Here is a 69,846-nt window from a genome sequence, read left to right as displayed (position 1 = left end):
GACGTGGTCATCAACGCCACGGTGGCTGCGGCCTGGTTCTCTGGATCGCAGACCAGCAACAGGTTGGCACTTTTTACATGTTTGTGTTTTTTAGAATTTTGGAATTTGAAAAGACGGACTCATGGTGGTTTATCCGCTCAGTTCATACTGTCCCATCACACTTTTATCCACGTATATCTTGTTAAACTGTCTATTTGAACTAATATTTTAACCACACTTCACATCATTGTTATCTCCTAGAATCTTCCTCATTCGACCTCAGTGCCATAACTCAAATTTGGAAGAAATGAGAGAAAAGCAAAGAATCCGTAATACGGCAAAATCTAGAACATACTTATACTGACATGCTTTCCTCGTTACATGTTCAATATGATCAATGATGACGCACAAGCATTTGATTTTCTCTATTTACATGAATCCAATCAATAACCAGTCTCCTGTCAAATGTCATTGATATGTGAGCTGTAAATGTTATTTCCCCTGTCTTCACCTCACAGGTCTAAGAACATCCTGGTGTACAACTGCACGACCGGTGGGATTAACCCGTTTCACTGGGGAGAAGTCGGTAAGTGGCCCCTCCCTCTCTCAGGAGAGCAGAGCTGAAATGTGGTGTTCAATAACAGGGACCCGGTTGTAATGTGATCCCGCGCTGCCACACCCAGATTTTTCATGAGCCTTTGTTCACCTGTTCCTGGTTTTGTTTTTGTTTTTTATTTTTTGTACAAGACTCCACTTTAAAATCTCCTCACTTTATGTCAACAAATAATTGGCCTTTACTCCCAAACTTGAAACATGAGCGTTCTTGATCTGCTAGTTTATTTCTTTTTGGGATTTTCTGATTTGGATTAAAAACGTGTCATTGTTTTTCCACACACACGGAAGATTAAATGTGTCGGCACCACCGCGGTCATAAAAACCAGCATGTTTCAACTTGCACAACAGGAATTAAACGTCTGAGTCATAGACAAGTTTTCACTGGAGGAATTGAAGTGTTTGTACAACTGTTTAAACAAAACATCAGTTTGTTTAAAAACCAGCTGATGCAGTTTTTGTTTATTAATAGAGTGTCGTTGTCTGTATTTACCTTTATTTTACCATCACAAAGACCGGAAACTGAAGTTTACATTTCCTTGTAAAACCTGCACCAAACTCCATAGAGAAAATCAGTGATTTTAACATTTTAACATCACAGCACACAAGATTTGTTGACCCGCTGCAGCCTCCATCAGTGAGTTCACATGTGTTATTTTTGTGACACAAACTGACCACACGAGGCAGCACAGTCCACCAGCAGCTCCTGTGTTTGAACTCTTTATAGAACCTTTATTTTCCAGTTAGAAACGGCTGTTTAATAGTGACAAACATATTCTTAAGATACTGTGGACTTGGCAAGCATATGTTTTATTTGGTTAGCCTTTTGTTGAGTGGTTAAAAACCAGTTTTACCTCGTGTCTTCCAAGAGCAAGCATGCACGCACAGGGAGTGTGTGAGTACTTTATAAAAACTTCAATAAATAAGTTCTTAAAAGTTCTCAAACCCTGTGTGTGGGTTTGACACATGACACCTGTGCAATCTGAGGAAGATTATGTAATATGATTGAAAGTTCCAGAACAGTTATTAATAGACTGTAATCCAGGGGCATTGTGACCTTTGGAGAATGTGGTCTTACATAGGCCAGGGAGGTGATGACCTTTGTGGGCCACAATCTGAAGGAGGAGGCTACACTAAGCTTCCTTTTCTTACAATTTGATTGTTTTGTGGATCTGGTGTTTTAGTGTTTTTGTGTTCTTATGTGATCTTAATTTACTGGCACGACCACGGTTTTAAGATCCGTCCCGTTTCTCATTTATTCATTTACCCCCTTTTGCTTCTTGGAATCGAGTTACAAGGAGGAGTGGTTAAAATCTAGCCCCGTGAAATGGGACGCCCCTTCAAGAACGCTAGTAAACGCAACACGTTTTTGCCAGAGATTCGACAAAGGCAAATATAAAATTTGGTACAATCCAGAAGTTCTATATATCATTAAAATCATTAAAATGTCAAAAATCAGCAACAGCATTTTAGCTGAGTCATGTCATGGGGGTTTTATTTCTTCTTTATGGGAGTGGAATATTTGTATAGAAATATCCGATCGTGTCTTTAACGCCAGAGAATTCTGGTGGACGAGTTCGTGTTATGTACAAGAAACATTTTTTCTTTGATGTGGTTAGCATAGCTACACAATGTGCTAACCAGTGCTAGCTTCACGACAGCACAACATTTGAATCCTTATGGAATTAGATTTGTGTCAATATTTTCAAACAACACTTTTTAAGAAGCAAAGAAAATATCAATTTTATCATTCAAAAATATTGTATTTCATTGTTCTTTGTGTTCCCTGATTTGTTTTATGCGCTCCCTCACTTGATTTGTTAATCAACAGGTTGCTTCCTAAGCCCCGCCCGCAAACAAAAAACCACGGCACAAAGAACAAGTATATTTTGAAACAAAAACGCAACATGCTAATATGTGCTAGCTTCACGACGGCACAACATATGCGTACGATATTCTAAATCACCGGGTCGGTTGTCCGACGGATTAAAAACGTGAAATCTGATACAGCCCTAAAGCAAAATAATGTAACTTAAACTCGGCAAGAGGATTTTATTTCTTCTTTTTTTGGGAACAGAATATTTGTTCCCAAATGGGAGAATTGTGGCTTTGAAATGGCTAGCGCAAATGTGTTCCTTGTTAATAGGACTAAAATGAGTGCATCAGACTGATATCCGTATCAGCAGATACTTGACTTTGCAATTAACGGACATAAAACAGCTACCGACCGCTTCTTGAATCTCTGGCAAAAACAGGGATGTCCTGTTGTTTTTTACAATTCTCAGGGGACAAGGTGATTTGAAAGGGAAATGGGACTGGACCTTACTGGAGGTCGTGAAAGAAAGCAACAAAACCTTGATGCTCGTTGATGAATTGTGCTGACCCACCCCTCTGTTTCTTAGAGTACCATGTAATATCCACATTCAAGAGGAACCCCCTCGAGCAGGCCGTCCGTCGGCCCAATGTTAATCTCACATCCAATCACCTAATCAATCAGTACTGGATCGCCGTGAGCCACAAGGCTCCGGCGTTCCTCTATGACCTGTACCTCAGGCTGATTGGACGAGAGCCCAGGTAACCTCGCCGCCGCCCCGCTCCCCACCTCTCTGCTGTTCTTAACACCAACCCTCCCCTCTTACGCGCACAAACATCTCTGCTGCTTTTACTCCTGTGACTTTCTGCTGGCGTGGTGGGCTAACGTCGTAGCTGCTTACGATGCTTGTATAGTTCTTTGTAGAAAAGTGAAGAATGTATAACCCAGCGACTCTCCTGTATGACGGGTTCTGCACGCTTTACCTCTTCTACCAATGTGTAGTGGGGTTTTTTCAGTTGGGTTTCCAAAATTGCCGGTTCTAGAAAAGGTGGATTTCACTCCGGAGACACCGCCTTTGGGAGCCCAACCCAGGTGTCCGTACCTTTCCAAAACAAAGGGTATCCTCTGCTATAGCGGCTGAATACAAAGCTGCAGTGTTGTTTTTGTGCCACATTCTTGACTGCGCCCAAGTATGTTTTGTACATGCGTTCTTTATCGTAAGCTGAGAGACGCGCTACACAATGAAATATTGCGACTTTATTCTCGTAATATTACGACTTTATTCTTCTAATATTGTGACTTTTTCAATATAGCGAATTTATTCTCGTAATATTACGACTTTATTCTCCTAACATTATGATTTTATTCTCGTAATATTACGACTTGTCATAAAATACTTAACTTTATTCTCAATATTGCGACTTTATTCTCCTAATATTACTTACTTTATTCTTCTAATATTGTGACTTTTTCAATATAGCGAATTTATTCTCGTAATATTACAACTTTATTCTTGTAATATTAAGACTTTTTCAATATTTAAACCTTTTCAATATAGTGACTTTTTCAATATAGCGACTTTATTCTCGAAATATTGCGACTTTATTCTCGAATATTATTTTTATTCTAAGTTTTAAATTACGACTTTTATTCTCGTAATATTACGACTTTTTCAATATTAAAACCTTTTCAATATAGTGACTTTTTCAATATAGCGACTTTATTCTCGGAATATTGCAACTTTATTCTTGTAAAATTACGACTTTATTCTCGTAACATAACGATTTTATTCTCGTAACATTATGACTTTATTCTCGTAATATTCCGACTTTATTGTCATAAAATTACGACTTTATTCTCCTAATATTACGACTTTATTCTCGTAATATTACGACTTTATTCTTCTAATATTGTGACTTTTTCAATATAGCGAATTTATTCTCGTAATATTACAACTTTATTTGTATCTTTATCTTTCTTTATCTTGTAATATTAAGACTTTTTCAATATTTAAACCTTTTCAATATAGTGACTTTTTCAATATAGCAACTTTATTCTCGGAATATTGCGACTTTATTCTCGTAACATTACGACTTTATTCTCGTAATATTTACTTACTTTTTCAATATTAAACCTTTTCAATATAGTGACTTTTTCAATATAGCGACTTTATTCTCGAATATTGCAACTTTATTCTTGTAAAATTACGACTTTATTCTCGAACATACTGATTTTATTCCTCGTAACATTATGACTTTATTCTCGTAATATTCACTTTTATTGTCATAAAATTACTTACTTTATTCTCCTAATATTACGATTCTTTATTCCTCGTAATATTACTACTTAATATTACTTTTAATATTGCGACTTTATTCTCGTAACATTACGACTTTATTCTCGTAATATTACGACTTTATTCTCGTAATATTACGACTTTATTCTCGTAATATTACGACTTTTTCAATATTAAAACCTTTTCAATATAGTGACTTTTTCAATATAGCGACATTATTCTCGGAATATTGGGACTTTTTCAATAGGAGGACTTTATTCTATGCACAGATTAAATGGTGTTTTCTGGTACAAATCAGGTCGTGATAAAGTGCGTACTTGTGTGAACTCAACACTGTGGCACAATAATGACAGACGAGCAGTGGCGGCACCGTCACAGAAGACCCTGCGTCCTGTTGACTCTCAGTAAGACCATGTCGTACTGTCTGTGTCGTCTCTGTCTCTGTCGTGTGTGTGTGTGTGTGTGTGTGTGTGTCTCTCTCCTACAGAATACTGTATAAACATGACCTTCAAGACCAATCCCTTAGAGCAGGCCTTCAGAAGGCCCAATGTCAATCTGCGCTCCAACCCTTTTACTAATCAGTACTGGACCGCCGTCAGCCACACACTGCCGGCGCTGCTCTATGACGGCTATCTCAGGTTGACAGGCCGCAAGCCCCGGTAAGGTCGCAACTGCCCCCCCGACCCCCACCATCCTTGACCCCTCCCTCTCCTCCTCCCCCTGCATCAGTTGGCCCCGAAAACGTTCCCCATGTGTTTCCACACACACATGAACCTGGTTTATACTCGCTGTAGTGTGTGCAGAACACCGTAACTGTTAAACTTAATAAAATAAACGTTTTTTTTTAAAATTACTACTATGATCCGTCACGAACGTATGTCAAGGAATAAAGTCGTAATTATTATCACTTTTTTAATAAAATACTGTAGTCTCATAAAATTACGAGATACGTGATCGTGAGTAGAACTTGACCGACACTTGATTCTTTTCATTGAACAACAATGACAATGAGCTCGAACTACATGTTAATCAACATTACACTTAAAATAATTAGTGGGTGCAGCTTTGTTTTTCTTTTATCCAGCACGTAACCTTTATTTTAAATACTTTTATATCTGATGTTAAGTTGATTTGAGTTGACAGTGTGTCCCCGTGAGTCGACAGCAGTCACCTGTGTTTGGAAGGACTTGGACAGAGGCTCTGGGGCGAGGCTGTGAAAACATTTGAACATTAATTTCAGGAAAACACAGACGAGTGAAGCTCTCAAACACACACACACGAGTATAAACGAGGATTCACCCTCCTCCATGTTGGTGTGTGTCGTGTTTTAAAGACTGTGTGGGAGCGAGGGAGTGTGTGAGAGGAAGGTAAAAACCCCAACAGGTTAATGGAAACAAAGGTTGGCATGATGAGGTGTTTGGAGTGTCTCTTCTTTTTGTGATTTGGTTTTAAAAACAACTCAAATCATGGGAAATCTTAAGGAATTATGGGACATTTTTCCCATTTGATGACGATAAATAACTAAATGAATAAATGTGTCTTGTCTTTGCTGCTTTTCTGCCAAACTACACAGCAATCTCAGACGACTGTTGGATGAAATAGTTGAACATAATTGAACCACAGTGTTTGTCTGAAATAAATTTTGGCTTTAAAGCTTCACAGTGTGTGTCGGTGTGCGTGTGTGTTGGTGTGATTTCATCCTCACATTCTACATGTTTTCTCTGCATCTGTGTGCGACTCACTGCATGTTTGTCGCCGGCTTCTTAATCCTCTGTTTCCCGGGAGGAATCTGAGTCGTCATGTTCTGCTTTGAGCACTAAAATAATTTCAAAATAGAACTCCGTTGGCTGGCGTCACGCGATCCTGTCAATTGGAAGAGAAACTACGCCATTTTGGCAGGAAGTGACGGGTTTACCAAGCAACTTATGGAGCTTTCACCATTATGCAGTTCTAGCACGACTCCACTCTTATTTTGCTTTGATAGTATCTGGTGTTTTTTTAGTTCCTGCTCTGACGAGGTTCTAATTGAGCAACTTATTGTTCCAAAATCTACTTACAGTTCCAAAATGTTGCCTGCCAACATGGCGGAGTAAAAACAAACCAAGGTCACGTGACACCTGGAGCTCGATATAATAACCAGAACGCAGCTGATTTTAATGACAAATTGGCACAGATATTCAGGGAGTGACTCAGATTCCCTCACAGTTCATCCTCTCATTAATACAGCCTTTCTCACACTAACCCCTTCAATTTGTTCACAAGTGGTTATGAATCATTTAAATTGAGCAGAAATAACACAAAACAAACAAAAGTATAAGAACTGGATTGGCTGGTGTTAACAGGACGACGGTTTGTTTACCAGCTATAGTTTTTACATCTTCTTTTGGTGAATTATTGAAACTAAATTAGTTTCACTGATTTATTCTCTGTCCTCCTGTTGTTGCACACAGATTAAATCCAGTTATAGTTTTTTTTTTAATTTTTATTATAATACAAGTCTATAAACGTGCACTGGAAAAAAAAACCACCCAAAATCCCAACGCCCTATTTTAAAAAACATTAATGTGTGTTTTGGTAACTGTTGATGTCATTAAAGACGTTGACAAACACATAGCACTGTATCGCCCAAATGACATGTTACAATTACAGTACAAAGAAATTGGTATATAAATCATAACCATGACATGATCTGGATGATTTAGAATGAATTGTATAGTATGATATTGTCTCTCTGTCCATCAGAAGACGTCAGATTGTTCTTCTTGTTCCTCACTGCTCTTTGATTATAACCATCTTTTTATCCATTCCCTCCTCCTCCTCCTCTCTGAACTCGTTCATGGTCAGGATGATGAAGACGATCACACGCCTCCACAAAGCCATGATGGTCCTGGAGTATTTCACCAGCCACTCGTGGGTGTGGAACAACGACAATGTGACCATGCTGCTCGGTCAGATGAGCACCGAGGACAAGAAGGTCAGTCCATCAGAGGATCCACGAATTTAACAAACCCAGGTCCAGCACCACTCGTTTTTGGTTTGGTTTTTTCCATCAGTGATAGAACCTGGTACCTGGTGTGTTTTTTATTAGTACCTGCTCTGATGAGGTTGAAATGATAAAATGTGACGTCAACAGACTGCCGGCCTCTGATTGGAGCAAACAATGTCCGACTGCAGATCAGTTAAAAAGACTTAAAAATCCTACTTAAAGATCCAAAATCTACTTATAGATCCAAAATCTACTTATAGATCCAAAATCTACTTAATTCTAAAATCTAGTTAATTTCATGGTCCCGGTGATCAGGAGCCGAATCACAACCCTTTCAGTCGTATTTCAGTTCAGTGACCGTGTAAGACATTCCATACTGAACTGAAATTAAACAAGTAAAAAACAAAAGCTGAAAACTCAAATAAATTGTCTTAATTAATGGGAAAATACGCCCATAAACCCATTAATTGATAAAAACATTTGGCGAATAATTTATTAATGAAAGTCAGGCGTTCCAAATGAAACCCTTTGGTGGACCAACTTTGGCCCACCAGCCCCAGTTTGGGCAGCCCTGATATGAATATCGTCTCAAGATCATGGAAATATTCCAGTGTGTTAAGCCTGGTAAGTAACGTTTAGTTTAAGATGCAAATCAAATCAAAAGGACTTTATTTAGATAAAGAGATTTATCTTCAGCTGCTGAGGCGACAAAAAATCAGGATATAAATAAAATCTAAATGACACAGAACACAGAACGTTCAGAATCAAACGCAGCTGCAGATTTTGCAAACTAACAAAAAAGGAGGCTGTAAAAGACGTCATAGGCCTCTGTGTGATGAGTTTGTCATTTTTAAAACAAACACTTTCTGTGTGTGTGTGCGTGTTTGTGTGTGTGTGTTTGTGTAGGTGTTTAACTTCGACGTGCGTCAGCTGCACTGGGCGGAGTACATGGAAAGTTACTGCATGGGAACCAAAAAGTACGTCCTGAACGAGGAGCTGTCGGGGCTGCCGGCCGCACGGAAACACCTCAACAAGTGGGCACCAACACACACACACACACACACACACACACACACACACACACACACACACACACACACACACACACACACACAAACACAAACCTGAATAGATTCACATTGAGAAGCTGAAAACGCAAATAAACGGTCTTAATTAATGGACGAAGACCCAAAAACCCATTCATCGGTCAAGGTAGTTGGCGATTGATTCATTAATTTTGCAGCCCCAATATTTATATCATATTTTATCATGAGACTTTATCATCAGTCTTTCTCTTTCAGTGTTTCTTTTTAATAATTAACACTTTACCGGGCAAAGAACTACATTTGGTAACTTCTGGAGACGCCCAACACTGCGTCGCCATGAAATTTGACCAATCATTGGAGGCCTGCGACGCTCAAAACTTCAGGTCTGCTCCTGCATCTTCAGTAATAGGTGGTTAGGGGATTTTCATAGGGGGTGGAGTGGCTGAGTGGTTAAGACCAGTACTCTGTGTGCGAGAGACGTCATGGTCGCAAGTTCGATTCCACCCCTGGCTGATTGTGCTCATACCCATTGTAAGTCGCTTTGGATAAAAGCGTCTGCTAAATGACATGTAATGTAATGTAATATCTCAAAAACCAGGTGTTGGAGCAGCCCCTGAGTCCCTGAGGACCAGGGTTGGGAAACCCTGTCCTAAAAGGTCCTAAAATAACATCCCCTTCGCTTTATTTGTGTGCTTTTGTTTTGTATATTCTTACACGTATATATGGGCAAGCGACCATACACAGTTTCATCTCTCCATTTAAGTTCACATAAGTAATTGAACATACACCGATTTAATGGAAACAAATGTGTGATTCTCCTGTGTCTCAGGCTCAGGAACATCCGCTACACCTTCAACACCGTCCTGGTGGTGCTGATCTGGCGCGTGTTCATCGCTCGCTCCCAGATGGCTCGAAACATCTGGTACTTTGTGGTGAGCCTCTGCTTCAAGTTCCTCTCCTACTTCAGAGCGTCCTCCACCATGAGATAGTGTGGCGTAGGAGGGCGGCGGCGAGAGGAGAGGGAACACCAGCGTTGGGTCGACGCTCTCTCTTGTGGCGCCACACAGCCCCCGCGCTCTGCCGTGGCCCCGGGACGGACCTACTGGACGAGCATATCTCAGTTTATCTAACGTCATCGCTATCATTTCACGTAACGGGTGTGGATTTATCTCCACGGCGCTCACACTCGACAGCACTCCGGGCTATTTTAAGAGGCGGGACCCATGCGCGTCCCGATCACCGTTCGCTCCCTTGTCGCTGTTCTGCAGCTTTCCTCCGACCCTGTAAACCGGCTCTATCGCGTCTCGACGTGGACGCGACACAACTCACACCCTGCAAATGGATTTTGCTCTGCTGGCTGTTTAATCTTAATCTTAATCTGGTTTCTTTCATGGCTTCAGATGCTGCGTGACTTCGGAAACTACTACTACTTTGTTTTTGTGTTGTTATTCACAGAGTTTAGATGTTTTATTTTAAACACATAATCATGGCTGCCGACAGAGAAACTTAACAACAGCCTCACCTCAGAAAAAGTCTATAATATTATAAAAATATCACCTTTTCTTGTTGGACGCTCCCTCACCAAAGACAATTGGGAAAAAATCAGTGTTTTTACACAGGAGCTGCTGGTGCACTGCTGCCTCGTGTGGTCAGTTTGTGTCATTGAAGCAAATCTGAATGAATGAAAGGATTTGCTGACGGGGCAGCAATGGATCAACAAGTCCTGTGTGATGGGAGGTAAAAACCACGTTAAATGACAAAAACAAAGTAACAGTTGCATTTTTTTAATTCATTATAGACTTGAGTAGGTGTAGAATTTATTAAATGAGACTTTTGGTAAGAGGCTAAAGTCGGCGTCTGTCAGTGCCTCATTCAGCCCTTTAAAGACATCACAGTGGGACTTCGTGAAATATGTTCTTCTTCTTCTCAGTCGCATCCTGGACCGACTCGGTGAAGACTGACTTGCAGCCGATGTTCACGACGGGTGCGCGGAAACGTGGTCGGTGGTTTTCCGACAGCCTGGAACACTCGTGCAGGTCTCCTCTTCTTCAGCCGAGCACAAAGCAGATTGAGCTAAAAATGGCATCCAGCCGAACCTTGCACGTCGACCTCCTGCCGCTGCTTCACGTTCCGTTTCCTCGGAAAGTCCTTTGTTACGTATCTCATAACCTCGGTTTTGCTAAAATACCTCGATGTTAACGTGGTCACCTTTGGCCCCTCCTCCTTCTCATGCTTGGGATTGTGCACTTTCATTACTGGATAACACCCACAACGATGAGTGTTAACACTACACTCCATTACTAAAACTGTAGCTCACAGTTCTGTGTGGTTCATCTTGATCCATTGCTTCTGTAAAGAGATGGTAGGTAATCTCATTTCATCATGTATATACTGTTACACACCTGTTGAACGCTGTTTGGACAGGAATCATTCGTCGCTGCCATATTAAAGGGGAGGGTTCAGATTTTTTTTTTAAAGTGTGCTTGTATGAGGCACTCACTCCCCTCGTGTTAGAAGGTCAACGTCAATATGGACACGAGGAAAAACCCACGTTTGTCGCTTTTTCTCCCTGTTTCGAACAGGAAACTGAAGTTTGTGAACCACTTACTCTCCTGCACCAAAGTCCATAGAGAAAATCATCGTTTTTAGCTTGCAGGGACACTGCCGCTGCCTCGTTTGGTAAGTTTTTGTCACTGAGGTGAATCCAAATCAAGCATTTCAAACACAGAAGTCACAAAAGGAGCAAGTTTGAACTTACTCCTGGGAGTCACGTGGATCAACAACTCCTGTCTGCTGTGATGTAAAATGGCTGATTTTCTCTATGAAGTTTGCTGCAGGGCGACACAGTCAGAACAAACTCTACCTCACTTGGAAAAAAACCCTGAACTTTCCCTCGTAAGTTGTAACTCCTTCACGAACATGTCCCTGTGATGTAGCTTCACTCATCTGTGCGTCGTGTTTATCATAGGAAGAGCGCAAAATTGTGCCTGAACTTTTGTCGATAACAAATGTGAAAAGAGGAAAAAAAAAAATCAGATCTATGTTTTCTAATTATTTTGTGTACAGCTCTATTGAGGTAGAAATATTAACAGACGGGTGTATTTTTGTGCTGATGACGATTGCGTGGCTGTTTTTTGTTGACAAAGCTTCAGCTGCTGTGAATAAAACGTGTGAGCAGGACGTTCAGAGCTGAAGGAAGTAGCTGTTGTGAAATAAGATGCTCTGTGGTGACTAAATGTTACAATAACGGCCTGAATCTTCTTCAAAGTCCTGAACAAATTCATAAAAACTGTCATCGCGTGGACTTGAAACTCAGTCTCGGTCGACTATACATTCAAATGCTGCCCCCTGCAGGAAAAAAAAACGTACCCTACGTCGTCATGTTCTCAAAGCGTATGGGGTTAAGTTGAGGGCGATGCGGCGATCACATCTATAGCTTTCGTTACACTAAAGCTAGGCGGGTATGCCTGGGCTTTTCAAATGTGCGTGAAGCCGTCAAAAAAGCTGATTTACTCCCATTGACCCGACTGTTGGTCGTTATTCTGCCCTGTTGAATCATGACGACACAAACAAACAACAAGTCAACTCGATAGCTTTCAGTGGTAATGCTGCAGTGGTCGCCATTCTGCATCTTTTACTTGAGTTACCCTTAAAGTCAATTGTTGCGTTGGCCCGATGGATGAAATAAACGATATTTAGTTATGTCCCGAGTATTAAAAAGAGAGAATCACAACAAACATCGTGTCTAATTGCCAGGAAATGAATGCATGTTATAGCATTGTGCCAGAATACTGCACACAAATTAGAAACTAGCATGTTCACCTGGGCCTTTCATCCCTACTTATGCCAATTAAAACCAATAAAAACCCATGTGCATAGCGGAGTCCTGTGGTGTGGGATTAAATGTAGATTATAGAAATGTTTACTGGTGGAAAACTTTCTGAAATTCAAGGTTTGTGTCAAACTCGGGAACTACTTATTTGAATCTTACCGATAAAACAACCTCCGCATGAACTCTGCATACGAACATCACCTTAAAATCCCCGGAAACATGGTTTCATGCCTGAATCATTTCTATTCTTATTTCTAACAAAATGCACTTACTGTATTTGCTCCGTTGCAGAGATAAGACCGCTAACACTCTTATGTCTGTACAGTGAATTTGAAGCTACTAGCTAGTTATAGCCAAGCTTAGCACCAAGACTTGAAACAAGTGGTAAAGTGATGGGAGTTTAACGATGAGTTCACCGTGATCCAACCGTGAAGTTGGAAAAATACATGGACGCTATCATGTCTTGGGCTAGCCGCGATTGTTTCCAACTTTGGCAGAAAAAAATGGTGATTCGTGTTGACTGAGAAAATTTGTTTTTAACAAAAATAATTCTACTCAGTGTATAAACATATGTTTTTGGGCTTTTGTTGCTAAATGTTTTTTTTGTTGTTTTTCTGGTATAGTTATTTAAAATAACCCAAGTTCATGCACTGTTATCATGAAGTTAAAAGTCAATGTTGAATGGCTTGCTGGTTAATGGGATAGTTCAAGTTATTTTAAGTTTTTGTTTTTTATGAGGTTACCCCCCCCACGTGTCCAGAACCAGCCTGAAATATGGAGGTTCACTCTGTGAAAACATGGCTGCCAGTGGAAAAACTAGAAAATCCACCATCCAAAGTCCTTGGAGTAAAGTTCTACAGTTTTTGCTTCAGTGCAGTAGACCCCAGCAGCTCCTGTGTCCTCACAAGCTAAAAATGCTGGGGGGGTTTTCAAAGGACTTTGGTGTGTGGCGTGAAAACTTTAACTTTCCAGAGTGAAAAGACAATATTATGAGTGTTCAGTTCACACAACCACACGTATTCTCTTCTCCTCTGGGTTCAGATTGTTAGCTCGTAGCTCGGGCTGATGTTTTTGAGATGGTCTCTTGTTTCATAGCTCCTACTTTGAGCAGCATAATGTTTGAGTTAATTGCCATAGTCGATGTGAAAATCCCACCCACAATAAATCAATGGTGCCTTTTGTTTGTAAACAAAAAAAAAAAAGGAATAAATGATGTTTAATCCTCTTCGGGTGTGAAGAAGTTTGATTTCTTTTGACTTCACAGTGACGGGACATCGGACAGATCCGTCCTCTGCATCACTCTGGAAACCAGATTAAAGTGGAGGCAGATTGAACAGCTCCATTAAGATTAATTCCTCCGTTCAGGATTTACACGTGAGTCTCATTTTTAGATTTTCTTGGACCTGACGTCGGTGTTTGTGACGAGGCCTGTGACTGGCGCTCGGGTGTGTACGGGAAACCTGCCATGGCCGACACTTCGCCCCTTGCTTGACTCCGGTTGCTAAGCAAAACGAAGCAGGAAACACACAAACAAAAAAACCTCATTTTTAAATCTAAATGATGAGATTTTGTCTCCAAATGTGACTTTTTTTTAAGACTCTAAAATGTCTCATTTCCACCATTAACCATCTAACGCCAAGCGTATTGCAGAGAACATGTTAGCGTTAGCGCCCTCACTCTGAGTCTGTTGCCAGAGAGGAGATAGTTGGCGAGAGAACGCCTGGACACAAGTTTCCATTTCTTTGGCCTGTTTTTGGACAAATTTCAAGTCCAGACTAGAAGGGTTAAAAATGTCTGGACTGATTGATGCATTCACATCCAGTGTGTTGTCGTCTTTTTCATCAGGCACTAATGGGAGCCCTCTGGTGTTTTTTTTTTGCGCCTCTCTCAATGCCTGGCAACAGCCGCATGGCTACTGTGGCCCCCGGCAACCGTCACCTAAACACAGTCGCATGCGGTCCTGCACAGTTCGCACCCAGTGGAGCCTGAGGTGCCGCGCCGAGTAAACAGGAACCGAGGAAGAGCTTAACTGCTGAGAGCCCTGAGGCAGAAACACACACACACACACACACACACTGCCGGTGACTTCCACCTGTTTGGACGGTCTAAACAAAACCATACCCCTAACCCATAACCACAATTCAAATCTTAGCAGGAATGAGGTTCTGCCTCAGGACCAGATTTTGTAACTACTGGTCCTCACAAGGTCAGTGTTTATGACCGACAAAGGTCCAGGTCCAAGTACAATCAATAAAATAAAAAATAGCATTACTGTAATCAGAAAAATAAACCTGTTATTGGCTGAAAAAATCCTTTAAATTACGCCTTTAATGAGCATCACATCAGTGCATTCATGGTCCCTCGGTGCATTTAGTGTTTGAACTTTAAACAGGACGTGAAATGCTCAATCTCCCACACACCAAATCCCATAGAGAAAATCAGCGTTTTTAGCTCGAGGGCACACAGGAGCTGCCCGTCTCCCGCTGCCTCATTAGGTCTTTTTTTGTCACCGAGGTAAATCCGACGGAAGGAAATCATAAGGCGACAATTCCCAAAATGACAAATTTGAAGTTGACTGATGAAGTCGGCAGCGACGGCTCCTGTGGGCCGTGGTGTAAAATCGTTGATTTTCTGTATGGGGTTTGGTGCAGAGGAGTGAGCAGCTTACTCAGTGGCACAAGCTCCCGTCTCTTGTGAGTAAATGTTATAGAACAGTGAGATAAAACTGCAATTTATGTGGGGGTTTTTCTAACTGATGTGATGTTTGTTTGTTTTTTGTCCCAGAATTCCTGGAACACCCCTGGGGGGAGGGAGAGAGATGAGTCATCACAAATTGAATGCACTCTTGTTTCCCTGACTCTTTTAAAGCTTTGCCTCAAAGGTCACACATTTGGAATTAGACCGTCGGCTCCTTTCAGACGTTCACAACAAGCTCTGTGACTCAGGGTGACACAGTGAAATGAATTCATGAAAGCAAAGAGAACCAAGAAGGACGTTTTGTGTTTTGTTTGTGTTGTTTTTTTCCCATCAGGTAGATGGATGACGTTCCTGTGACGCTTCACACAAAGACAAATACTCATCTATTTTTCTTTCTTTCGGTGAAATGCGTTTCTGGGGAACTACGGTGGCTTTCACCGACCAGAAAGGTTTGTAAACGCTTCCTCTAAACATGAACATAATTTACAAAAGTTATTTTATTAAAGAACAGCAAAAACTAGTGATTAAGAACTTACTTTACTTTTCAAAACAGAACACAACGTCCATTTAACAACAAAAAAAGTATAGTAAGCTTTTGCTTTACGATAAGAAACGTGTCTGTTCAGACATCCGTACATGGGGAAACAAAATGGCGGCCTCTTTATAGCAAGACCCTTGCCTAAATCAATTGTAAAAAAAATGTTAATTTTAAGGCGACAAAATCACTTCACTGTTCAGGGTCGGTCTCTTGTGTCACGTGTGATGTTTCGAGGCGATCAGTCAATGTATGCTGAAGTCATAGGGCACTTCCTCTTTTGTGGTTGAAATTCGCCAAAACGCTGATGGTTGCTGTGGACACGCCCTTTTTCTTACCGTCATAAAAAACGCACCAATTTGGACGAGTTCGCTCATTTACGTAGAAATTCAAAATGGCCGACTTCCTGTTGCGTTGAGGCCATGGTTCCGGTGAACTTTTTTGTTCGTCTATTACATCTTCTCACCAAGTATCGGGAAGTTCAGTGGAACTCAATTTTGCCTCCGCTATAGAGACCTTGAGGTCTGGGCATTTTCGCCAGACCTGACCTCCATGCAAAGTTTCAAGAGTTTTTATGCACGTTAACCTCCTCAAAAATGACCTCAAAGCCGTGGAGAGAATAATAATCTGCAGGATAACAAAAGGTTTCTCGCACAAATTCGTGCGATATTCGTGGTTCAGGCCCCAATATTAAGGTTACTATCCTCAAAGATGGGAAATGGTGAGTTTTCCAGAACTTTCCATGTCGCGAGTCGTCTCGTAAACATGGGTTTGAAGACACTGATTGTTCTGGTTTGACCTTGAGAGTTTTATTTGTGACGCTTGAACTCAAACATCTGACTCGTTTATGAGCTCACACACACACACACACACACACACAGGCAACCATTTTGTCCGTGTGTGTTGGTGATGAAGGCCACTGTTGTTCTTCTCTCTCTGTGTTTTTGCGTGGACATCGTCGTCCCTGCTGCTCACACAGGTAAGAAACAAGAACTTTATTTCAGTGGGAAGGAGATTTCGTCTTCTTTGTCTTCGTGTTATATTTGTCTTTTTCTTCTTTGTCATCTTCTTCATCTTCTATGTCTTCTTCTTCGTCCTCTTCTTCTTCGTCTTCTTCCCAGGTTTAAAATGTGGACTTGCACAGATGTGGAGTCCGGTGGTCGGGTCTCTCAGGGTTGTTGGAGGCAGCGAGGCCACGTACGGATCACATCCTTGGCTGGTCAGTCCTTTAATATTCTTTCATGTCTTTAACTCCTCAGCCGTCAGCAGTGTGTGTACGTGTGTTTATGTAAAAACCTAAAAACCTCTCTTTGTGGGGAGATTTTGTCTGGGTTCCACACCTTTAAAGGGCTTTTTCAGGAATTAAGACCTGGTTTTATTGTCAGAATTAGGTTAAAGTTCGGGTAAAAACATGTTGTGTGGTTAGGTTAAGTTTAAGTTTAGGCCAGTACTAGTTATGGTTAAGGTTAGGGTAAGTCTTCAGGAAATGAATGTCAAGTCAAAGTAATGTCCTCATGGCAGAATCTCAATGTTTCTGAAGTTTAGAACTAAGATTTGAACCTGTGGTTACCTGTCCTAAGAAGAATAGCTGCACTGTATTGTATTGCATTGTATTGTATACACCAGTGTATCCCAAAGCCTGGGTCGGGACCCACAGAAGGGTTGCGGGAGATTTTTTAGGCTCCTCAAACATCAAATAACATGTATAAAATGAAGTTTTGACTAATTTATCAAACGTTTCTTACAATGATTCCTTGACCCAGGTTTCCCTGCGGCTCAAAAACTCTCATTTCTGTGGAGGAGCCGTCCTGACTCAGCGCTGGGTCATGACTGCAGCTCACTGCTTCACGTCCGTGTCAAGGTCTGTGCGTTCACACAGTTATTCCTCCGTTCATCACTGTGACAGCACAGAGTATTAGAGCCAAAGAGTCGCTTCCACTCCCTCTGCAATTCTTATTTATTCAATTATTAAACTGTTTCTCGGCTCCTTGAACAGTATGAACATGTAACCAGTAGCAGCCGTTTCCTCCTCCACAAAAGAGAGGATTTCCTCCAAGTCTTTGTGATTCTTTTCTCGGAAGTGACTCAGTTTGTTTTGTTAAAGTCCTGACACTGATGTTATGATTGTTTGTAAAGCTCAAAACCAAAGACTCCATGTTCCTCGTCCTCTTCTTGGATTTAACTTGAAAATAATGTTAAGACATTATTCTTGTAATTTTGAGGCTTTAACTCTTGATAAGCAGAGGCTCACTTTCATTCAATATGGCTCAAAAAACTGATTTGAGTCACTCGACAAAAGGGTGGCCTAATAAAATCTGTGCCTGATGAAGTGTACAGATTCAAGATTCAAAGTGTTTATTGTCATATGCACAGTAAAGAAACACGTTTCCCTGTACAATGAAATTCTTACTTTGCTGTCCAGCAAAAAGTAAACAAGAAATAGTATTTTTTTAAAAAAGTATATAAAGATACATATGAAGAAAAATAATAAATATTAAAAAGATATATGTGTATATATATGTATATATGTATATATACATATATATATGTATATATATGTATATATGTATATATATATATATATATATATATATATATATATATATATATATATATATATATATATATATATATATATATATATATATATATATACACACATACACACATGTATATATATATACACATACACACATCTATACATTTCAACTTCATCTTAGACTTTTCCAGCAGGAAAATTTCTTTTGTAAACCACTCACTCTCCCACACCAAAGTCCATTGGTGTATTTTTAGCTCATGGGGACACGGGAGCTGGTGGTCGTCTGCTGCCTCGTGTGGTGAGTTTGCGCCTTGAAGGTAAATCAGAGCATAATATTTTAAATACTGAAATTACAAAAGAACTCAGTTGAAACTTACTCACGAAGGCAGCAGTGGATCAACAACTCCTGTGTGCCGTGACGTGAAACTAACTTTTCTCTATGGAATTTGGTTGGGGAGAGCGTGTGGTTTGCAAAGCGACACAAACTTCATTTTTTAGTCAGAAAACAGAGAAATAAATTGACACAGTCCTATGATATCCTTGACTTCATACACATGGATTTCACTTTGACTCATCAAGTGACCACTATGACCTGAATTGCCTCATTTTCTGCGCAGAGAGTTCCTCGGTGGAGTGAGCGTGGTGGTCGGGGAGTTTGACCGCAGGGTGGAGGATGAAGAAGAGCAGGTTTTTGGGGTGAAGACCGTGTCAGTGCACGAGATGTACCGTCACGCTTCGCCCATGAGCTACGACATAGCTCTGGTCGAGCTGGACCGACACATCCGACTGGGCAGGTTTCCAATCCAATCATCGTCGATCAAAGGACGGTTAATGTTTATACTGATACGTAATTTTTTCTTTTTCTTAACAGGAGTCCATGTGCAGCCATTATGTCTACCGTTACCTGATGAGAGAGTTTTTCCTCACACCAGTTGCATTGTGGGTGGATGGGGAAGGATAAAGGAAAGTATGTTGTTTTCTCCAAAATGCATTTGCAGTGTTTTTTCTTGTGCGACTTTGGTCGACGTACTTGCTTGAGTTCTAGAGCTAAAGAATTTGAACCAATAGCTAATAGCCAAAAATTGACTTGAGTATTTTAAGGAACCACCAGGTGTTAGGGTCTACCAGGTCTACAAGAAAACAAAATGGTCGTCCAATTCTGATACAACTTTGGGATGTTGGAAGAACCACAAAACTGATTGTCCGAGGTACTTATTTATTTATTTATTTAGCGAATGCAAAGTCCTCCTGGTCTGCTGTATGGAGGGAGACTAATCCTCCCCCACAAGCACAAAGTGGGCTTGGGCTACTGCCCCATTTGTGAAGGACAGTCCTGAATCTATTGAGATTTGAACACTGGCTCCTTGGGAGGACCGTGCCTGGGACCTGTTGGATCGAGTCTGACTCCAGATGTTTATTGGGGACCTCCTTGGATGCCCATTCCTTCTCTCAAGCTGATTGGATGGTGAAGTCAGCTGGTGGGGGGTTCTTTCACATGGAGCTTCTGGAAGGGAGTCGAGCAGTGGGTGGGTTGGAAATGTCTGCATGGCTTGGTAGATGGGGGGAGTCTTTGACTTTTCGAACCATCCTTTGGTGCTCTTCCAAGGTACTGAAGACAATTATGCTAAGTTTGAGTTCCATGATTCCGATCACCCGACATGACGGGACATTTGCGTCTACAACTCTGCGTCTGTTTAGACTTAGCTGTCAGTTTTTAATCCAAAATTTGGATATCTGTTCAAACTTGGGGGGAAATACATTCTACCCAGAACATCAAAAACCCATTTATATCCAAAATATCCATCCTAGAAGCACCCCGGACAGTCTGAAGTAATTACTGTGGGATCCAGCAGAGGGTGCTGTGAGCACAGCTTGGCCTTAGATCCACTTTGAATTTCCTATTCGTCCAACAGAGCTAAACAAGCGAGGTTCTTCACCTTCTTCTCCCTTTAGGGGTCACCACAGCAGATCATCTGGCTCCGCCTTGCCCCTGTCCCTTGCGTCATCTTCTGTAGCCCCAACATTTTGGGGTTACAGAAGATGACGATGAATGTTCTAGCCATTGAATGATCCATCACGATTAAATATCGTGAAAGCAGACTTTGGTGTTCAGTTTTTACTCTGATCTGTTGTGTTCTTTGACAGGGGGTCGTCTTCCTGCGGTGCTCAGAGAGGTTCGTTTGGACCTGGTAGATGCAGCCAAGTGCAACCATGTCCTCAGAACTGTCAGAGGTTCACATCTCAACCAAAGACCACTCCGACCTCACACTGCCGTGACAGTTCTGTGTGCTGGGCCGGAGAGAGGCGGGAAAGACGCCTGTCAGGTAGAAGAAAAAATTCTCACCTAGTATCTTTACACCTTGAGGAAAGTCCTTCAAATGTAGTACAAACCTTCCCTTGGACTCACAGGTGAAGTGATGAGAATTTGGTGGTCAAAGATTCATGACCTAGCAAAGCAGTTAGGAGCGGTGTTGGCGGAGATTCATGCCTTCCTCCTTCTCCTCTCCAGGGCGACTCTGGAGGTCCCCTGGTGTGTTTGGCAGGGTCAGGTGGAGGCCACTGGGTGGCACTGGGCGTAACTTCCTGGGGTAAAGGATGTGGTCGGAGCTGGGGAGACAACGGCACCCGCCCGCCTTCCAGAAGGGGATCACCGGGGATCTTCACTGACGTCAGGCTGCTGCTGCCCTGGATAAAACTTCAACTGAAGCGAGGTGAGTTTCAGAGCTGGTGATCATGTCCGTTGGTGCGTTGGTGAGGTTCGCACACACACACACACGTTGACCTTTGACCCTCTGTGTTTGCTTCAGCCGACCAGAAGAAACAGGGAAACACTTTATCAGGTGAGTTGGTTTTTGTACTTGTGGCTTTGTGAGAACCAAAATCATAAACGCATACAGGGTGAGGACATTTTGGCTGGTCCTCACGTCCAGACCTCACTAAAGGTCGTTTTTGGGGAGGTTAAGACCTGGTTTTAGGGCTCGGGTTAGAATTGTGTTTATGTTAGTGTTAGGGTTAAAGGTTAAGGCATTGTCAATGAGGGAAAATGTGTGTGTGTGTGTGTGTGTGTGTGTGTGTCAGGCCTCTGCAGCGTCACAGATGGATCTCTATATGACAGCGATGGTGTGATCAGAAACCCCGCCCTCTCTGGTGATCGCTATAACAACAATGAGTGAGTGACACTGCAAAATTACACTGCATGAAAATGAAGTTATAAACATTAATATACACTTATTCTATTCTGAGGTGTGGCGGTAGGCGCAGTGTGTGTGTCCTCAGGTTGTGTGTGTGGAGAATCCCTGCTCCTCCAGGTCGTAGTCTTGTGTTGGAGTTTGAGTTGTTTGACCTGGAGAACGACTCGCGCTGTCGCTATGATCGACTCACAGTATCAGCGGGGACCTACAGACCGCTGGTGAGGTTCTCACACACACACACACACACACACACACACACACACACACACACACACACACACACTTTGGACTTTGGTACACACTCCTGCACCAAAGTCCATTGAGAAAAACACAATTTTAGCTCACACGGACACAGGAGCTGCTGGTCCACTGCTGCCTCGTGTGGTCAGTTTGTGTCACGGAGGTCAATGTGAACCAAATATTTCAACCACAGAAATAACACGTTTGAACTTAGTTACGGAGGATCAACAACTCACTGATTATCTCTATGGAGTTTGGTGCAGGAGCGTGAGTGCTTCACAAACAACACTTCGAGTTGTTGTAACTGTCACACGATGATGCACTTGTTTGTTTGTTTGTTTGTTTGTTTGTTTGTCTGTCACAGGTGTTTTCTGTGGAAGTGTCTCACTCAGCTCAGTGCACCTAAGTCCTTCCCAGAATGCAACACTTCTATTCTCCTCTGATGTCAGTAGAGCAGGAAGTGGCTTTGTTATCCGACACCGTGCTGTTCAGGGAAACACTGGTCCTGGTGGGCACACACACACACACACACACACACACACACACACACACAAATAAAATACACAAAGCGTTCAATTTTGTGTCTTTATTCAGTTTTCAGATGATTTTTTATGCACATTTATTTATGTGTGTGTGTGTGTGTGTGTGCGGGCATGTACCACAGAATGTGGGACACTTGTCTTCATTGAAGACGAGACTGTCGTCCACAGCCCACATTACCCACAATCCTACAGCAATGACTGCGTCGTGCGCTGGGTCGTCTACGCTCCCCGTGGTCACATTGTGAAGGTGATGCATTAAATTATCATTTAACATTTACTGACTGGAAACTGCACTTTGTACAAACGCTCACTCTCCCACCACCAAAGTCCATTTAACCATCACAGCACACGGGCGCCGTTCACCCACGCCTGCCTTCTTCACCGAGGGTGCTTGATTCAGATTGACCTCAGTGACACAAACTGACCACATGGTGGCAGCAGTGGACCAGGAGCTTAAATCGCTGATTTTCTCTATGGACTTTGGTGCGGGAGGTTGAGCGGTTTCCCATTTCCAGTTGGAAAAAGAGTATACAGCCATGAGATTGAAGTACTTTTCAGCATCATATCATATCATTGTCTTGTTCTGCTTCAGCTGGACTTTGCTGACATGGAGCTGGAGGAGTCGCACACATGTTTGTATGATTCCCTCACTGTCCTGGGAGACGTGGAACTAACGGAGGAGATAGGTCAGTGAGAAGATATGATGTCATCTCTCCCTCTGTGTGTGTGTGTGTGTGTGTGTCTTATTGTCTTTTGTCATACGTGTTTGTTTCACTTTCCCTCGTCTTTGTGTTTGCGCAGCGGTGTTGTGCGGTCGCAGTGTCCCTCCTCCTGTCCTGTCCTACCACAGCGTCATGGTGCTTCACTTCTCCTCAGACAGCAGCGTCACACACAGAGGCTTCAGGGCGTCGCTGGCATTCATCGACCGCGCAGGTGTGCGACATGTGACGTGTGTGTCACTTTGTTTTGTTGGTGCATTGTTGTCGTAAAAAAGATATACAATTATATTGGACCTTTAATGTGCTGTACTGCACAGGCCTAAAAAGCAGCATTGACAAAAACACAAAAAAACACTAATAATTCACAATACGACAAAACTGTAACACAATATTTGTTGTGTTTTTTCCCCTCTGCAGACCTTCACCATGGCGACCACGCCCCAGTGAGGGGTCAAAGGGGTCATCAAGATTACGTGACAGCTGATGGGTCTGGGCCTGCAGCATCACATGGTCAGGGTTTGTTAAAACTTTCTTTTTAAAGTTTTGGACAATTCGGTGGAACTCAACATATGCCGAAGTCATCGGACACTTCCTACTGGCGAATGGTCAGAATTCGCTAAAACGACGAGGGTTGCCATGGCCACGCCCCTTTTGAATCCACAAAACCCTTCGACAACTTTTCATCTTTGATGTGTCTACTACAAGTTGGCAGGTTTTCTTTTATGCCGGTACGACAAAACCGCTCGGACGAGTTCGCTCATTTATGTAGGGTGCAAATCGGCAAAAAATGGACGCCTAAATTCAAAATGGCCAACTTCCTGTTGAGTTGGTTACACTCAACTTTTTTGTTCATCTTGGTCAATAACATCTTCCAACCAAGTTTCCAAGGGGGCGCTGTTATAGAGCCCTTGAGCAACGCACGGGTCCGGGATCTATGCCAATATCACATTTTTGCTAGACTTGACCTCCAATGCAAAGTTTCAAGAGTTTTTATGCACATTGACCCCCTCAAAAATCTGAAGGATAACAATAGGTTCCTTGCACAAATTCGTGCCAGGAGCTGTTTCGGGGCCGAGGGTCTTCAGTTTGTCCCTATTATAATGCCGTCCTACAGTCAAACTGTCCACCAGTGTTTTGTTTTGATTGGCATTTAGAGCATTTATGTGACATGTGACACTGAGCTGAGAGTGTTCACTCGCACACACACACACACGCACACACACACACAACGCTTTCACTTCTGTGACTGATCTCACACATCGCACATCACACAGCTGTAAGGTTTTGTCGTCATTAGAGAGGAGAATTTACAGCCTCACATTTTCTCTCGTGATCAGAAACAAAAAGGGATTTTAGCGACGATGCTACTACTTAGCTTAGCTTCATAAATGACGTACACCTGCTTTGATCTACAATATCTTAAGAATGTGTGAGGCTTTATCTTGACTTTAAACTGCCTTTTCTGACTAGAAACTGTAGTTTTTAAACCAGTTAGATATGAAGTCTGACCATTGATTAGATTCAGATTTGATATGTGGCGATATGTGCAAGAAGATGGACAGGCTTGTAATAATGGATGTGTTAAGTGCAGTTGGTACTTCTTTTGTAGAGCCGGTGGAAATACGCCACAAGTTCTGGCTCTGAGTCAATCACGCACTGAAAATATCCATTTAAACACAACACATTCATATTTCTATTTGCACTTGCACCACAGGCTTTATTCACATACATTTCGACAAAGACATTTCATTTGTAAATACCATATGACATGACAAAACATATATGATCAATTATTGTCTCATTTCAGGTTATCATGACGCTCAACTCGTATCTTTATAGAAAGTTAATTACATTTTTTCAATTGTATTTTGATTTTATCTACTACTACTACTTATATATAGATATATACCCCACTTATTATAAATATAATAATATACTGTATTTACAATAATATAATATCAAATAATACTAAAGGATCGGGTCACACGGTGGTGTAGTGGTTTGCACTCTTGCCTTGCAGCGAGAAGACCCGGGTTCGAGCCCCGCTTGGAACAAGGGCCTTTCTGCATGGAGTTTGCATGTTCTCCCCGTGTGTGCGTGGGTTCTCTCCGGGTTCTCCGGCTTCCTCCCACAGTCCAAAAACATGCAATGTGGGGATTAGGTAAATTGGACACTCTAAATTGACCATAGGAGTGAGTGTGAGAGTGAATGGTTGTTTGTCTCTAGTTGTGTGTGGCCCTGCGATGGACTGGCGAACTGTCCAGGGTGTACCCCGCCTATCGCCCGATGTAGCTGAGATTGGCACAGCACCCCCCGCGACCCTCTGGTGGAGGATAAAGCGGTTAGATGATGACTGACTGACTGACTGACTGACTAAAGGATGGTGTGTAAATGGACAAGCATGTTTACAGGTGCAAAGCAGCCTCTAGTGACAATTCCTAGGAACTACAAGTAAAACCAACATTAAAATCTCATGAATGTGAGCAGTGACAGTAGAATGATAATAATCATAAAGGCTGTTGATACTGTTTATGTAGATATTAGAATTGTTATTATTATTCAACAGCAGGAAGGAAGACTCAAGAAAAACAAAATGATGATATATTTTTCATGACACATGGACACAAATGTCCCTGAAAACTGCATTTCCTGATGTCTATGGAAGACCAAACCTGTCGTAATTGAAAAAAATAAATAAAAAAATACATTGGAAAAGAATAAGAAAAGTTGGGATTAAAACACTTTTTTTTTTTAAAATAAAGAAAATAGTGAATTATGGCAGTTTTGGTCCTCCGTAATTCTTAGAGTAATCAGATGAAAGTGATATTTCAAGTGTTTTTAGCCACTAAACAAAAGGCTAATTATATTTACACCTGTTAAGTTATTTTTAATTTTTTATATATTTCTCTGTCAGCTCGACAGCGCCACATACAGGCCTGGCACATAGACAACAGCGTTTCGATTACTTTTCAGGGGTTTTTGTGTATTAAGGCATTTCTTGTAACTATTCTAGTTACAAGGAGGAAAAAGAAAAGGTTCATTTAGGAGAAGTTCTGTCCTGAATTGAAATGTGTGTTGAGAAACTGACTGGATCTTTGTTTCTGTCTGTGTTTTGTAAACCCAGATGTGCAGCAGTCCAGTACCAGAACCACTCCCTACCAGGGGGATTTGGATCAGGGTCCCAGACTGGATGACGTGGACACAAGCTCAGACGATGAAGAGTCTAGTGGAGGATCCTCATCGTTGATGTTGTCACCTGTGGGACCACGCCCCTACACGAAAACATAACATTTCATAACATTCATAACATTTTCAAACTACTTCTCTACTTCTTCTAGTAATACAAAGCTAAATGCAAATGCAAATTCAAGTATTCCTTGAATTCTCACAGTTTCCACAAAATTCTGTGTCTGTAAACATGTTAGTGTGAACATGTTTGTGATTTATTGGAATTATTTTAAATTGTATGTACTTTGTACCTCAGGAAGTTAGCTTACAAATTAGCTAGCTAACAGGCTACTTAACGTGTATTGTAGCCTCTTAGATGTAGCATCTGACAGCCTGTACACTAATGCTGCCCTCTACAGTTAGACATTCTTAAAGACATTTTATCCATGCTTTGTTTTCATGTGCTCACTTCAGGCCACGACATCCTGCCCATAAAGACGGAACCCCCCCACAAATGACTCAAAATGCTGCAGCACATACACCAGGCCTGTAAGTGGCGCTGTAACGCTGTTAATCGAATGCATCCAAAATGGGGAAGAAGTGGGGCGTGCGTATAAAAACCTGCCCGCCATTGTTGATGTTGCGCTCACGTTCCGTCACGTGGCATTTTCTAGTAGCGTATTCGCTGTCTGCACGGAATTGCAAAGCCTGTTTGTTTTTCAGATTGAGGCGTTTTAAATAAATACCGTTTCAGGTCCCCGAAAACGCTGTTTCCACGTGAACAGAGCGCCCAAAAGGGTATGTGTATTTACCTAAACCTGGTTCCCTGTTGGGGCTGGTTTTCTTTCCTCGAAATCAATTTTCAGTGTTGAGCCATTGAGTTGTCTTCTTGTCTCTGAGACAGTTATGGTCTATATTTAGTAAACATTTTCTTCCAGAAGAGGGCAGCATTACACCTGCCAGAAATGATTATCAGAAGAAGAATATGATTTTAATGTGACATTGCCGTTGCCATTGCCAAATGGCTATGAGCTTTTTACAGAATAATGAGAATAAAAGTAAACCTTTGAATGAAAACAAAAAGGCCACTGCTGGTGCAGTTTAGTAAAGCTGAAGTAAACATTCTATTCCTTTGATGATATTGGAATCATTCTTGGCTCAATTGGCTAAGATCAAGTGTAGGTGAAGGGCGGTCAAGCAACAACTGGCTCATCTGACTTTCATGGTTAAAAAATGAAGAGTGATCATTGAAACGTATTAAAACAAGATGATGACAGATGCCAAAGAGAATAATTTGTCACATTGACTGAATTGAAATGATCACAGCAGTGGAGTGCACTGTGGAAACTATGTTTGCACGATTAAAGAAGTGAAAGGAAAATCCTCAGTGCGAGATGGATGACAAGCATTCCAGCAGCCCAAGATCCCATAAAAGTGAAGATGAGCTTAGGAGGAAGATTCTTGAGGAAAATCGAGTGTGGCAAGCTAAATTAAAAACATTATGGAAGAAGGAGAAGTTCAGCGAGGACGTAAAAAAGACAGAAGCCGCACCTTTAGACACGGCAAAGGCAGCTCGTGCGTTTCAGCGGAAGACTGAAAATCGGATGCTCCATCCTCCACTGATATCATACAAGAGATCCTACTCCTGGCCTCAAACCCCGGAAGCTAAGCTGCAAGAAGATTCAGTGGATGAGAACCAGGTGACCGACAGCTTGACAAACCACAATAAGGAGCTCCATTGCTTACCGACATGGGAAAAGCTTCATTTTAAGCTGGAATCACTGGCTCACCAACGGAGGCCTGATCATCTGGAGGTCCATCCTCCACTCACATGGGAGACAAGTGAATCCTTCAGGCTTCACACCCCACTCTCTGAGTTGGACACGGCTGAGGACTCAGTGGATGACAATCAGGTGATTGTCAATCTGAAATATCAAAGAAATGAGACAGTTGAGCCTGTGCTGGTTTTACCCACAGACCCTCAGAAGATGAATAAACTTCTGGAGGATGAGATTTGGGAACTTCACAAAGCTTTGTTGACATTACTGGCAGACAAAAAGAACACAAACCATCTCAAAGATGAAAATCAGCAGCTGCATTCGTCACTGACACAGGAGAGGAGCGCCACCTCCAGGCTTCAGGCCCAAGTCTCACAGCTGTGCAAGACCTTTAACCAACAGAAGCCTGACCATCTGAGAAATCTAAATCAGAAACTCCATTCTTCGCTGACAGAGGAGAAAACTATGAAAACCAGGCTTCAGACTGAGGTTTCCGAGATTCGTAAGAAGTTACAGACTGCGCAAATGAGGGTCGACAATCTGGACAGTGTAAATCAGGAACTTCGCTCTTTGCTGACTCAACAGACCAACGTCAGAGCTGAGCTTCAGGACCAGGTCTCCAATTTGAAGGAAACTCTGCAAAAATCACACGCTGCTTTCAGAGAAGACTATGAGGAAGTTAAAAGACACCTGACAAGTGAGATCAAGAAGAATTTTGAACTCCAACAAATTAAAGACAAAGCTGAGAAGCAGGTAGTGAAGGTCTGCCAGACCACACAGACGGAAATTTATGAAAAGACAAAAGCGGAACGTACACATTTCAAAAACATGGCTTCGGACAAAGAAAATGCAGCTTGTGGAGCCAAACAGAGAATTGTTGACCAGGAAAATGAAATTCAGCAGCTTCGTTCTTTACTAACTCAGGAGAGGAGTGCCACGTCCAGACTTCAAGTTCAGGTCTCTGAGCTGCATACATCTTTGCAGGCTGACCATCAGAGGATTGAAAATCTGATCAATCTAAATCAGGAGCTTCGGTCCTCATTGACACAGGAGAACGCTGACAAAGCTGGGCTTCAGGCCCACGTGTCTGAGCTTCAGACAAAATCACAGGCTGACCAGCAAAGGATTGAGAACCTCGAGAAAAAAGTTCGAAAGCTCAGATTTTCACTGAGTCAAAAGACTGATGAAAGCACTGAGCTTCAGGCGCAGGTCTCTGAGCTGCATAAGAAATCGCATGCTGACCAAGAGATGATTGACAATCTGGACAATGAAATTCAGAAGCTTCATTCCTCGCTGGCACAGAAGAACTTTGTCAAAACAGAGCTTCAGGACAAGGTCTCCAATTTGGAGGAAGCTCTGCAGAAATCCCAGGCTGTGTTTAAATCATTCCAGGCTGACTATGAGGAGGTTAAACGACGGCTGACATGTGAGAACAAGAAGAATGTTGAACTCCAACACTTTAAGGAGAAAGCAGAGAAACAGGTGGTGAAGGCCTGCCAGACCACAGAGACTGAAATGCTCTTTGTGAGCAAAGAAATCTTTGAAAAGACAAAAGCAGAGTGCAAACATTTCAGAAACATAGCTTCAGAAATAGAAAAGGCAGCATGTGCAGCCAAACAGGAGATTGACGATCTAGAAAATAAAATTAAGCAGCTACATTCTTCGCTGTCACACGAGAAGAGCACCAACTCCAGACTCCAAGCCCAGATCTCCGAGCTGCAAACATCGTCACAGGCTGACCAAGAAAGGATTGCCAATCTAGAAAAAAAAGCTCGGAAGCGCCGCATGTCACTTACACAAAAGACTGATGAAAGTACTGGGCTTCAGGCCCAGGTCACTGAGCTGCATAAGAAATCACAGGCTGACCAACAGGCCAATGACAATCTGGTAAATGACATTCAGGAGCTTCGTTCTTCACTGGCACAGCAGAACGTTGTCAAAACCGAGCTTCAGGACCAGGTCTCCAATTTGAACAAAGCTCTGTGCAAATCACAGGCTGAGTTCAAGACATTTCAGGATGACTACGAGGAGGTGAAAAGACGCCTGATATGTGAGACCAAGAAGAATGTTGAACTCCAACACCTTAAGGAGAAAGCGGAGACGCAGGTGGTGAAGGCCTGCCAGACCACAGAGACCGAAATCCTTGTGAGCAAAGAAAGTTACGATGATATAAAGGCAGAGTGCACACATTTCAAAAACGTAGCTTCAGACACAGAAAAGGCAGCCAAACAGGGGATTGACAATCTTGAAAATGAAATGCAGCTGCTCCGTTCTTCGCTGACACATGAGAAGAATTCAGCCTCCAGACTTCAAGCCCAGGTCTTTGAGCTGTGCACGACTTCACAGGCTTACCAACAGAAGATTACCCATCTGGAAAATGAAATTGACGATCTCCATTCTTCCTTGAAACATGAGAAGTGTGCTGCATCCGATGTGCAAGCCCAAGTCTCCGAGCTGCTGAAGATTTCACAAACTGACCAACAGAGGATTGAAAATCTGAAAAATCAAAATCAGGACCTCCGTTCCTCGCTGGCACAGAAGATCAGCAGTGAAATCACACTTCAGGCTGAGGTCTCTAAGTTGAATTGGAATTTACAGACTGACCAACAAAGGATAGACCATCTCAAAAAAGAAAACCAGGAGCTCCATTCTTCGTTGGCAGAGGAGAACAGTGTCAAACTTGGGCTTCAGGCCCAGGTCTCTAATTTGAAGAAGACCCTCCAGAAATCAAAGTCTGACCTCAAAATATTTAAGAAGGGCCACAAGGAGGTGAAAGAACATGTGGTGTGTAAGAAGAAGAAGAAAAGTGTAGAACTCCAACACCTTAAGGAGAAAGCAGGGAGGTGGGTGGAGAAGGCCTGCCAGACCACAGTGATTGAGACACTCTTTGTTAGCAAAGAAGTTTACAAGAAGACTAAAGCAGAGTGCGCACATTTAAGAAATGTAGCTTCAGACAAAGAAAAGGCAGCGTGTGCAGCCAAACTGATAATTGACAATCTGGAAAATGAAATTCAGCAGCTACATTCTTCTCTGTCATACGAGAAGATTGCTACCTCCAGACTTCAGGCCCAGATCTCAGAGCTGCACACGGCTTCACGGGCTGACCAACAGAGAACTGACAATCTGGAAAATGAAACTCGGGAGCTCAGATCTTCACTGTCACATGAGAAAAGTGCTACATCCAAGTTTCAGGTCCAAGTGTCAGAGTTGCTTAAGACTTCACATTCGGACCAACAGAGGATTGGCCACGTGGAAAATGAAAATAAGAAGCTTGGGTCTTCGCTGGCAAAGGAGATTTATATAAAAAACAGTCTCCAGGCCCAGGTGTTGGAGCTGCATAAGAAATCACAGGCTTACCAACAGAGGATTGGCCACCTGGAAAACGATAATAAGAAGCGTGGTTCTTCACTGACAAAGGAGATTCATACAAAAATCAGTCTTCAGGCCCAGGTCTCGGAGCTGCATAAGAAATCACAAGCTGACCTTCAGAGGATTAACCACCTGGAATCGGAAAACCAGAAGCTCCGTTCTTCGCTGACTGAAGAGAACATTGTCAAAATGAGGCTTCAGTCCCAGGTCTCTGAGCTGCACAAGAATTTGCAGGCTGACCAACAGAAGATTGACCATCTCAAATACGAAAATCAGGAGCTCACTTCTTCACTGACTGAAGAGAACGTCATCAAACTGGGGCTTCAGTCCCAAGTCTCAGAGCTGCACAAGAAATCCCAGGCTGACCAAGAGAAGATTGACCATCTCGAATATGAAAATCAGGAGCTCAGTTCTTCACTAAAACAGGAGAACAGTGTTAAAACTGGGTTTGAGGCCAAGCTATCCGATTTGAGGGAGTCTCTGCAGAAATCGCAGGCTGACTTCAGAGAATTCAAAGATGAATACGAGGAGGTTAAAAGGCGACTGACGTTTGAGATGAAGAAAAATGCTGAACTGCAACACCTTAAAGAGCAAGCAGCGATCCAGGTGGAGGAGGCCTGCCAGACCACAGTGACTGGAACTCTCCTTGTTAGCAGAGAAAGTCATGAAAAGACAAAAGCAGAGGGCAATCATTTCAAAAACATAGCGTCAGACGCGGTGAAGATGGCACGCGATGCCAAACAAAGAGGTGATGATCTGGAGAACGAAATGCAGGAGCTCCGTTTGTCACTGACTCACAAGAAAAAGGCCGTATCCAGGCTAAAGACCCAGATCCTGAAGCTGTGCAAGACTTCACAAGCTGACCAACAAAGGATCGACAGTCTGCTAGAAGAAAATCAGCAGCTCCGTTCTTCACTGACACCCGACAGCTCCAGGCGTCAGCCTCAGGTGTCCGAGCTGAATCAAACTTCACAGGCTGACCCACAGAACGATGTCACTTACAATCGGACGCTCACGTCCTCGATGACACAAGAACACATTGAGACAATCAGCCTCCAGGCCCAGGACATAAGGGCTGAGGCAGCATGTGAGACACCTGAGGTATCACTGAAGAAGAAGAAGAGGCGGTGGAAGAGGTTCCTTAAATCCTTTGCTTTTGGCTAAGGCAGCAGATAAAGACTAAGATGCACACACTTACCATCATGTCCCATTTTTTACACATGGTACATAGATATATATATGAATATTTTCCTGCTTTAATATTGAAAATAAAGATATTTTTAAATCCATTTTATTGAAGTACCCTTTTAATTCTGTGGCTGGTTCAGAGTTTTATTCAATATACAATGAAGACACAAGGTCACACAAAATACAGTTCTCTCTGATGGTCAGTTTGTTTACATGTCTAAAACTTTTAGAATACTTGTAAACACATTAATCAGACTAACACAAATGATTGAATTACGCGACCGTGTTGGCAGGCAAAGATGCGTTAAAAATGAATAGGACTGGTGCTGGATTCAAACTAACTTCTCTTCATCTTACTCTTCACTTCATCACTGAAGGTCACTGAAAGTTGACAAGAGCCTGGAGGGAAACAAATGTACACAATCTGGCTTTGTGACAAACATGCACTCTGGAGTCTACTGGCAAAGACAGTGATGTTGTCACTGGAAGGGTGAGGGCTCCAACTGAGAAAATACCCTGGTATATACATTAGAACAGAATTTCTGATTTTCCACCAAGAACCACCAGAGAAAGCTCACATTACCATTGTTGGCACAGGTACCACAGTTTGGGAACCATGGGGTCTAGTATGAACGTCTACAGAGGTGCGTTCTGCACATGTTCCACAAACTCTTCCCCTGGAATTTGACCCAGAAATAATAGAAGAAGACAACCTGGCCAATCCATTGTTTTGGGCTGTGAATTTGTGAGTGCACCCGAGCAAGAGTGCCACGCACTTTGGCCAATTAAAGTTCAAATCTCCTGTTGTGATAATGAGTCATCTATAACTGATGTAATCCATGTTTTAATGATCGTATTATATTCCATCTGTGCACTAGAAGTTTTCTCATCTGCGAAAGCAACAGATTTTTTACAGATTTTAAAATGCATTCTCTTCAGGGACTACAGATTTACAGAGATTATGTAACCACTCTCCCTCTTGATCTCTGCGTGTGTGTCTCCTCCCTTCCTGCAGTGGTGTGATGTGAAGGCTCTGCTGCTCACTGCCGGCTCACCACCTCTGTAACATGTAGGGCCATGATAAGCTCAGTCTTCCTATTGGTGCTCTGGACTTTGTGTCAACCTTTCCCCCAGTGACAAGACCGCCCCTTGAAACGGCCCTGTCACTCATCAAAGAGAGACAGAGAGAGAGAGAGAAACTGTGTTACCTTGACTTAGCAGACTCTTATCTAAGGCAGTCGCTGTGAGGACAAGACACTCACATTTTACAACTATGGATCAAAACTTGGTGAGCGTTGACTTTCGCTCTTTCTATTTTTGTTAACTTTGACTTTATTTGTCCTTTTATCTGCCTACCTACCTAAAAAATTAATTTCTATCTGTCTGTTAGCTAAAAATTTGCTGAAAAATTACATTTCAATCTATATGTGAGGGAGGGTAACGCTAATGGACCGGGAGCTAGCTTAAATTTTGCCGAAGTTAGCTATTAGTTAGCATGTATCTGTTTGTTTGTGTTTACATTTACATTTAAGTGTTTACCAGACGCTTTTATCCAAAACGACTTCCAAAAGAGGAATAAGCTTCACAAAAGAAGTCTTGGAAAGAACAACACTAGATAGGAACAGTGGACTGACATAGGGGGGGAGTGCAGAGGTGGATCCAAGTGTAGAAGGAGAGGGGGTAAAGGTCAGTGCTAGGATAGAAGAAGCTCTTGGAAGACCTGGGTCCTCAAGAGCTTCTTGAAGATAGACAGGGACGCCCCCTGTTCTGGTAGAGCTCGGTAGGTCACGAAAAGAGTCTGGATTGTGTTGGCACCACCAGACGACAGTCGTTTGATGAATGGAGCAGTCAAGGGGTAACGTAAGCCTTTAGGAGAGCTTTTAAGTAGGTGGGAGCAGACCCATGAAGAACTTTGTAGGCTAGCATCAGGGATTTCAATTCGATGCTAAGGGTAGCCAGTGGAGGTCAATGAACAGGGGGTGACATGTGCCCTTTTAGGCTGATTTTCCATGAGTCTGAGGTTTCTATATTATCCTCTCAGGTGATCCCGGTGGTGGCGGCTTCTTCTGTGGTGGTGATGACACTATTGTACTTCCTCCTGCGAGGATCTTCAGGAGAGAAGAAGAACAAACAGCCCGTCACTCTGCAAGACCCGATGGTCAAGTACTCACTTCCCCTAACACACAAACAGGTTGGTGTGTACACTTTAAAGAGGTAGTTCAGGTTTTTTCGGCACTGTTCGGCTTGATTTCTGTCCACGCGTCTCCGGAGCACAGCCTCCTACTCAACACACTACAGTGGGTTAGATAAATACACCAGACTCCTCTGTTAAATATAGAGATAATCTCCAACAACTACCAGGGAAATCTGGTAGTTGTTGGAGATTAACCCATGTTTTTAGGATTGTTAAGTAATTTTAACTGATCACAGTTTGCATTGTTCAGCTCGATTTGTGTTGGATGTCTCTTCCTGGCCAGTCAGTGGCCGGCAGTCTGACCAAACATCACACAGTTACCTACTCAGCACTCAGCTTTTGGAACCTCACCGGAGCAAGTATTAAAAATAGTACCTGGTACCAGATACTATGCTAGTGGAAACGCTACTTAAACCCTGGCGAGGTGAGGCGAGTAGAGCTGGTGGAAATATGCCATAAGTATATCAGCAGCTCCTGTGTACCAGCAATCTAAAACAACTGATTTTCTCCATGGAACTTGGTGTGAGAGTGTAATCTGTGTCAGCAGAGGGCTTTGTAACTGGTAGAAATACCATTAAATATAATATGTTGTACAAAAAGCATGGTTTTTGTTTTCACTGAGCACGTCTGTCTCCAGCTCTAAGTAAAATGTCTAATAATAAGTACATCATGCAGCCATGGTTAAAAAAGTTGTGTTTGTCCTTGAACAGGAAATCAGTCACGACACAAAGAGACTGCGGTTTGGCCTTCCATCTGAAGCTCATGTCCTTGGACTTCCAGTCGGTACTGAAACTCTTCTCCTTTCTCTTTGCTCTTCCTTTTCTGTCTTATGATCTTGGATCGAGTACAATTTTAGTTTATTTATTTATTGACATGTTTTTATGTGAATGTAAATGACATTACTTCTATATTTCATTAGTTACATATGAATGTTTTGGAAACTAGAAAGTGTAAACTCTTCTGCACCAAAGTCCATAGAGAAAATCCGAAATTTTAAGAATTTCAAACTCTGAACTCACAAAATAACACATTTGAATTCACTGATGGAGGCAGAAGTGAATCAACTACTTTCTCTTGCTGTGATGTAAAATCGCAGATTCAGGCTGTGCGTGGTTTTTACGTTTTTTTTAAGAAACACAAATTCATGAGTTCCCAGCCAGACAAGGCTGTGATAAAACAGGGAACATACGTTTAAAGTATTAAACTAGCGTTGACTGAACTCCTTTTATGCCATGTTTTCAGTGAGAGAGAGCGCCTCCTTGTGTCAGTTGTCAACTTTGACAATGTGTCCAAATCTCATACAACCACACAAATAAACTCAAAACTGACCAATCCCTTTCCTATTGTCCACAGGTCAGCACGTGTACCTATCAGCAAAGGTAAATGGCAGCCTGGTGGTCAGAGCCTATACTCCAGTCTCCAGTGATGAGGACCAAGGATATGTGGACCTTGTGGTCAAGGTAAATAAAGAGGGTTAAATAAAGTGGACCAACTGGATGTTGTTTTACTACCTGTGAAATAGCAGTTTTGAGGATTTTAAATAAAATAATGTTATATTCTGTAAATAATAGTAGCACTCTGCACATGCATAGATTAACTCAGGTTTCTGATAGGGATCACGTGGCAAGATGGCTACCCAACTCATACTGGATGTGCAAAGTCCGGCTACTTCCTGTCCAAAATATTTATGGTGGTTTCAGGGATTTAGCATGGACCAAATTGGGTTTCCGGTGCGGATCGGTTAGTGACAGCCTTCAGAGACTCTTGAAAGGCCCTTAACTACAATTTTCTTCTCAGGTTTACTTCAAGAACTGTCATCCCTCCTTTCCAGAGGGAGGGAAAATGTCTCAGTACCTGAACAACATGACAATCGGAGACACTATTGATTTCAGAGGACCTAATGGACTGCTGGTGTATAATGGAAAAGGTCTGTGATGTGTGTTCTTCTTCAAATCAGTTGTATACAGTGCATTGGTATTTGCGATCCTTATATTCGCCAGCAGATGTTGCTGTGGCACTGTCATTCTTTGGTTGCTCTTATTACAGTATGTTGACACTTCCTTCCTCTCTTCTGCTCAGGTCAGTTTTCCATCAGACCAGACAAAAAGTCAGAGGCCAAACTTCGGAAGTTCAAGCACGTTGGAATGATCGCAGGAGGAACAGGTTTATATACATTTCTTTGCTTTATTTGCCACTGTTAGACAGCCTTTTCTGACTGGAAGGTTTTTATAATTGCGTTTTCCTTGTGTTGTTCTTGTGTAGCACTACCTCATATAACCATAGATTTTAGGATAAAATCTATGGTTATATGAGGGCTCCATTTAAACTCTCCTCTCCTTCTGCTAGTTTGATATGAATCACCCTCTGAGACCAACGTCATTCTTCTTTCATCACAGGTATCACTCCTATGCTGCAGTTAATTCGTAGGATCACAGCCGACCCTACAGACAACACCAGCTGCTCCCTCATATTTGCCAACCAGGTCAGATCAGTGCAGTATATTGCTTTGTGAAATCTTAAGTGTTACTGAACATAAATGAAAAATGCCCTTGAAAGATAATCTCTCTTTCACTCTCTATTGCTCAGACTGAGAAGGATATCCTCCTGAGGGAGGAACTGGAGGAGGTGAAGAAGAATCATCCTGACAAAGTCAAGGTCTGGTTCACACTGGACAAACCTCCACAAGGTAAGGTTTTCTTCATTTGTGGGCAGGACAACAAGGCGTCTGATTGACTTCATAACTGTCTATGTACCGCCAATTCCTGTTTTTAAATAACCCATCTCTCCATCCATCCATCCGTCCATCAATTCACCCATCCTCAACCGCTTATCCAAGATTGGTCGTGGGGGTAGCTAGTCCTTGGTCTGCCCCAAGGTCTTCTCCCAGATTGACTTGCCAGGAACACCTCCCTTGGGAGGTGCCCTGGTGGCATCCTTACCAGGAGCCCGAAGCCGCCACTACTTTGCATGGAAAGTAGCAGTTGCAGCGGCTCTACTCTGAGTCCCTCACAGATGGCTGAGCTTCTCACCTGTTTGTACCCATGATCTTGTTCTTTCAGCCATGACCTGATCACTGATGGCCATAGGTGAGGGTAGAAATGAAGATTGACCAGTAGACTAAGAGCGTTGCCTCTTGGCTCAGCTCTCTTTTCGTCACTACGTTGCAGAGTTTGGTTCATGGGGGTAACAGCTCTAGCAGGAGGCACCAGACTTCCCTTTTCCTGGCCACATCGTTCAACTCTGACTGTGGGGACCACAGGCACTCCCAGGCCAGTGAGGAGATATAATCTCTTCTACTAGTCCTTGGTCTGCCCCAAGATCTTCTCCCAGATGGATGTGCGAGAAGCATCCTTACCAAGAGCCTGAACCACTGCAACTGGCTCCTTTCCACACAAAGGCTCTACTTTGAGTCCCTTGGTCCTGACCTTATGCTGACCATGCTTGACCATAGGTCAGGGTAGAAATGAAGATCGAACGGTAAATTGAGAGCTTTGCCTTTTGGCTCAGCTCCCTTTTTCATCACAAAGGTGCTGCAGAGCCAACGCAATACTGCACTGGTACTTTATTTCAGTAATCTGTTTCTGACTGGAAACAAACTTTTGTAAATAGCTTTCTCTACTTTTGAGCACACAGGGACACAGGAGTTGGTGGTGTACTGCAGCTAAACTTTGTACTTTGAGACATGTAGGCCACATTACCACTCATAATGTGGGATCTCTTGAAAATATTTCCATGTTACCATACAGGATATATACAAATATGTATATAAATATGCAGAACATGTGGGTATTAGTGCCAGGCTGCAGGAAGCTGAATGAAGCTTAAGGCGCCGTCATCTGGTTTCAAACAAGAAGAAAATCCTCACAGGCTGAGGAGGGAGATACTGTAGCTCCAGCTGGGTGTTTAAGGAAAAGAAGCAAAACACTCGTGCCTATTTGCATAATCCTGGAAGTGAGCAGAAATTAACCTTGTTACATCATTTGCTTCCTTTGAAGGCCTTGATCGGAATATGTATTCTGTCTCACTGCATCTTCACTACTTCCATTCAGTTCAATCTTTTCATTTGAAGAAATGTCTGGTTGCCACAGCTACTGAACATTTCTAGTGCCGTGTTCAGTCTTATTCTACGTTTTAATTGTGTATGAAAAAGAAAATTCCATTACTCATTTTATATATCACCTCAATAGTCCATCCATGTGCTAGCTTATGTCTCTAGCAAGAGTTTGGCTAACTTTGGCTCCAGTCTTAACAAAGCAGGGGTTGGTATGTCTATTCTCATGCTAGTGTGGTAGTTTGACAAAGTTAGGCTGAAATCTTTTTATTTATTTATTTGATTTTGACGTTTAAGTTTCATTAATAGAGCAGTGGTTGGTTCACATCATCATGCTTGCTTACCACATAGACGATAGTTTGGCTAACTTTAGGCACAGTTGTGACCTAATTTAAATGAGCCAAACACCCGTTGCTTTTTAGCTGCCTGATGAATCGTACATTTTTACTGCAGAATCCCTTTTGAGGGAAAATGAATGAGCTTCCCTCTTCTGCATTTGCTCCTTGTGGTATTTATTAAAAGTTAATGGTTAGAGATAAAATGTTTTACGGTGTTACTGAGAGGCCAGTGTATGGACCAATAAGAGACAGGTTAGCAATATGCAAGATATTGCGTGAACACTGAAAAACGTAAGAGTCTCTTCATAAATTTGAGTGAATGAATATATTTGGGGATATGTTTCATTTGTAGAAGTAAACATCGCAGAAACCTATGTCCAAACCTCCACTCACTGTTATACTCTGGATTTTCAGTCATTTTTTTAGTCTTTTTTTCATCAAAGTGTTGAAAATAATTTGCTTTTCTGATTCCACCATTTGTCTTTTTTTTCTCAGGCTGGAGCTACAGCTCAGGGTTTGTCAACTATGACATGATCAAGGACCACCTCCCTGCTCCATCTGCAGATGTCCTCATTGTCCTGTGTGGTCCTCCACCAATGATACAGTATGCCTGTCTCCCTAATCTGGAGAAACTGGGACACAAAACAGAAAACATCTTTTCTTACTGATGACCTACAGGGCAGCTTTAGTCACTGTTTGGTCACAAATTACTTCTATGAACACAGCTGATTTTATACAAAGTGGTGCGTGTGTACCATTTATACCTGTTGCTGGTTATTGCTGTGTTTGTCTTCTAAGATTTTTACTGTCAAATTGGGATTTTAGGCCTAAATAAAATGCTTTTTATGAAATAAGAGTAAAGATGGAAAAACAACAGTATTGATTGTTGCTGATTTTTCCTCCAATAATTATAATAATAATGATAATAATTACAGTTGCCTTATCTCTCACTTCATCTTGATCATTTCACTATATCAGTATGTGAATTCATATGTATATATACATATATACACATATATGTATATGTATATATATATATATATACTACCGGAAATACCAAAATAAAATTGATATAGAATCAAGTAAGAAATTAAAATCAACTTATTGGAGTAAATTGTCACAAAACATTGGAATATTGAATGTTTTGTTTATTAGTCGATATTTTGATTTAATATACATGACAACAACAAATATGTGTTAATGTGGAACAATGTTACCTTAAAAAATCCACAACACTTTTTTAATAACATTGTTCGAAGCTAAATGTGGCAAAATATTGTGTGTGCGAGTGTGTTTTGCTGCGTTCACGGCCCGCAATCGATATTTCCGACCTCCAGTGAAAGCGTCGCCAAACAAGTGGGCGTGTCCTCCCTTCACACCAACATGTCGTCGTAGGACTTTCCCATGCAAACTTTACGGTAAAGATTGAACGTTAACGACGGTTATTTTTTGCGGAGGAATGAAACATGATGTTCCGGAGCAGCGCGGACTCACTCAGCCCCGGGGAGAGCCGCGTGCTCCGCGCGCTCGTGCTTTTACTCGTGTGTACGAGCTTAATAAACTTGGCGTTTTGTGGACGTGAAAGAATCTCCCCGGAGAGATGTCTCGTCTGGGGTCCAGGTCTGAACCCGGACACGGTGGTACCGGTCCGCTTCTTCACCATCCAGGCGGTCGGCTCCCAGGGAGGAAACCTCACCTCGTCGCCGGGTAATTCAAACACTCGTGTTTGTGTAACATTTGAGGTGGATAACTGTGCTACCCATTAGTGTGTTTGTATAAGTTTATTATAGCTCCAAAACCCAAACAGGTTCGGTTTTCGTAGCGTATTTTAGGTAAGGGTCTTGCTTTGTTGAAGCCACCATTTTGTTTCTACGGTAGCCTGGACTGTCAAAGCAGTTAGCCCATGTTTTTGTGTCTTATAGCTACAACAAAACAAAGAAAAACACCACTCCATTACAGGCATTAAAAGTCTTTCTAAACACTTTAAATCAAACATGGGCTCCAATCAAGTGGAAGTGTTATTTGTTGTTATTTTCACTTGAATTTTCACTGGTAATATCTCAGACACTAAGTATGGTAATGTGATGAAATCAATCAGGTGTATTGGAGCAGGCAAACATCTCAAACGTGCAGGACAGGGGTCCCCAAGGACCAGCAGGATTGGAGAATGCTGTCCTGAAAAAATGCTCTCAAATAATGTTGCTTTCACTTCATTTGTGTTTTTCTTGTGTATTCTTATATATACTATTTTCAGGGGGAAGGAACCATATATGGTACCTTCATGAACGTTGATTTTTTTACATCAACTTAGCAAATTTTGAAGAAAAAAAACCCTCCAACAATCCAAACCTCCACATTTATTATATATTCATCTCCAAGTATTTCAATGTGCCCTGTAAAAGGTTAAGTACAACATATAACATGTAATTATGGGCTGCAACTAATGCTTATTTTCATAATCAATTTATATTGCGATTTAATTACTTTCTCATTCAACTGAGTCATTGTTTGGTCCCTAAAATGTCAGAAAAGTTTGAATACTGTTTTCCCAAAAACCTCGAAATGATGAAGTTCTCAAATGTCTTGTTTTTGTCCACAAAATGTAAGAAACCAAAAAATCACAGCACTTGTTTTAATTCATCAAAAATAGCGGACAATTAACTAAGTAATTGATCAATTGAGTAAATGTTTCAGCCCAAAAAATTAAAAAAAGGAAGTCAAACTTTAGTTTGACTACTATAGTTCCTCAATGCTCTTGATAAAATTAAACTATATGTTGCAATTTGCAGTCTCATTGTTAGATGTTTAGAAACATCACCTGTTTCTAAATGTGTTGGGATGGAGGAGGACTACAGACCTGGCAACCCAGTTGATGTAACATAGACTTTATCAGATTTTGCGATTTTGCGAATTTAAAAATTTAAAATCTCGATTAATTGTTCAGCCCTAACGTGAACGTCACAATCAGAAAAAAGTTAAATTATGAACAAGTAGTGCCTGTTATTTGTTTTGCTGTGAACATTGTCACTGAAACACTTGATTTAATGTGGTGTTCAGGCCAAGAAAGTTTCAAAGTGAAGATCAGCTCCCTGGACAAGAAGGAGCACATCCGCATCCACGTCCCTCCGCCTCTGGACAGAGGAGACGGCTCCTTCCTGGTGAGGTACCGCCTCTACGGCACGGCGCTCAAGGGTCTGAAGGTCGAGGTCCTCCACCAGGATGCTGCTGTGGCCGGGTCCCCTTACATCTTGCCAGGTTTGTGTCATGGCACACTTCAAAGATCACAGCTCATGTCAGCTCAGGTTTATTTTCAGTACGACTACACGTCCTTAAATGAGCTCTGGACAGCAGCCATTTTGACATGTTTTGGCAGGAGGTCAAAACCCTGTATTTGATTATTTAAAACCTGTCATTTTCCTACAACAAAATGGCTGCTGTGCAAAGTGACTGTTGGGACATGGTTGTAATGCAAAACAACACACACACACACACACACACACACACACACTGTCGACTGAATGACCAAATATATGCAAAGAAAAAAAATCTGGCTACTTTCAGGGTTTCCACAGGTCCTTTAAGTCCTTAAAAAGTTTCTGAATTTTAATTTTTTTTCCAAGACCCTTGAAAATCGCCCTTAATAGACATGGGTCATTGAAAGTGCTTGGAATTCCAGCACGACCTGGCTCGGATCGACTCTTCTCAGTTTGGGATCGTTTTAGCTGTGTCGGCACAGGAATTGCACCTGGAAACCTGGAAAGTCATTAAAAAGTCCTTGATTTTGGTGTCAACCAAGTTATGGGAACCCTGTATTTACCCAATAAAATACCCAGTGCAAGTATCTTTATACAACAATATTTTCCACTGTATTGCTGCGGCACAGTATTTTTGATCCCCCATGAACACAGGAAGTGTTGGTCTACCACTACCTTGTTTCATAATTCTGCTTGTGTCACAGAACGTCAAACACCACCACAGTCAGAAAAACAACATATTTGAACTTCTTGACTGAGGCAGCAGTGGATCATTAACTCCTCTGAGCTGTGATTGCTGTAATTGCTCATTTAATCTGTGGCCCTTGGTGTTACAAACTCACCCAAACTGAAGATAAAGTGGCAAACCTATCCCTAAAATGCAAAGTTTTTTGTGAACATGCAGGCTTCAAAATAAATCACTGTGACTGTGTGTTGACAAACTACGCAGCATTTTCAAGTGGTAATGTGTCAAATTAAGATGGAAACCAAAATATTCTGCTGTTTTGGAGCCCCCTGGTGGCCAGTGACACTGTTTCCATGGAAACTGAGAAGTTCACTGAGAGCTCTGCCGCCCATGGCGTATCTGAACATCCAGTCTTAAGTGATTTTATTAGCTAATTTGTAGTTATAAGAGGCTAAAATCTGTTTTTCAACCCTGTTTGCACACAGGGGGCGCTCACGGTTAGGTAGCACTGACTCATACATACAACCACTCCTCAAAAATCCCTGAACAATCCCTTAAATATTGCCTCTCTCTTTAAAATGTGACTCAGGTCCAGTCTACCATGAGTACTGCGACTGTCCGGAACCCGACGCCTCCCTGTGGCAGAGTGTCATGCAGTGTCCCGCTGAGGAGCCTCAGATCCTGGCCGACTTCAAAGCCTTTCCCAGCGTGGACCTGCAGCGTCTCAGACAGGAAGTGCCCCTCAGATTCTCAAACAGAGGAGGACTCGTCCACTACGCCATCATCGGCAACCGGCTGTATCGACGCACCCTGGGGAAGTACACCGACTTCAAGATGTTCTCCGATGAAATGTTGCACTCGCTAATGAGAAAGGTAAGTTTGTGTGTGTGTGTGTGTGTGCGTGCGCACACGTTTATTTGAATTTCTGCACATGAAATGACACGAGGGCGAATCTCTGTTTCCTTCCTGTCTTGAAGGTGAAGGTGCCCGATGTGGAGTTCTTCATCAACGTCGGGGACTGGCCGTTAGAGACGAGCAGGACGGACCCTTTTCCAGTCTTGTCGTGGTGTGGCTCCACAGACACTCGGGACATCGTCCTCCCCACCTACGAGGTCACACACTCCACCCTGGAGACCATGAGAGGCGTCACCAATGACCTGCTGTCTGTCCAGGGAAACACAGGTACCCCACCCACACACACACACAGTCTTTCTGTCACTGGATTTTAGGTTTGTCTAAACCCAGAATGTTGACAGTTCTGGTAAATAAATAAATAAATTAATTAATTAACTGCAGAAAAGACACATTTTAGCCATTGAAGTTGCACCAAAGCCCATTGAGAAAAACACAGCTCACAGGAGTGGTCTGCCATCATCAGTGAATGCAGGTGTGTTCTTTTGTGACTTCGGGGTTTGAAATCCTCCGTTCAGATTTACCTCAGTGACCCAAACCTACCACACGAGGCAGCAGTAGACCAGCAGCTCCTGTGTACTCATGAGCTTAAAAACACTGATTCTCTCTGTGGACGTTGGTTTATTAAACCTCAGTTTCCAGTGGGAGATTTTGAGGTTGTCTGAGTACGAGATAAAGCGGAGAGTTGAGCAGGTGTATGTTTCATTTTGTTCCGCGGTAAAAATCAAAGATGCTTTCGTGTCTCAGTCTGGTTCAGATAACACTGAGAATGTGTCAAAGAAAACTGAACTATCCCTTTAATGAAGAACTTAAAGCTCTGTATATGTATGTGAAGCCAAAGCTTTTTCTTTAAACTATTTCTACAGCTTTTTAACTGGGTTCAGTACAGTACAAACCCAACCACACCTGTATTTACAGTCTTCATGTGGGTTTTAACTTTATTAGGATCAAACTAAGCAACCACCCTAACCTGAGGCGTCTCGTGTCCTCATGGTTGAAACCTCGTTCATGTAAAGTTAAAAAAATCAACAACCCCAAAACAAGTTTAGCACCTTTTTTAGGTCTACCTCCCCTTCCTCTGAGGTCTCTGTCCCCGTCGCCACATTCACCGGTAATAGTCCGATCACCTTCCTTCAGGGCCTCCGTGGGCGAACAAAACAGCGCGGGCGTTTTTCCGTGGCCGGGACAGTCGTGAGGAGCGTCTCCAGCTCGTCTCTATGTCCAAGAAACACCCTGAGCTGCTGGACGCAGGCATCACGGGCTGGTTCTTTTTCAGAGACAGGGAGAAAGACGTCGGCAAAGCGCCGCTCATTGGATTCTTCGACTTCTTTAAGGTGAGGAGACATCTCCGTGGAGACCGTCTTTCAACGTCCGTGGCTAAAAACAAAGCGTCTCGTGATAAACACTTTTTGTTTCTCATTTTAGTACAAATACCAGGTGAACGTGGACGGAACCGTGGCGGCGTACCGCTTTCCGTACCTGATGCTCGGGAACAGTCTGGTCCTGAAGCAGGACTCGCAGTACTACGAATATTTCTACAGCCAATTAAGGGCGGGGACTCACTACGTCCCCGTGAAGAGGAACCTGTCGGATCTTTTGGAGAAAGTCCTGTGGGCCAAGGAGAACGACGCCGAGGCACGGGAGATGGCTCGCGTGGGTCAGGCGGCGGCCAGAGAGCTGCTGCAGCCCAGCAGACTGTACTGCTACTACTACAGTGTACTGCACATGTACTCGGAGAGACAGAGCGGTCAGCCGCTACAGCACGCAGACATGGAGCTGGTGCCGCAGCCGGACGACCACGCCGCCGCCTGCACGTGTGGACGTCAAAGTCTCAAAGATGAACTATGAACTGTCGTGAGTCCGGTTTATTACCAGTCATTTTCCCTCTCTGAATCATGTCCACGGTACAAGAAAATGTGCACAGTTACAGTGAAACATTCCGATTTAGAATTTTTGCTTTTATTTTGGAAAGCAAAGGAATACGTAGGACAGCGTTTAAAGAAGAAATGAGAAAAAATATATAGTTTTGTACCTGTAAAGCTTTGGTTTGTCATGTGTAGAGATCATAACTGTTTTATATTTGTACTCTAAACCATCCTTAAATAAACCTCTCTTTAAATCGTTATAATAACTATATTTACATTACACTGAGCTGTTTTATGACATGGCTGCCAGCGAGGACATCAGGAAAAAAACTATTTTAGCCTCTGGATAAAAAGCTCAACTAATACAATCTGGACCAGAAGCAGTGTATGGCATCTTAAGAACATGTTTATTGCTTCACCTCACTGCTAAGGATCTTTCTGTGAGAGGAATAGTAAGTTTCTCTCTCTCTCTCTCTCTCATGCCAAAGTCCATAGAGAAAATCTGCATTTTTGACTCGCAGGGACGAGGCAGCTGCTGGTCCGCTGCTGCCTCGTGTGGCAAGATTGTGTCTTTTAGGAATATCTGACTGAAGTATTTTAAACACTGAAATCAAAAAGAAGACATTTGATCTTAGTGATGGAGGCCACAGTGGATCAACAACATCCATGTGCTGTGATGTAAAATCGCTGATTTTCTCTATGGACTTTGGTGTGGGATGAAAACTATCAGAGAAGAAGCTGAAATGATTAAATGGGGGATGGGCATTTCTAGAAAAGAAATTCACAGCATGTTGAGCTAACATGAGGAGTAAAAGTGTTTTTTTAAATACAATCAGCAAAAAAACCAACTCATCGATGATGAAAGTCCTCACGAGCAGCCGTGTATTGAGAGTGTGTCTTTCTGCTGCAGAGCTCCGTCAGCGCCGACATGTCCGTCAGTACGTCATACAATCCCACAAAAACCCTGAACATCCACTTTGTTGCAAACATTTGTTTAACTTAATGACTCTTGACAAATGTTGACTTTTACTTCTAAAAACGGTAAACAAACATTTCAGAGACAATAAGTAATACCTTTTATTGCCTGTTACTAATATATATATTTTAACTACATTTTTGTGTGAAATGAAATGACAAGTTTGTCCCCTTCTTAAACTTTTTTTTTTTCCTTGGTTTTGCACATAAAACTACCTGCACTATGAAGTCAGTCCTTACTGATACCACAGCCTTCATTTGAAGACGATCCCCAGAGAAACACCCTCTTATTATGCTTTAAAAAATGCTTAAAACTATCAGTGGAATGATTAAGGCCTTCTCCAAGTTTAAAACACCGTATGCAAAATGTTTAAGCTTCAGATTTCTATGCTTAACATCAGTGAAACAGGTTATGAAGAAGAACGCGGTTCTGTGTTTTCTACACGGCAACAAAATGGGTAAAAATATATAACTAACTATATAAATTAGTGGTGTGGAAACTGATAGTTCACGTAAGTCCCTGATGTTAGTGTTTATACGTGACTAACTTGTTTTTACTGTTTGTTAGGTTTAGCACTATGCTAATAATTCCAACGGGTATATTCGGCTAGCAGCTCATCACTAGGTAATGAGCAAACACGTGTCATACGATTAACAGACAGACTTTGTTTACATTAATAGATAGAATTGTGAGCGTCGGAATACAAGGCTTTGGTCTCGTTTCATGGTTTTGCCCGAGTCCCTTTTGATTCAGCTGAATTTAATCATGAGGGTGAGAGGATCCTCCTCCTTCTTGGTGACGATAGACTGCATCATTCCTGGAGGTGTGTGGAGATACCGTGAACCTTTGAAGAAATTCTCAATAAATGGTCTGTCAATCTTGGCGCACTTCCCGATTGCTGCCTCAAAATTGTTGCTGAGGACACCGTAGATGTTTCCCTTATCATTTTTCTTGCCGAAGAACAGGAAGAGGGCGTAGCAGTCCTTGCCGACGGAGGTGCAGAAGTCCACTAACTTCTCGTGCATGTTCTTGTTGCTGGACTCCTTCTGGGCCATCTGGAGGGACTCGCTTAAGACCTCTGGGGGGACACCATTTTCCTCTGAATCCTCTTTATCCGGCAGGTGTAGGACCTGCACAGCGATCTGGATCCGAGGGTTCTTGGTGGGCTTCTCCAGCAAGGCCCAGACCCAGTCAGCCCCGAGTAGGATGCGCTGCTGGGGAGTCATGGCTGTGCAGTTGAAGGTGTCCGTCATGTTGAGGCAAACACTCTGGGATATGTAGGTCATCAGGAAGACCTGGGGCAAGAGAACAGACATCAGACAAGAGGTTGACGCAGCCATGCTGTTAAAAAAAATAGTTCAGGTCGTTTAGATTAGTCATTCCCAAATACTCGCTTGGACATTTCTGAATATTTTCTTACCCTACCGGTTCCTCATCCAAACAAGTTGGCACAGCACTCACTGGTGCCCTGAGTCATCTACCAACACTGATCAGCCATCTGAGAAGGCGGTCTTTAATCTAGCCTGAGGACAGATTGTGTTCCTGCAGCTCAGGCACATGTGACAAACGTGTCCTCAAACCACTTCTGAATGTGGTTTCTGTGATCTCATGTTTAGGACACTATCACCTCAGCGAGTCAAGCTTATAACTAATGCCAGACTGCATCTTAATCTCATTTGAGATTGAGTATGGAAACGGTGCAGTCATCTCCCGCTTCCTAAAGTTGTGACCAACAGACATGGATCAAAATGCCTCCATAGGAAACTGAATAGACCTACAAGCAGCCAGGACTAATGATCCGGAACTCCGTGGAGCAGCTGGTCTTTGGTGGCCGCCATGTTGGACGTATACAAAAGCTACTAGACGTTGCATCAAGCCTTCCTCATACAACACCCCACCACCACCACCATCACTTTTATCATCAGGGTATCACTACCTGAGTGAGCACCTCAGGGCTCGGGCGGAACTTGTCCTCCGGGTCTTTGAAGAGCATGTACTCCTGGACTCTGGACGAGGCAGCAGAGATGCAGTCATTGAACAGAGGTATGAAATCATTGGGCTTGGCAACGGGGAATCTCCTCAGCGTGGCGAAGATGCTCAGCGGTCGTGGCGGGACGGGTGAGTTTTCGTCGGAGGCTGTTCTCTTGTAGGCGTTCTTGAACGTGGGAAAGGCGTTTGAGTTCTGAAAGGGGTTCGGCACGGGTTTGCCGACGTTCTGGCCCATGGTGGACTGACGGTGGAGAGCAGGAGATCAGAGGGTTGTTTCCCTGATACACTACAAACAGAATTTGTACAATGAGACTTTATCAGAAGTGAACATATGGTTGGTAAAACAAGAGATTACTGTTGGCTGCGTAGAAAACAGTGTTGTCCCACCATATGGTACCAATGTTTCTTTTATTTACCGGCAAATAAATGATTATTTGTCAGTGCTGCACATCAAAACTTCAATCCACCGATGCATACATACAGAAATATGGTGCAGTTTTAGTGCAATGACGATAATAACATTTGTGGGCTAAGCTACTCACCAGGATGGGTCTGGAAGTTTCTGCAGTCCCAAGTCCTCTACCTGCCCGCTGCTCCTGACCCCTGCCCTGCTGAGATACACACACTGTAGCTCAGTCTTCGGTGTCCTGGTGTGTGCAGAACCTTCAGCCCAATGAAGAAGGATCTGTTTTCTCTCCCAGGTGTCAAACGGAGGAGGGGGACTGTGTTAGTGCGGGGTGTGGTGTTTGGAACCTGTGAAATTTTATTTAAGTCAACAGAAGACTCATCTTACCTGTTAACCGTCAGCAAGCAGTTCGAGGACCAGGGTTGGCCCTGAAGGGTTTAGTGGGTAAACAAAGTGCTTAACTCGTGGCTTTGTCCCATTTCAGAGAGAAACGAAAATGTGGGAATGTAGGTTAGTAAAGGAGGATTTAGGTTTTTGGTGTGGTGTAGAGGATTGGAAGTGGGAGTGGCCAACGGAAATGAAAAAAATGCTTTTATTAGGTGATTTAAAAAAAAAAGTTCACGTACGTTAATCATGTCAAGACGGTCCAAAAAGTAAATGAGGACTTTGCCATAACGCCAACAGGAAGGCCGCCATCTTGGATTGAATAGTCATTTTTTGGCTTTTTTTATTTATTTTTTATATAATGTTCACTCTGGCTGTTTCCATACTTGTTGAACAGCTACCACACGAGGCAGCAGTGGACCTGCAGCCTCGTTTTCCCATCAATGAGGTCGTGTAGTGGTGAAGTAAAGCAACACTCATGTGTTTCTCTTGTCCCTGTCAGCAACCGTGTTCTCAATTAGAGCCAGAATATCTGTTTTATGCTGGTTCTTGATGCAAGAGGCCAGAAGGGGGCACCGAGAGCCCACTTCAAGACTCCTTAACTATTACTGTCGTGAAAGATATTTCACAGACAGCAGTTTTAATCTCACCGAGTTCAGAGGTTAGAGATTGTAGATGTAGAAATTTGCCTGGAACAACAGATGAAGGAGAACCACGGCTGCCTGACAACAGCACGTCATTTAAGCCACGGGAAGCCGGTTTCACACCAGCAGTCACAGCATCACTTTCTAATTTCCATCGCAGATCTTTTGCTAATGCCCTCATGATGTTTTTCCCCTCAGAGTTTTTTCATCTGAGCAACTAAAGCTTCTGTGACGACTGACGACGAGTGTTTAGCTTTGTGGGCGACTCTGTGGCAGGAGTCATTAACCAGCAGCGTGTGTGTGTGTGTGTGTGTGTGTGTGTGATGGTGCTTACTGTGAGGTTGTTGATGCTTTCAGAAACAGCTTCTATTTGCAACACGGTGCCCTCTGTGAGTGCCATCTGCAACACACACACACACACACACACACATCTTGCAAACACATTACAAATTACGATTAGAGACACACTTACAGTGATAGTTGAGGTTTTTCCGAGTGTGTTTGTGTGAGAAGCTCGTTCTTGTTAAAAGCATGGCTAGCACCAAGTCTACACCAGATTAAAGTCTATAATATCTTAATAATGTAGTTTATTAATATATTTAGTAGTAATATATCATATATATAGTCTTTTCTGAGTGGAAATTGCAGTTTGTGCAACTTCAACTCTGCTGCACCAAAGTCCACAGAGAGAATCAGCGATTTAAGCTTGTATGGACACAGGAGCTGCTGGTCTACTGCTGACCTGTGTGGTCACTTTGTGTCATTTTGGTAAATCCAAACAAAGGATTTCAAAAAATGAGATTTGAATTTAGTGATGGAGGCAGCAGTGGATCAACTTGGAAAAGCTCGTCCAACAGTGAGATAAAGAAAGTTTGCTTAATATATTGTAGATTTTATTAGTTTAGTCAGTGTTTATGAGCCAAAAGAGAGAGAATTTCCTTATTATTATTATTATAGCTGGTTCTGAAGCTTAATCCACGCGTCTGTAGAGGCAGCCATGGCCATCGACTATAGTACTTTGATATTTTCTAAATGAATATATTTTTATGTCTGACTTATTTATTGCTTTTTTCCCTTGTGTTTTGGCTGACCCTAATACTCCTTTGTACATTTTATCCCTCATTTTTCTCGGAGAAATACTTTCATCTACTCTGTATTCTTATAAAAATAAATACACAAAACCAAAGAAACTCTTACATAGTCCACATCCTTTCAACCTGACTTTCAAAATAAGAGCCACTGACTTCGGCTTTTTAATACTTTTGCTTAAAACCTTTTGCCATACCGCTCAACAATAATGTAATTGTAAAATAAAATACATGTTTTTATGTAATCTTTCGTATTTGCAAACTCTTTAATTTATTTTATGCGATATACTCACGTGACAGCTCTAGTGAGAGTGAGCACTTTGCACCATCTAGTGGACTGAATTGACAGTTGATTTTTTTTCTTTTTTATGTTAATACACAAAAGGTTTAATGTTAATGTGTAAAACATCAGTAAAACAAGAATCAGTGATTTATTTAATAAACCAGGAAGTTAAGTCATTGAGATTGAAATCTCAATCTAAATAAAACACTTTTACTTTGAAAAGGGCGAGCAATATCGTCCTGAATTATATTTTAAATTTAAGTTTAGTTCATTCTATTATTATTATTGTTGTTATTATTATTATTATTACTTTTTTCACTGGTGCCCCACCCCTGTCCTGACCAGCCTAGAAGTTCACTGGCTCCCCCAGGTCATCTTGTGTTTGAGGCCCCTGTGTTTGGCCCAAAGAAGAAGCGGTAATTCTTAAAATTGAAATGATGCTCAACAAATACTAACAGTACGTGTCTCGCATGCGTTTTGTCTTCGTAAACAAGACAACGTCCACATTGTTGTCACTTTGTTGGCACTTTTGCCTGATGAAGACTACACCGACAAATCGGGTCGTGGGGGCGAGGCGAGAACAGCTGATGTGAATCTGTAACTCTGAAAAACCTGAACTGTCCCTTTAACAGTGGAACAATGAGACGCTTTAGTGCAAAGAGATGAATAAACATGAACGTGTGAGGGTTGTACCTGCAGCTTAGCGGTTACCGTGGTGATGGTCATTAGCCATGTGATGATGATGTAGCAGTGGTTAGTGGTTGATTTTACTTGCCAGTATAAAAACACAGAGTTAACACACGTATATTTCTGTTTATTAAATGATTTTGTCATTATTTACACGAGCACACGTTTCGTTGAGCGGAGCAGGATTTTCTTTTGCTATAAAAATACTATTACAGACAAATGTGAAAATATCAGTACAAAATAATAATAATCACCACCTCAGGTTTTAAACAACACACATGCTGCCCCATGATTAAATCTGCAGTAACATATAAATATATTCAATTATCCTCTCCGTTATGCAAATATTGCACAGGTTAATATTTCAGCCATGTGACACACCTGTGTTAACGCAGAGGTCTCAAACTCAGATCAATTTTGTATCATAAATAATTTTATATTGTCAGCTATTTATTTTTAAAAACTTTTATTTTGAAATTATGTCAAATATCATCATAAATATTGGTTATTTTCCACTTTTTTCTCCACTCCACCGGTCCCTTACTGACCAACCTAGACACTCAGTGGTCCCTAGGTCATTGGAGTGAGCCCCCCACCCGGGTTTAAAGAGAGAGCTCAGTTTTTTTATAAGTGTGGTTGTATGAGGTAATCGTTTGCTTTGTGTGCTGAAGGAAAGTCAGGAATGATTTTAGCCACTAACAAGAGCCAAGTCAGGTTAAGAGTACGCAATCTTAATATAACATTTGCTGCTTTTTTACAGTCTTTTCCTGACAAGATATTAAAGTTTGTTAACATAGAGAAAGTCAGTGTTTTTTACACCAAGGCACTCAGTCGTTCTCAGGTCACTGCTGCCCCGAACACAGAGTTTAAATGCATTATTTTACGACTTCAGCCTTTGAAATCCCTAGTTCAGATTTACCTTAGCGACAAAAATGTACCGAGCGAGGCAGCAGTTGTTCCTGCAAGCTTAAATCGCTGATTTTCTCTATGGACGTTGGTGTGAGTGACCAAGCCGATTACAAACTGCTAGATATTAAAAACACCTCTGGCACAGGGAGCGTGCAGAGTCTCGTCAGCTGTATTTAAGAATCCTCACACAACCACATTTACAAAACAAAAAAACAAACAAACTGTCACTTTAATACTGTACAACAATGGTCTGCATGTGTGGGTTACAGCGTCCAGAGAGAGGCGTCCTCTCCTGATGAGTTCGATCATGGCACAGGTTTGAGGCTGAGGTCGGGGGTTAGTGAGACATCTGAGTGGGAATGAAGTCATCAGAAAACTTAAAGAAAATGTGCTGGGTTTAGGGTTTAGGGGGTCAGTGACTGAGACTGTGAAGCCGTCACAGGATAAGGCACAGGGCTCGGAGTGAGGGGGTGGGGTTTAGAGGGGGAGGGGCGTGGCATGGGCTGAGGTATTACGGGCCGCAAGCGTAAAGGAAGCAGAGTAGTAGCCGTTTGACTGAAAGTGTGACAACACTGTCGTCCATGTTGGCGTCACAGGTGTCGTCGTCATGGAGACGGGTCTGCCCTGCCATCGCCGAGGCCCACCTGCTCCCCGCACGGGTCGGGCTCTCTGTCCAGGATCGGGCTGAGGCCCCCGAGGGCGGCGTAAGGACGCATCTCGGCCCCGTTCACCGCAGCCTGCCCCGCCTCGATGGGACAGACGTAATCCGTGGACTCGTCCTGACGTCTTCTCCTGAGGTGAGTCGCCAAGTTGGAGAATCCCAACTTCTTTGGCTGCAGGGGAATGAGAACATGAGGAAAGGCAGGTTTTAAGTCTCACCTCATCAAATGTACGCCCGCCTTAATCTGCAATGTCATTCAACCTCCATCTCGTTCTTAGACGACCTTTCCCTAAAGGAAACTTAAGTTTGTGTAAACCACTCACTCCCCCTACACCAAAGTCCATAGAGTGTTCACATGTGTTAGTTTGTGACTTCTGTGTTTGAAATTCTCTCCACGGCACAAACTTGCCACACGAGGCAGCAGTGGACCAGCAGCTACTGTGTTTATATGAAGCTAAAAGCGCTGAATTTGTCGATGGGCTTTGATGTGGGAAAGTCTGTTTAACAGTGAGATAAAGCAGCAAACACAATACAGAACACAGCAGACCCGGGTTTAGACTGGGTTTCACAAGACTGAAGGGCTCTGAGATTAAGCTGAACCACCGAGGTAATACTGTGGATTAACATGTGTGTTTACCCTCTGTAATCTCTTCTATCCGCCGCTCGTCCACGCCCGTGTTTTTGTTTTTCTTACCTTGACTTTAGCCGTGATGCTGAGCGGGGCGTAGCCCGCCGCCTCGGTGTACTCCCTCTTCTCCTGCTGGGCCTGTGCTCCCACCAGACTGTCGAAGTTGGTGGTCAGGTGGCGTCTCAGCAGGGTCTTCTGAGGAGGGATGTTCAGCAGCATGGCCAGCGAGTCCGAGTTAAAGCGAGGCTCCAGGATCTACCAGAGCAGGAATGAGAGGATTTGAAGTGCGGTTGTAGCAGGTTGTTATACAAAGCAAAGAAAGCAGGAAAATATTCACATTTAAGAAGCTAAAAAAAAATCAACTGTTTTAATGATAAAATGAGTCATTTAATAATCTAATGAACAGAATTACAACAGAAAGAAAGAAGTACAACAGCACCACTCACAAATCTACGTTATCGTCATGGACACAAACTTACATTTCAGTTGTCTAATGTCAGGATAAAGCAGCAAATGTCTTCTGCCCACTCTGTCAGTGCCTCACACAATTATCACGTTAACCTTTAAGAGATCCTTTTAGTATCCTGACAAATTTGTCCCTAAGGGCAGAAAACGTCACCCTCCCAAAAACGGCTGTAAAAATATTATATATTTTGTTTTATTTATCTTTTATTAATCTTTTAAAACTACTTCAGCCTGAATAAATATATAATATTTTTTTACAGCAGTTTTTGTGAAGGGCACATTTTCTGCCACTGGGAACAAATGTGTGAGTTAAAAAACATAAAAATGCAAGTTTTCTCAAAGGACTTTGGTGCAGTGGAATAAGTGGCAACACAAACATCAGTTTCCAGTTAAAATATCACAGACTTAATCTGAAGAGTTTATCGTGTGAGCTAAAGAAAATGTGCCCTCTTGACCCCAGTCACAGTTCTTGTGTGCAGTATACTGTGTTATGATCACATCACAGTTTCATGTACTCACGATCAGGCCTCCGTGCACGCCGCTGCCCCTCAGGTTTGGTGCGTATTCTGCTAGGTCCACAGACCTCAGCCACTCCATGACCCGGTGGTTGGACCACTGGACCACTTCACTGGGAGAGAACTGGCTCTGAGACGGAAAAATAAAACCCCAGGACACGTTTAACAGATCCTTACGTTTAGAACACACACAGAAGTGGATCAGCGACAGGATAAACTAGAATTAGAGTCCCGAGGTTATTTGTGGATTTGCGTTTGACAACCATGTCTGTCCTGACTTTTATACTTTCTGTGGGAAACTTTTCCACTCTACAGTTCCAGCACAACTTGGTCACGGCACGATTCTTGACTCTACTCGCTTTGGTATCATTTTTTCCATTAGGAGTCATCATAGCACGGTTGCTGACTCCTCTGCTAAATATTGTCATTTTAGGACATTTGATTTGCTAAATGTTGGAGATTAACATTAATGTTTTAAAATTAAAAAAATTTAAAGTCTTTTTATCTGATCTACAGTCCAGCTTTGTTCACTCTCTGACCAATCAGTGACCGGCAGTCTTGCTTGGAACCTCACCAGAGGTACCAGGTCGAGGAAATCAAGGAGAAGACGAGAAGAAGATGAGAAAAAGACTAGAGGAAGACGAGGAGACATGAGTAGATGTGTCACAAATGACATAACACCTTCTGACCACAGGTGGCGCTGTAGCAGAGGTTTAATGAAAATTGAATCTTCTTAAAACCACAACCTGTTTAGGGAAAACATGTCATTTAGAGACGAGTACACAGAATTCCAAACATTCAGCTTTTCATCCACACAGAGCCCTTTTTGGAAAATTGGTCCCAATAATAAAACAATCAGAATCTTTTGGGTGTATTTATGTGTTACAGCGCCACGTACAGGTCTGGCATCTAAACTACAGTGTTTGGATTCATGAAGAGGGTATTTCCTGTGTATGAACACATTAGCTCCAACATTTTGACTAATGTTAAAATGTATTTGTGCACAATTTGATTTACTGAAAGATGAAATTGGGTGGATTTGTTTTTTCTGTATGCCACATCATGCTCTGACCAAAACCACCTGCACTCACACGCTCTTTGATATTCCTCTAAGTACCACAAGAGGGAGCTTGCGTACCACTGGTGGCACATGTACCACACTTTGAGAACTACGTTTTCCAGCTAATTTAAAATCCAGAAAAAAACTGATTTAGCCACTTAATTTTTACCTCAGTGCCGGGCCGGCGTTTGAGGCAGTACGGGTTGAACTTGTTGACGTGGAGGACGTGAATGGCACATTTGATGCTGAGGTGGTGGAGCTGACTCGTCACTTTGAGGAATAATAAGTCGTTCTGGAACAAGAGGAAGAACAAGGGACAGAAGCAGAGTCAGGCATACGTCCAAGGGTTTGTCGTGTTTTGGTAATTCGGGGTACATAAACATATCGGCAGTGTGTAACATATTATAATCTTAACTGCGAGTGGGGAAACTAAAGTAACTGAAGGCCTGCTCCGTAAAGTCAACATCAGCTGAAGTGAACTCCATCTTTAGAATATTATCTGCTACTTTATTTCACCTTTATTTACACAGCATTTTCTGCCTGGACACTGAGGTTTGTGTTGATTCTTCTCCACACCAAATCCCATAGACCATATCATCAATTTCACATCTCGGCGCACAGGAGTTGTTGATCCACCGCTGCCTCGTCACAGAGTTCCAATGTGTTATTTTGTGACGTCATTTTCTTCCAAGTGACATCAGTGACAAAAACCGGCCACACGGGGCAGCAGAAGACACTAAATCACCTTTTCTCCATGGACTTTGGTGCAGGAGAGTGAGCATTTACAAACTGGGGCAAACTTCACTTTCCAGTCAAAAAAAACACTTTTTCTAATTTCAAGAAAATGTGGGGAACATATTCCTGAGAGGTGAGATGTTTGAGTGGCTGATGTATGATGACCCTCGTGGTTGAGTGTTTTGTGAAACTCACCACAGTGAGGTACTGCAGCATCTTTCCGTCAACTCTTCCTTCGTTGAACTGGTCTTTGTACTGAGGCAGACCAATGTCGTCGAGCCAACCTGGTGCATAAACACAGATATTTAAAGGTTTCACATCAGCGCGGTTTATGTTTGACTGTTAAAGATATTTTTGGACTCACGAGTGACCCAGATGTAATCGAGCTCTGCCGACTTCTCGGGCTGTTTGCTGCTGAACGTCTTGGTGGCTAACTGCAGCTTCTTCCTGTGGAGCGGGTTCTTCATCAACAGCTCCTGTGGAAACAGGAAAACACTTCATTTCTTTCTTTTTTTTTTTTTTTTCATAGTATAGTATGTCTTCCAAAATGTGACAAAAATGTCATAGTATAGTATGTTGTCCAAAATCAGTCAAAAAGTCATAGTATAGTATGTCGTTCGAAATCATCAAAAATTATCATATAATAGTATGTCATCCAAAATTTGACAAAATAGTCATAGTATAGTATGTCGTCCAAAATCAGTCAAAATAGTCATAGTATAGTATGTTGTCCAAAATCAGTCAAAAATGTCATAGTATAGTATGTCGTCCAAAATCAGTCAAAAAGTCATAGTATATTATGTCGTCCAAAATGTGACAAAAAAGACATAGCATAATATGTCGTCCAAAATTTGACAAAAAAGTCATAGTATAGTATGTCGTCCAAAATTTGACAAAAAAGTCATAGTTTAGTATTTTGTCAAAAAACAGCCAAAAAAGTCATAGTTTAGTATGTTGTCCAAAATCAGTCAAAAATATCATAGTATAGTATGTCGTCCAAAATGTGACAAAAAAGTCATAGCATAGTATGTTGTCAAAAATGGGACTTAAAAGTCATAGTATAGTATGTCGTCCAAAATTACTCAAAAAAGTCATAGTATAGTATGTCGGCCCAAAATCAGTCAAAAGTCATAGTATAGTATGTCGCCCAAAATCTCTTCAAAAATGCTCAAGTAGTATAGTATGTCAGCCCAAAATCTCTTCAAAATGTCATAGTACAGTATGTCGGCCCAAAAATGGGCTCAAAAATATATAATATTATACTATGTCGCCCAAAAAATCAGCTTTCTCAAAAAGTCATAGTATAGTATGTTGTCAAAAATCATAGTGTAGTATGTCATCAAAATCGTAAAAATAGTCATAGTATAGTGTCAGTCTAAAATCACTCAAAAAAGTCATAGTATAGTATGTCATCCAAAATCACTCAAAAAAGTCATAGTATAGCATGTCGTCCAAAATCAGTCAAAAATGTCATAGTATAGTATGTCGTCCAAAAATACCCAAAAATGTAATATTATACTATGTCGTCCAAAATCACTCAAAAAAGTCATAGTATAGTATGTCTTCCAAAATCACTCAAAAATGTCATAGTATAGTATGTCGTCCAAAACTACCCAAAAATGTAATATTATACTATGTCGTCCAAAATCACTCAAAAAAGTCATAGTATAGTATGTCGTCCAAAATCACTCAAAAAAGTCATAGTATAGTATGTCCTCCAAAATGACCCAGAAGCATCTCACTTCGTTGTTAACAACAGGATTTGAACCAGTGCCCCTTAAGAACAAGTAATGCAATGGCAGCATCACAAACCACTCAGCCACTGCAAACAGTAGGGTTTGTAGTCCAAAATCAGTCAAAAATGTCATAGTACAGTATGTCATCCAAAATCTCTCAAAAATGTCATAGTATAGTATGTCGTCCAAAAATACCCAAAAATATAATATTATACTATGTCGTCCAAAATCAGTCAAAAAAGTCATAGTATGTCGTCCAAAATCAGTCAAAATTGTCATAGTATAGTATGTTGTCCAAAATCAGTCAAAAAAGTCATAGTATAGTATGTTGTCAAAAATCAGTCAAAAATGTCATAGTATAGTATGTCGTCCAAAATCAGTCAAAATGTCATAGTATAGTATGTCAAAAATCAGTCAAAAATGTCATAGTATAGTATGTCGTCCAAAATCAGTCAAAATAGTCATAGTATAGTATGTCGTCCAAAATCATTAAAAATAGTCATAGTATAGTATGTCGTCCAAAAACAGTCACCTTCCCTCCACCAAAAATGCATTGCTCTGTGTCACCACACAGTCGCAAACATAAATGTAAAACAGTGAAATACAAAAATGTCTTTGCTTCCTTCAGTGCTTTGCAGCCTGAGGCACTGACTGTTATCTACATTCTTCTCTCACAGTCTGGACGTTTGTAGTCAAATTTACACCATCGCTCTGTTTTACATTTCAACTGTCCCTCTCCTCCTACTCAGCCACTCTGTCTCTCCCTCTCTTCCTTCTCATTTCTCTGACTTATCTCTCCATTCGGCAGTAATGAGCGCGCTGTAGCTGCGGGCCTGTCCGTGCTCTCTGTTAATCCTTCCTTTCAGCTGGAGGGCCATTTTAGAGCACAAGCACCCAGAGTCTGTTCCAGAATTTAATTAAAAATTCTTGGTGTCGCTGTGTTACCTCGCACCCGCTCTCACTCTTTTCAGACATGCACACGCATGTGTATGCTCTTTACCGCCTGGAATTAACACACGTTACATTTACCATCCGAGCTGGCAGCGGCCGTGCCTCACACATACCTGTCTGCGCGGTCTGTCGCACACATTTCACACACATATTTATTTGCATAGCACGCGCTTGCCAAAGCAACAGCAGCCAGTGAAGCAGATCAATACGTAATCCGTCAGTCATTCCCTCGTTTGTGCAAATATTTATTTTACTGTTCTCCGGCTGACGTTTGAGAGACGCTCTCGTGTGACTCCGTTCAGTCAAGATGAAGCATTGCAAAATGGCCATGTTATTCCTCTACTTAGCGATTCAAGGAGGGCACGTTACAATTCATTTGACTTTGAGAAATTTGCTGCGGGCGTCTCTGCAACCTCATATGGCTGATAAAGTCTGAACTCCATAAATCAAATCGGCGTGCTCCACCACACCTCAACCCAAAGGTGCATGCCTGGGACAACCACACAAGGACTACTCTCAAGACAGAGAATTGCTCTTAAAAAAAGTGGCATTTTGGTTGCTGAATTTTGGCGATTTGTCCTGTGGCAGCAAACTTGGCCCCGATTCATCCGTCTTTCTTCATGAAATAATGACCAAAGTTTTTAAGCTGTGAGGGTTGTTTTTTTTTTAAATTGCTCTTGCAGTCATATAGATGGTGGAATGCATGTACAGTCAAAGCCGACATGCTCAGTGCACATCAGCCATCAAAGTGAACAGTTAGAGAGGTGTAAAACATGCCCCAGTCAGGTCAGTTATGCCGATCGACCAGTCATGACAGCGGCAAATCATTTCTCACCAATCAGAGGTGGAGCGAGGCTGGAATACACAGCTCTGTTTCCCCCTCGCTGTGAGTGAGTGTGTGTTATCTTCCCTGGACTAACAGAAGCTCTCATTCATACTCAAGTCTTTATAACCGGCCAAAGAAAGACTAATTTGGGTGGAGGTTTTTTTGACAGAGGGGGCAGTATGGGGGAGCTGTATTGTTTGCCTAATCCGCAGTGACTGGGAAGTTGTACGCTGTGCAAATAGCGCATATTTGAGCAGCTCTGCTCCAAAGCAAAGCTCCTTCCCCCAAACGTTGAGATAAGCATTGGTCCTGGTTTTATTCTTAACGGTAACAGCCCTTTTTTTTTGGCTCGCACTCTCATGCAATTTTGTTTTCCATCCATCTGCACAACACATTTAATCATATTGGATGTAATGGCACTGGGAATGAAGTTCTTATACCTTATAACGGCTATTTTGCTCATCAGTGCCTCCATCTTTAGAGTGACAGGACAAGTACTTTTGTAGTAACTTCAGTGACAGAAGAGATACAGAAGAATGATGGAGGATGCAGAAAAGTATGCCTTATGAGATTCTGTCACTTTGTACCTTTTTCCTTTTATAATCTGCCCTACTATTCAAGATTCCTGGGTAATTCCTCGGGCACGCCAAACCAACAGTTGACCGCCCATAGCCTTTTCGTTGAGACAGAGGATGCGACGCCGTTGGCCCCTGTCAGTGTCTACTGGAGCCCTGCTGACAACTTAATGTGTGATTCACCATTATTTTGATGTCAAAAATCACTGTGATTGACTGTTAAACTGCAGCCAAACAGAAGATGAGATGAGACACAGAAATTACGAAGCATGCAAGCAAGTACTGGCAAATCGGCACACGCGAGGAGCTCATATATAAGACCCTGGTTCCATCCTTCCTTATGTATTTTAGATATTTAGAGTCAGATACAATTATAGTGTGACGTGTGGACCAAGTGACAAGATAAAAAACAAACAAACTGCTATTTAAATGCACCACTGTAAAACAAGTTTTCCTCTTTGCCTTTTTCAACGACTAACACAGATCACTGTCACCTGCAGGTGAGGAAATGAACTCGGGTGCAGAGCGTAGGCCAGCGTGTCGTGGCTTAGAGACGTTCTTCTTTGACTCACGTCTCAAAGTGTCCCCAAAATGTCATAGATGACATAAATAGACATATATGTCAGAAAGTTAGACGTGTGGGGCTATAATTTGTAACTAAAAGCAAAAATATGACATGACATGTTGAGATTAAGTCAGCATGTGAGGCAATAAGCAGCCAGTTGGTTGAATAAGGTCATATAATAAGGTCCATCAGTCTCAGTGTGAGACACCAATGTGTTGCAGTAATGATGCTATTTTTCCTTCATCACTTTATGATGATGAGACACTTTTATACTCTGACACTAAAAGTAACTTGGCTCTGCACTCCTGAGTGTGTGACAGTTAGTTGGCATGACTCGGCCTCGGTGGATGTTTCACCCTGTTTGACGTGGAACAGCTCGGGTCCTAACATGGCCCATGAGTGGTTTGACGATGCGTCGGTGTAAATCCAAATCCTCTGACACAAGGCCGTCTGCGCGAGGCCGAGTCTGCTATCATGCCCACCATTTGACTTTCAGATCAGTCAATCCATAGCATTACCACACCATTGGTTTTCAAAGACAACAGATTCTGGCTCAGTGCACCCAAGTCAAACAGAGTGCACCAAGAGGTTTTGATAAGGAATATGGAACCAACAGCTAAACCCACTGTTTCCTCTATAGAGCTTTGAAGCTCAATAAATTCAGACAGCTGCAGCAGTTAGTGCCATTGTGTTACGCTTGAATCCCTGCGATAGATCCCGGTATCACAACTTTAAAGGCCCTGTGTAGTCCAGACCTTTCCTAATCTCTGGGTCATCTGCATAGAACTGCATAAAAACTGGCTCTGACAATGGCAGCGCAGATCGACACCAACAAGGCTAACTTGTCCAACAAAGTGTTGCTTTATTTCAGACACCCTTTAAAACACACACGCTATAATCTGCGGGGGGAGTGTTTGGATTTGAGGACGGAATCTCTCTCAAAAGCAGTGCTCCCCTTTCTTCCCCCTTTGCTGTATTGAGGAATTCCCTTATCTCGCCCCACCAGTGGCGTAGCACAGAAAAGAGCAGGCCGCTCCATTGTCAACCCCTTAGAGTTCCAGTCTTGTTTGATAGTGTTTTCTGTGGGTCACTTGACACCCCCCTTTTTTCTCCAACACCCCTATGCCCCTTCATTGTTTGCCGCTTCTATTATTCCCCTAACCAGATTCAGGGTGTTTTGGGTTGTGTTTTTTTTTTTAAGGGGGTTGAGGAGTGGGATGAAGGGAGGATAGGGAAGTTTGTCATCATTTTGAAACAGTGAAAGGCCTCAGTCTGCTTGCAGTCAGCCAGGGTGAACCCCAAAAGCAATGGAACCATATGGAGCTGCCAGACAAATCAAATTACTTTTTTCTCTCTCTCCTCTCTCTTCTTCCGTCCCATTCTTTCTTTCTTTCATTTCCTTAAAGGAATCGTCACAGACCTCTGCCTTTGCCGTCCCGTAAGTGGAATATGTGAGCAAATTCCAGCGCTCCTAATTAGTTAATGAAATAATGAAATCATCAATTGTGTAAGAATTCCTCAGGAAAACAGAACATCTGGGAACACGGCTTTTGCCCAAAATTACAAATTACAAACCTATTCCTGTTGCATAACTATCTAACTTCTAAATTGCAAACATATATAAATCCATTAAGTCTAATTTTGCCACTAATAAATGTGTCATTAAGTGAAATATCTAACTTCAGCGACAAAGCTTTACACTGTTATGAACGCTACAGAGACAGAAGTTCAGCTGACGTGAAGAATTTCTGCTCCCGTGACAAAATGTTTTCGCCATCCCTAACTCTGAGTCACTTCTGTTCACCATGGTAACAAGCTTCCACCCCATTTAAATGGCAAGGTGAGTGGCAAATAGCCAAGGGGGTGTTCTATGGAACTAAGGGACATGCACGTGTTTTGGGGTAGAATTCACGCCAGAGTCAATGCCTGGGTGGCCAATTAGCTAAAAGGAAAGAAAAGACCTTGTGCCATCAACCAATGACAGCTGAGCAAGCAGAGAAAGGGGAAGTTTTTTTTTGTCTGTTTTCCTCTCCCTTTCCTCCCTCCCTCTGTTCCTCTTTTACTCTCTAACTCTGTCTGTCAACTTGGTGTCCACAGCAAAACTCCGTCAGAATACACAATGAGGATTACTAGACTGGAAGCAGTGGGATTTCTCGAGTTGTGTGTGTGTGTGCGTCTCTGTGTGTGTTTCTGTACGTCTCTCTCTCTCTTTCTCTCGCTCCCTGTGCATGCATGTGTGTCTCTTACTTGTTGGTGGAACAAAAATGTCCTAGTGTGTCCTCAGAGGCTCAGACAGACATTTGGCTGTGTCCCACTGGCCATAGAGGATTACAAACCCTCTCTTTGCCTCTTCACACTGGCCCACAGTGCTCCACTCTCCCTGGCTAATGACCCAGTGAGACACATTCACTCCTTCAAACAGCCTTCGGATCTCTCTCATCATCATCATCATCATCATCATCATCATCATCATCACTACTGATATTTCCTCTTCTTCATCAAACATTTGAACACAAGACATTCACAGATCATATCTGTGGATTCACGAGCGATCCCTGCAGCAAGTGTTCGAACAACAACGCCGCTGCTACAGAGGCTTGTTGTTTTCTTTGCTGATCAATGACAATTTGCCATTTGTGGGAGTCAATACTGTATCTTAAAAGACAGTTGCTTCTAAAGTCATTAAGAGAAACTCTAAAGAGTCTAAACGCTCAGCTCCAGGCCTCATCCATTCTGCGCTGGATATGCCTGCGATCTACATACCACTCTGACAGTTTTTAGACCGGGAAATGCTTGAAATGGCTGCTGATTGAAAAGTTCCTGAATGGAACGAAACAAAGGTCTTTGAGAAAAAGAAAATAACTCAATTACCCACATGCACACGCATGTTATTGCTGCCCGTTAACTCAGATATCAACCTTTTGAGTTTTTGTTTTGCGTCATTATTGGTCTCGACACAAACATCTGCAGAGAATCAGAATCAGAATACTTTATTGATCCCAGAGGGGAAATTCTTGTGTTACAGCTGCTACTATTCAAAGAACATGAAACATATAAGAATAATAAAAAGAAATGAACAAGAGTAAACGTAAAGCTAAGTAAATATGCACTCTAATATAAATAAAATGTCAAGATGTACACTATATACAGTATTGAAGTGGTTGTAATTTGAGTTATTATACATAAGTTGGTTATTGCACAGATCCCAACACGTATATCACACATTAAGGGAGGGAGGAGAATCAGCTTCCTGTTTCGCATGGATTCAGATTACTTCTGATACAGAGTGGACATGCTCTAAGCACAAATTGATTTTCTCTGAAAATGTAGTACTATATATGAGTGCAGCCCAGGTCGTTGTTCCAAAGCCTCCAGAGGTCAAGAAGGTGGTGATGTGAGCGCTGTTGTTCCTCCCAGGTTCCTCTCATTAATGAATTGGGATTAGGTGGAGTGTGAGAGGGGGACCTGTGGCGGCCTGTCCTCCACACTTCTTTGCCTCAGCCTTCATCTTCACGTTCTGCCCCTCCAGATATTCTCACAGAGCTGCTCCTCCCAACGATGCCACGCCAAAAACCTTGAGCATGCTTCTCGCCCTGCAGCAGTACAAGCTATTTATACGCATCACAGAGAGCAGAGAGTGGAAATGAGGGGCAAAGCTACTACCTGCAAAAATGTGTTTAAGAGGATTCTATTTGTTGTTTTTTACCACGTTGTACTGAGAACGCGCTCCAACATTATCGTTGTGCGATATCCCAATGAAGCCGTCCCACAGAAGGCAGTAAAATGTGCTGCTGCATGTATCACACTTGCACGTATAAGAATGAGAGCGTCTGTGCTTTTGCACAAGCAGACCTCGCTGTTGGAGCCGAGAATAACTAATGAGTGTGTGCCAGTGGGTGTGCGTGCATTTGTGTGCAAGCATGCAATTTTGTGTGTCCCTGCATGTATGGGTGCGTGTTGAGGAGCGCAGGCCTGGAGTGGGGTGCTGCTACTGCATTCGGGTCTTTGTGGCTCTCTGTGAAGCGGGGTCGACCTTGTGGGGCTCTCCTCTGGGGCCCAGACAAAGCCAGTGCAGGATTATCCACCCCGGGACAAAGTGTGTGATTACCATGAGAAAACAGCCAGCTCCAGCCTCATAGCCAAGGACTGCCAGGCCTGCTGGAGAGGTGGGCCGCCACTCATTAGCTGCAGGGAGATGCTGAATGCAGGCACACACTCACCGCCTCAGACGCACACACACCCACACACGAAAAACACAATGACACCACACGCACAGAGTAATATGCATGCTCATACTGATACACACACGCAAGTGCCCACAGGTTTACGAAAACCGACACAGTTATGAACTTTATACACCTCCAGAGAGCCTGCAAGAGCATGTCTTTATATAATGAATACAAAAGGCTTAAATAGTTGAGAGTAAACCACATAAAAAATAAAAAAGTTACTTTTCAAATACAAATTTCAGTGTTGTTGCTGATACTGATATAGTATAGTATAGTCCTTTGGTTTAGTCAGTGAAGCTAATCAGGAAGTATAGTGAAATATAGTGAATAGACACTCTGATGGTTGCAAACACTACTTTGATTGAAGTCAAGTCAATAGGAAAATGAACCTAATTCTTGATTTACAACATCAGTAAACACTTTCTTGAGGAATGAATGGTCTACATCGCTAGTTTCAGCTCCTCCATAGAAAATGGTGTTCATTTCACATTTCACATTTAAGGGCCACACGGTTGCCTTTGCAGCAAGAAGACCTGCATTTGGGGCCCGGTCGGAACAAGGGCCTTTCTGCATGGAGTGCGCACGTTCTCACAGGTTTTCTCCGGGCTCTCGTGTATGATAATAGTGGATTAGTTTCAGGGAGCACCTGTCTTTACTGTCAGAATATGATTATATTTGTATGTATGACTATGTCACACCATGTGTAATCACTATATGTTAATGTGTGTATTTGCTTAACGTGTACTGGAATACAGCGCGCCACGTTGTTGCGTCCGCTCCACAATGCACGGACAGAGATTGGTTTCCCTGCCTGCTGCGACGCCTCCAAAGACGACCACAGGTCTTTTGTGGGGTTTCCATCCTAAGCCCCAGATCAGTGGATTTCCCACCTCTTCACTGAAGAGTCCCTCTGTCTACCCTGGATTAAAGGGATGAGCTGACTCTCCTCTATCTCCTCATCCTTCTGTCTCCACGTAGAAGGACGAGAGAAGGATGTCTTTTGTTGAATAGGGAGGCAAACCCACTCGAGTTGAGCTGGAGAGGGTCTGAGATGGAGGAGCAGAAGGAGGGAGGATGGGAGACATGATTATTGATGATGATGAAGAAGAAGGGACAAAAAAAAGACACCCACCACGAGGTGTCTCCATCCATAGAGGGGACCCGAACATGCTGAGAGAGAGAGCGAGTGATTATGAGTGTATTGTTTTAACGGGACAGCAAGGAGGTCAAGAGTTCAATCCCCTGTCACTTTGACCCCTCACTGTTACAGCAGTTTTTGTGTGAAGCAACTCTTTTTTATATTTCTTTGTTTTTTACAACCGTGCCATTTTACAACCTCTTTGTGTCCTCATTGTAGGGAGGAGTAGAAGTAGCAGTGGGCAGTGCGGACTGAGCTGGTGGGGAAATGAATTGCTCCAGACATATGCCTCGCTTGAAAATGACTCCTCTTCCTTTGTTGGACGTCATCTTTGTTTTTTTGTTGTTGGTGCCATTGTATTGTCCGCGCGACTCCAGTTTTCTTGTTCTCCTCCGCTCCTACTTTCATTCGTCCGTAAGAGGCTTCGATCCTTCTTTCAAATCCAACTCTTCTTTCTCTTTCTCTTCCTCTGTTTCTTCTCCAGGGTGGGAGACAGGTCACAGCTGTAGGGGGACGGCGAGCCTGTCACGTGTGGCTTTGTCTTGGCCTTCACCAAAAACATGCCGTCACAAGTTACCCCGGCAACCGCCTTTCCTTTTAACTACTCTACTGTAGTTTGGTGGAAATGGCAGCATTCCTGCTCTGGCCACCGCTCTGTAGTGACTCCTTTAAAAGGTCACCATGATTTTTATTTTCTCTCCACTCGGTATGAGTCACCATTTGAGATTTTTTTTTTTTTTTTGTTTTATTTTTTTTTTTTCTTATATGGGCTGGTTGATGTTTATATTTGACTTCCAGGAAAGCAAAAATAAATCACTGATCTGATTGGACAGCGGGCTATTTATTCATGTACCTGAAGAAGGTTGCCACAACGCTATTCGCTGAAGCAGGAGTAAGTGAATGTCACAGGAGAGAAGTGGATCGCGGCGGGTGTGTTGCTCTATAAATATTTGACTCTCCTTTCTTTCGGGCCCTCACCGTGATGCTCTGCCTATTCCTGCTCTCCTTACCACAGGGAACAGGGTGGCTGGGCGTCTGATTAATTGACTTAACGGAAAACATAGATCACGTTTTTTGGGGAGACCTAGAAAAAAAGTTTGGGCCTCTCCTCTTGTACCCTTACAGAAGCTCCGATTCAGCAGTAAATGTGAGCGCGTTATCAGTAAAACGCCACTAAAGCCTGCCCTGCTTCTTCACACATTCCTTTGCAGTCTCTCTCTGTGCCTGTAACTGGGGTTGGTTTGTGCAAAGATGGCAGAATGATTACAATTATGAGAACAGGATTAAAACAATATATATATATATACATTTCCTCTGAGTCTCAAGGCCTAAATTTAGAAAATAGGTTGTCAGACTTACTGAAGATGTGGTATCTGTCACAGACGGTGGGGAAACTGGTGTGTATATTGCTCCTTGTTGCAACATGTTTCCCACGAGGACTGTGTGTGTGCGTGTGTGCGTGTGTGTGCATGTGTGTGTGTACTGCAGGATCATCTGTGAGCATCACAGATGGCCTGGGGTCCCTCTGCTGACATGATCCTCATTTATAACCATCAGGCAAGGATGCTGCACCCTTGTCTCTTTCTCTGTGTTTCCCTCCCTCTATCCCTCTCCCTCTCTCCCTCTCTCGCTCTTTTTCCATATATATTAAAGCTGCAGTGTGTAACTTTTAAATATAAACTGATGTCGGCCACATTAACACAATTGTGAAATGATTTCCCAGAATGCTGATGAAGCTCCATACAACTCTCTCTCTGTGTGTGTGTGAGTCTCTCACTCTCAGTTTAGCAGTTGTTTTTGTTTGTTTTGTTTTTACCGTGTCTGTGGTGACATTGCTGCACTGCACACAGAGGGATGCAGCAGAAGCACACAGAGCGTGTAAAGCTAGACAGCTTCATGCAGCCGTAACATGGCTGAAAATACCCAGAGGTGCTGATGAAAAGAAGGGGAAAAAAGGATCTGACTGCTAAAAATAAACCTGGACAACCATATTTAAATTGTATTGCTTGAAATGGGCCGGCACTGTAATTTACTGACATTACCACCAAATATGATGTCAGTGTTTTGCATAACATCTGGTGATTACTGCAGGAAAAAAAAAGATCCCTTGATGTCACAGACATGTCAATTCACACGGGACTAATATTATCACAGGACATGGACAATTTACATGAGATTATGATCCTAGATATCCTCCGCGATTTTCGGGTTACACTAATCCCGTGCAAATATAGCTATAGTTTCACTATTTTGCATACACATCACTTTCATTTGCATCCCACACGATGCTGGTTCTCTGTGTAGATTATCTGACCAGTTCTAATCATTATGGCCCACAATCATATCTCAGGCTGAACTACTTGACGTTCACCCGTTCTTGAAAGAGTCTTGTGTTTGTTTCCAGTGTCTAGAGTTTTCTTTTTTTTGTTAAATAAGAACATTGTCTATGTGGAAGTGTAAGGTTTAGTCATATTCACTGATTTCTTGCCACATGTGTGTCCTGGAGGAACAGCGTAATATCAGGACACCATATAAAATAAACTGTGTGATTCAAGTTTAAATCATTG

General features: G+C 42.4%; 7 protein-coding genes across 13 annotated transcripts in view; 5 read left to right on the top strand and 2 right to left on the bottom strand.

Annotated features, from left to right (window-relative positions):
* Positions 1–13,925, top strand: part of far1 (fatty acyl CoA reductase 1) — an 18,287-nt gene extending 4,362 nt beyond the window's left edge. Inside the window, exons 7-13 of one of the 3 annotated variants that reach the window (XM_044036316.1) lie at positions 1–62; positions 498–565; positions 2,994–3,165; positions 7,545–7,674; positions 8,593–8,720; positions 9,562–9,664; positions 13,829–13,925. The exon at positions 1–62 is cut by the window's left edge and continues 66 nt beyond it. In XM_044036316.1, the coding sequence (XP_043892251.1) occupies positions 1–62; positions 498–565; positions 2,994–3,165; positions 7,545–7,674; positions 8,593–8,720; positions 9,562–9,664; positions 13,829–13,831 (666 nt within the window). In that variant the 3' untranslated portion in view covers positions 13,832–13,925. Of the gene's footprint in view, positions 63–497; positions 566–2,993; positions 3,166–5,187; positions 5,360–7,544; positions 7,675–8,592; positions 8,721–9,561; positions 13,790–13,828 lie in introns of those variants that run through there. The other 2 variants (XM_044036317.1, XM_044036314.1) reach the window with 2 other exon arrangements.
* Positions 13,926–16,705: 2,780 nt separating this feature from the next.
* On the top strand, positions 16,706–26,676 carry LOC122775841 (ovochymase-2). Its single transcript, XM_044036042.1, has 16 exons — positions 16,706–16,775; positions 16,918–17,015; positions 17,560–17,657; positions 18,953–19,125; positions 19,207–19,302; positions 20,481–20,659; positions 20,845–21,046; positions 21,143–21,175; positions 21,414–21,504; positions 21,612–21,744; positions 22,088–22,274; positions 22,431–22,555; positions 22,901–22,994; positions 23,110–23,241; positions 23,445–23,543; positions 26,152–26,676. Exons 1-16 carry the CDS (start codon positions 16,706–16,708, stop codon positions 26,313–26,315), a joined length of 1,974 nt encoding a protein of 657 aa, XP_043891977.1. The 3' UTR covers positions 26,316–26,676.
* Positions 26,677–26,713: 37 nt separating this feature from the next.
* Positions 26,714–33,482, top strand: LOC122776009 (myosin-2-like). Its single transcript, XM_044036312.1, has one exon. The coding sequence runs from the start codon at positions 27,590–27,592 to the stop codon at positions 32,504–32,506; it is 4,917 nt and encodes a 1,638-aa protein (XP_043892247.1). The 5' UTR covers positions 26,714–27,589; the 3' UTR covers positions 32,507–33,482.
* A 241-nt stretch (positions 33,483–33,723) lies between these two features.
* On the top strand, positions 33,724–39,989 carry LOC122776010 (NADH-cytochrome b5 reductase 2). The gene is made up of 9 exons (XM_044036313.1): positions 33,724–33,818; positions 34,572–34,721; positions 35,435–35,507; positions 36,078–36,184; positions 36,522–36,651; positions 36,804–36,887; positions 37,121–37,206; positions 37,311–37,410; positions 39,609–39,989. The coding sequence occupies exons 1-9, from the start codon at positions 33,804–33,806 to the stop codon at positions 39,779–39,781; spliced, it is 918 nt and encodes a 305-aa protein (XP_043892248.1). The 5' UTR covers positions 33,724–33,803; the 3' UTR covers positions 39,782–39,989.
* A 287-nt stretch (positions 39,990–40,276) lies between these two features.
* poglut3 (protein O-glucosyltransferase 3) lies at positions 40,277–46,087 on the top strand. Its single transcript, XM_044035259.1, has 6 exons — positions 40,277–40,820; positions 42,171–42,368; positions 43,642–43,925; positions 44,030–44,234; positions 45,102–45,298; positions 45,390–46,087. Exons 1-6 carry the CDS (start codon positions 40,580–40,582, stop codon positions 45,810–45,812), a joined length of 1,548 nt encoding a protein of 515 aa, XP_043891194.1. The 5' UTR covers positions 40,277–40,579; the 3' UTR covers positions 45,813–46,087.
* A 915-nt stretch (positions 46,088–47,002) lies between these two features.
* Positions 47,003–50,935, bottom strand: rep15 (RAB15 effector protein). Of its 5 annotated transcripts, none has more exons than XM_044035349.1 (4): positions 50,563–50,935; positions 49,337–49,628; positions 48,742–49,080; positions 47,003–48,100 (listed from the first exon to the last, which is right to left on the bottom strand). In XM_044035349.1, exons 3-4 carry the CDS (start codon positions 49,027–49,029, stop codon positions 47,555–47,557), a joined length of 834 nt encoding a protein of 277 aa, XP_043891284.1. In that variant the 5' UTR covers positions 49,030–49,080; positions 49,337–49,628; positions 50,563–50,935; the 3' UTR covers positions 47,003–47,554. The 5 variants fall into 5 exon arrangements, with proteins under 5 accessions (XP_043891284.1, XP_043891287.1, XP_043891288.1 ...); XM_044035352.1 differs by having other exon boundaries at positions 49,337–49,405; XM_044035353.1 differs by having other exon boundaries at positions 49,337–49,402.
* A 1,457-nt stretch (positions 50,936–52,392) lies between these two features.
* LOC122776526 (liprin-beta-2-like) lies at positions 52,393–57,761 on the bottom strand. Its single transcript, XM_044037123.1, has 6 exons — positions 57,624–57,761; positions 57,455–57,543; positions 56,694–56,816; positions 55,469–55,594; positions 54,551–54,739; positions 52,393–54,028 (listed from the first exon to the last, which is right to left on the bottom strand). Exons 1-6 carry the CDS (start codon positions 57,724–57,726, stop codon positions 53,801–53,803), a joined length of 858 nt encoding a protein of 285 aa, XP_043893058.1. The 5' UTR covers positions 57,727–57,761; the 3' UTR covers positions 52,393–53,800.
* Between the last annotated feature and the right edge of the window lie 12,085 nt (positions 57,762–69,846).

This window comes from Solea senegalensis, linkage group LG10 (genome assembly GCF_019176455.1).
Source record: "Solea senegalensis isolate Sse05_10M linkage group LG10, IFAPA_SoseM_1, whole genome shotgun sequence".
NCBI classification, from domain to species: Eukaryota; Metazoa; Chordata; class Actinopteri; order Pleuronectiformes; family Soleidae; genus Solea; species Solea senegalensis.
This window is presented reverse-complemented; position numbering and strand designations above follow the sequence as displayed.

Bases quoted from the DNA above. Each gene is read 5' to 3' on its own strand.
- LOC122775841 (XM_044036042.1), top strand. From the start codon at position 16,706: ATGAAGGCCACTGTTGTTCTTCTCTCTCTGTGTTTTTGCGTGGACATC. The intron at 17,016-17,559 runs GTCAGTCCTTTA...TCCTTGACCCAG, and splicing joins ACGGATCACATCCTTGGCTG to GTTTCCCTGCGGCTCAAAAA. The intron at 22,995-23,109 runs GTCAGTGAGAAG...GTGTTTGCGCAG, and splicing joins GGAACTAACGGAGGAGATAG to CGGTGTTGTGCGGTCGCAGT.
- LOC122776009 (XM_044036312.1), top strand. From the start codon at position 27,590: ATGGATGACAAGCATTCCAGCAGCCCAAGATCCCATAAAAGTGAAGAT.
- LOC122776010 (XM_044036313.1), top strand. The intron at 36,652-36,803 runs GTCTGTGATGTG...TCTTCTGCTCAG, and splicing joins GCTGGTGTATAATGGAAAAG to GTCAGTTTTCCATCAGACCA. The intron at 37,207-37,310 runs GTCAGATCAGTG...TCTATTGCTCAG, and splicing joins CCCTCATATTTGCCAACCAG to ACTGAGAAGGATATCCTCCT.
- poglut3 (XM_044035259.1), top strand. From the start codon at position 40,580: ATGATGTTCCGGAGCAGCGCGGACTCACTCAGCCCCGGGGAGAGCCGC. The intron at 42,369-43,641 runs GTTTGTGTCATG...AATGTGACTCAG, and splicing joins GTCCCCTTACATCTTGCCAG to GTCCAGTCTACCATGAGTAC. The intron at 43,926-44,029 runs GTAAGTTTGTGT...CCTGTCTTGAAG, and splicing joins TGCACTCGCTAATGAGAAAG to GTGAAGGTGCCCGATGTGGA.
- rep15 (XM_044035349.1), bottom strand. From the start codon at position 49,029: ATGGGCCAGAACGTCGGCAAACCCGTGCCGAACCCCTTTCAGAACTCA. The intron at 48,101-48,741 runs GTAGTGATACCC...CTCTTGCCCCAG, and splicing joins GCCCTGAGGTGCTCACTCAG to GTCTTCCTGATGACCTACAT.
- LOC122776526 (XM_044037123.1), bottom strand. From the start codon at position 57,726: ATGAAGAACCCGCTCCACAGGAAGAAGCTGCAGTTAGCCACCAAGACG. The intron at 56,817-57,454 runs GTGAGTTTCACA...CTCTTGTTCCAG, and splicing joins TGCTGCAGTACCTCACTGTG to AACGACTTATTATTCCTCAA. The intron at 54,740-55,468 runs GTGAGTACATGA...CTGCTCTGGTAG, and splicing joins GCGTGCACGGAGGCCTGATC to ATCCTGGAGCCTCGCTTTAA.